Source organism: Nanorana parkeri, unplaced genomic scaffold (genome assembly GCF_000935625.1).
Source record: "Nanorana parkeri isolate BGI_ZX_2015 unplaced genomic scaffold, ASM93562v1 scaffold34, whole genome shotgun sequence".
Taxonomy (NCBI): Eukaryota; Metazoa; Chordata; class Amphibia; order Anura; family Dicroglossidae; genus Nanorana; species Nanorana parkeri.
In genome coordinates this window covers 540,286-612,374 of record NW_017306302.1, presented here as the reverse complement: position 1 = coordinate 612,374, position 72,089 = coordinate 540,286, and the positions used below count along the sequence as shown (strand labels likewise).

The window sequence follows — 72,089 nt, the reverse complement described above, 5'->3', positions numbered from 1 at the left end:
AATTCAAGTGAGTCTGATTCATCTTGATAGTTCCAAAACAAGTGACCACCATTTCCTTATTCTGATAGGTTTGTTATAGGTGCTTGTCCTCAGCACTACATGGTGCTTAACATTTCAATAAATTTGACTTCTTTTAACTGCAGACTGAGATCTTACCCAGCAATAAAGAATCCTTGGCCACTAAAAGTTCTTTGGCTCAGAAAAATTTGCAGCTTTTCAAGTGAGACCTATTTTCAGATCTTGCCACAACAGCGTGAGTTGGCCATTACTAGGTAGATTCATCATGTTCTAGTTGTTCTTCATTGATGGGAATGGCTCTGCTAAGCTGAGATGCAAAGCTCTGATATAGATGTATAACTATATTTAAATGATTAGACTTACTTAATATTTCTGTAGTGGTCCTTTGAAGTTTCCTTTAAACCTGGCATGTTGTGTCTCCACATCCCCAAACATGACTTTTGTAGATAAAGGTATACAGGATAGCTACAGTTTAAAAAAAAACTACACCTAAGGTCTTTCCCTCACTTTTTCCATACTAAGCATACAGGTGAAACTCGAATAATTAGAATATAGTGCAAAAGTAATTGCAGTAAGTGCTGCAAAAGAGGCCCAAACCAAGTACTGAGTACATATGCATGCTTGTACTTTTCAGAGGTCCGATATTGTTCTATGTACAATCCTTGTTTTATTGATTGCATGTAATAATCTACTTTTTTGAGATTGTGGATTTGGGGTTCTTGGGGTTTTCATGAGCTGTAAGCCATAATCATCACAATTATGACAAATCACGGCTTGAATTATCTTGCTTTGCATGTAATGAGTCTATCTCATATATTAGTTTCACCTTTTAAGTTGCATTAGTGAAATAAATGAACTTTGCACGATATTCTAATTAATCGAGTTTCACCTGTATATACTTCAGATCACCAGGCAACCTGGTTCAAGGGTCCATAGACTTTACTGAAAAATCCCTTTATTTGCAAGCCAGCTAGGAGAAGGCTTTCTTATTAGAGTCTATGAAGGATAAACAAGCATATGCAGACCCCCTTGTCTTAGAAGAGGACAGGAGCACCACCTGGCCCAGTGTAAACCAGGGCTGTTTCAGTCATTATTTAAGACAAGTACAAGGGGTGAACAGAGAGCTTTTAGGGATTTTTTATGTACAACAATCATTCAAGAAGCAGAAATTGATGTGTATAAGTATACACACAAACCTAATATTAAAAAATACTTTGTTAACAGGGGGATTAAACACGTTGCAATAATGTTAGAGAAGATTTAAATGTAATTCATACACAACTAAAAAAACAAGTTAAAAAGCTGTTTTAGGAAAGAAATGCTGTACAGCAAAGTAGCAAACGAACGCAGCAAAAGTATATCTAAAGCCAAAACCTATTTATGTTTGTCTTGGATAGCGTAGGAAATTTCTACTTTATTATATCTGTGCCCCATTGGGGAGATTTCCCTTATATTCCTGTGTTAGGGAACCAAGAAACCAGACAAAATCTTAAAGCACCGATTAAAAATAAACTGAGTTTATTTAAAATAATAATAAACAAAAATGACAAAAAACAATGTAGAAAGTCCAGGACGTTGTCAGTTCCACGCCAGAGGTCAGATGCCAAAGTGGGCCGCAGGCCAACCAGGTCAGGGAATACTGAGAGCAGAATGAAAGGAAACAGTAGGCGGAGTCAGGAACCAGGAGATCAGTCAGCCAGAGCCAGGGTCATTCAAAGAGTACAGGAACAACAGCAAAGCACTAGGTATATCTGAAGACAAGCAAGGGCGAATACTAAATGGACCAGCTGATGGTTAAATAGTGAAGTGGTGTTGCATCATCACTCTGATATAGGAAAATGTCAGGAGTTTGGCAGTAGTTGCAGAATGATGATGTTTACGTGTTTGGTCATAAGAGAGCGCCAAAGAGGAACGAACAGTGTCAGACATACTGCAACAGAAGACAGGTCAAATGGACAAGGAAGGGTAAGAAAATCTGACATTCTGTTGTCTAGCCACAACAGGAAAAATCCCACATAGACATGTTTACTGAAAAGGTGCTCCTATTGAAGGATTTCCCTCTATTCCTGTTTTGGTGACTACACAAAATTTTGGATTTATCCTTAAAGTAGTATTAAACCATCATCACATCACTTTACATATACTTTTGTAGCTGCAATATGCCGTTCCATAAATGTTTAGGAAGGTGCACCTGATCTCGTGACGTGGGCACTTCAATTCTAGAAGCTATGTTGTCTGCGCACAGCAGAATGGTGTGCAGGGAACATATCTTCTAGATTGTATACTGTGGTGCCATCCACCAGTTGTTCCAGCACCCTTTGGATTCTGGAGTATAATGGTATGGCGTGCGAAGGGGATATTATAAAGACATGGGCACTTACATGTCCCACGACTCTTTGCTTGTTTTTGTGTACTGTTTAAGGAGGACGATACAGGAGCTGAGAACAGCTGTCAATCTACAATTGGTGGGTGGAGTAGCCTCCTGTTTCTGAGCAGCCTCTCTGTGCCTCCTGTGTATGCCTGTGCAGTTCTGGTTAGAAACATGAACATAGGGGTGGGCCTCCAGCGTAACCCCACAATGCAGCATGGCCACCACCGTTACCTCCGCTAGCATGGAGCCAGCTTCCCGGCCAATCAGGCTTTGAACCGGTCAAACAGCATGGAGCCGGCTTCCCGGCCAATCAGGAAGCCGGGCAGCGAGTCATTACCCGATTCTCAGCTTCCTGAATGGCCGGGAAGCTGGCTCCATGTTCCCTCGTGGCAGATGAGTGCTCGCCCAAATACTCGGTATCAGCACATCCCTAAACATTAGAACTAATGTCTGTTAGGTTTATTACCACTTAAAATTTCTGGTCCTGGTGACTGTGGTAACTAGGACAGAGAGAGTAAAGCAAGGTATACACAGTGATATTTTATCGTACAACCTGTAGGCTAATGAAAAAAGATCTAACAGATTCCGCCATCCACACAAAACAACGTTGATGGATGAATTTCCCTCTGTGTGCTTTGTACTCTGACAGCCGAATACCTGAACAATGATGGCAGTTGAGTGGCTGCCGTCACTGTTCTTCTGAAGATTTTTCCATCTGGGCTCCTTGGATCTTCTGATCAAAGCATGCTAAACAAAGGGGTGGCGACAGGGCCACCCACTGTGTGAATTTTGGCTGGTTCATCAACAACCTGGCATAAATGTAAAGTTGCCTTTAATTTCCCTAGCAGTGCCACAGATATCAATAAAATCTGAGAGAGGTTTTAACTAGAGGTGCACCGAAATGAAATTTTCTGACCAATAATGAAAAAAAAAAATTGTCAGGCCGAAACCGAAACTGACATTTTTTTTATAACCATTTTACATTTTTTTTCTAAACTTTTAAAAAAAATTTCAATTAAATATTTTTATTTTTTAACTTTACCGTCGGGGGCTTTGGGGGAAAATCAGGGTTCTAAACAGACCCCTGATATTTCCCTTTTGAAATAGAAAAAGAGATTGAGTCCTCTGCAGCCCCTGTTATAAATGAACAAAAAGCCGCTATACTGAGTAACAATGTTCATTCATAACCTGTGGATATAGTATGTTTACCATGTCCACAATCATGAATAAACAGGAAGTGAGCACTGTGGGGACACAGTAAACATACTATGTCCTCAATTATTTACAAGTACTCAGCGATTACTGATCCCTGACTGATCCCTTGTACTCGCTCTCCATACTGACTCATTGTCACAGGAGGCTGAGCTGGTGGTGTGGGAGGAAAGCTCGGTCTACTTTGACAGCTGACTCCTCCCCTGCACCACCGGCTCAGCCTCCAATGACAGCTCACAGCTTTCTCCTCCCCCACACCACTCTCCATCCTGATCAAGAGGCCTAGCAGGGTGGTGTGGGGGGGAGAGCCTGGCCTCTTGTGACAGATCAGGATGGAGAGCGGTGTGGGGGAGGCACACAACGCTCTCCTCCCCGCCCTGCTCGGCCTTCTGACATTTTCTCTCCTCCCCACTGGGCACTGCGCTGTGTCAGAGGGGACACAGAACAGTGCACAGTGGGGAGAAGAGAATCTAGAGTTGCACTGGAATTGCATCCAACAGATGGTACTTTCGGCATTTTGCTCAAAGTACCATTTTCGGCTGATGTTTAGGCAGCCGAAATATCAGTGCATCCACAGTTTTAACCACTCACAAAAAAGTTTTGGCTAAAGATGCACTATGAAGTTATTGTAAACACCAACTAATTAAACTACTGTTTTCACTTTTCCATTCTTTGTTATATCTCAGTGCTGCTGTTCTGTATCTGCATGGCATTTCTCGGGGCGGGATTCCTATGTGACAACAATGGACCAAGCCTGCATAAGGTGTCTTAAAAAGGCCGCCGGGTGACAGCGCAGAAACAAAATTGGGAGACAGAGGGAGAGCATGTTAACCTTGTTACATAAAGTAAAGGATCACCAGATATTTTTAAATGGAATAAAAAGGTTTTAAAATATTGAATATGACTTTTAAAATTGCATCAACATATCAAAGCTTAGGTGAGATTTTAGTGATTTGGCCTAGATATACTCAAGCTTCTAGAGCCGTCTGTGTGCTACCAGCTATAACATTCTTAAGTGCTCATTAATACAAATGTATCCGAACAGCAATTTAGCTATAGGGTGTTTTCGCTAATCTGATGCCTACAAACCATTCCTTAACACTTTACCTCATTATTATGTCTGAAACACCAAGGAGGTATTTACCTTACTTGATGCTCATAGAGCTTTTCATGGTTTATTAATAAGTGCAAAAGTGAGTGGAGTCAATTGAAATGAGAGATATTTGGTATAATCTAAGAACACCCCAACCTAGTATTTTCCTTACTACTTTTCCACCGAAGCTGAATCTTACTGATTTCTGAGAGGTCTATAATATTGGCTACCATTATGATTAGGAACTAAGCAGTTGAGTAACAATACGAACAGCAAACATGACAATTACTAATAGTCCCTGATCCAAGGATGCTTATCACTTTTAGAAGCTTTAATATGTTTATGTTTCTTACTATCCAGAAGGTGCTTTCATGATCACAACTTTGGATAGATTGTGTGAGCTGTTTGTGGGTGTATTCATTGTTATTTCTGTGTGCAACGCCTCAGACTAAAGCTGCTATTATCTGAACCTCATGCTGCACACTAATTCCAAGATCTATTACATTTCACTGCAAGTGGTGGTACTGCCATGGAATTAGTCGGGGAATTGTAGCCTTTAGGTGAAGCATTAACTACGTACACTATATGGCCAAATGTTTGGGGGAACCTGACCACCACACGTACCTATATGGCCAAAAGTATGTATGTTGACATCCCACAAATTATTGAGTTCAGATGTTTCCAGGGAAGCATACAAATACATTTTAGACAGTTTTGTGCTTCCAAACTTGTGGAGACAGTTTGGGGAAGGCCCTTTCCTGTTCTAGCATGACTGTGCTCTGTGCAGAACGCCACACATCTGTGATGCGCTATGCATGAGTCCCGACGGCCCAGTCTGCCATTTTGTGTACTTTGCACCTCGTGTACAATATCGCTACCTTGGCCATGTGATTTGGACCCTTTTAATGTTGGTTATGTGTTTAGATGAAGCACTGAGATCTTGAGGAATGCTGAATTAAGTTGTACTTGATTATAAGGACATTACATCTGTGTATACAGCATCATGCAGGAAACACATAGATCATAGATACACATGCATATAGAAAAACTAGCATAGACTAACATTGCACTACAGCTCCATCTAGTGCCCAAAAGATAATATTACATCTCTGAACATCAGTAATATAAATCAGTACATATCAGCATAGGCTTTTGTATTTCCAACATTTACCACTCAAGGACCAAGCATATTGGTTTTTAAAGGGCCACAAAAATAATACATTTTCTTTCAAATGTGAATTGTAAATATCAGTACAGCATCATGCAGGAAACATGCAAAGGTGGGATAAATTCCCACCATTATTTTTTGGTTTTGGATAGAGTTGGGAAGGGTTAGTTTACATTGCTATATCACCGCCAAGGAGATTCACCCCTTTACTTGTCCTGGTGGACATTGTTACTGAGGCAGAAAGTAGAGGCCCATTCACACCAGTAAGCCACAGTAATCACATGGCTGCTATTGTGCGTTGACAGGTATAGTGCTTATGTGCCAACCCCGGTTTACTTTTTGTTAGAACTTTATTGAAATGTCACAAGTGATATTTCATTAAGTTCTATCAGCACAGAGCAGTGTAATGCGTCTCCTGCACTGAGAAAAAAAAAACATCATGCCTTACATTTTTTCAGCACACACCACCACAACCTGGTGGTGTGAGTTGTGCCCATTTAAAACAAGGCAAGTTGCCTTGTCTATGTGTTGTGGCTGCGTTGGGAAAAGTGCCAAGACGCAACGCTTCTGGTGCAAATGGGCCCTGAGTAGAGATTTTACATTTCAGAGTTGACATGAGAGCAAGAGGTGTGGGGAAATGTTCCACTGGGGACAAATGATCTGGTAATATCTGTCCAAGGTGGGAATCCCCCTCACATTGCTAGCAGTAGATACATGCAAAAAAACCCGAAGGTTTAATTGTACTTTAAATTAGTTGTAAGAAAACTTTTGAAGCATGTTTAACTTCGTAGTGAAGACTGGCATCTAGTGTCCAGAATAGGAAATAAGGGTTCTTGGTGAATTGAAACAAAGGCAAAATCAATGACAATAAAAACACGTTTTAGTAGTTATATATATGAATAATTCAGTGTTATTTGGGCATAAACAACTTGGCAGCTATCTGGTAAAAAAGTATTGCAATATTCAGTAGCTCAATGATATATTTTATTAAAGAGTTTGAGAGGGCCATCTTTGTTGCCTCCTAGTAACCAGTTAGGTTCTTCTTTTCCAACCTGTGCTTGGAAAATGACAGCTGGAATGTGAGTTTAAAGGGCAACACCAAAGCAGCCAGTTACCCTATATTAGCAGCGATCTTTTTATCAAACAAATGCTCTCCCTTTCCGCAACTTGAAACACCTATAATTCAAGGAAGTAGTAGTAGCCACCCTCCAGAAGGAAGGACAGTGTCAGCACCAATTCAGAGATGATTTGAGGGTCTACAGCTGAGTGATACACAAATAAGATACATTTTTGTTAATAGTTAAGTTACTTGAATGCACTTTTAATATTTAACTCCTGAATTTAGTGTGACTTTAAATAGTTTGGCATTCCAGTAGACATATTCAGGAGATTTAGGGACTTATTTAGGAGTTTCCTTTATGTTTTTGCTTGTCAAATGGTGCAGCAATTGTTGCTCTTTTTTGTGAAATAATATCAAAATATAATAACAAAAAAGGGCTGCACACTCTCCCAAAGATCATAATAAACTTTATATTTATAAGGACAAGGGAACACAGCACGTACACTGAAATGAAAAAAAAAAAAAATTTAATATGACGAATAACAAGACAATTTGTTTTCATTTCATCTTGTTCCCTGTCCTTGTATCATATACTGTTTATTTTTTAGCACAAACTCCACTTAACTTTTGTCAGTCACACAATAATCTTTTTTTATAAACTAAAACCTCTGGATTAAACTAGAACATATTCATTAATAAGAGAATTAAATCCACTCAATTACCTTCCTGATTTGAAGGCAATTTATTTCATTGCTTTCCTTAATTTTTTACTCCGTGACTTTCCCTTTCCAGCATACCAATATGACTTCTGAATGCCTTCTTTTTTTATATTCTTGGTTTTCTCTTTTGCTGTTTTTGTAACAAAATTGTTTCCTTGAAATAAAAATATTGGGGAAAAAATACATTTGACAAATAAAAGTATGTGTCTGTGTTATGTATTGAAATAATAATATGTACAGACTTGTACACTGGAGATTAGGATTACTGTGAATGAATGTGCATGGTGAGCGTTTGGTACGGGTCTTTGTTCTCGTCTTCCCTCCGGTGATATTATCACAGATGCAGATCAGTCACCTCTAGCAGTTCAGTCCTATCACAGAGCTACCCTGGATGAAGCTTTATGTGGAGCGATGGATACACACTGTTGCTAGCAGAATGGAAGCACAGTGTCAGAATGCCTAGCCAATGGGAGCACTCCATGATGTCATCTAAACATCCAATTGGCTTTGGCTGAACGTATTCTTTTGTCACTTGTTACCTGGCACACATTCCGGAGCGCAAGCACCCTTCAGCACTATGACTGTGTTAATCAAAGAAAATGCCCTGCATAAAATACTTTATTAGATTATGGACTGTGAGCTTCAACGCATACTGAATAAACTGGATTAAAAAAAAGGGGAAGATGAATATTATTTATAATATATCTATATTGATTTGAAGGCAATTTATTTCATTGCTTTCCTTAATTTTTTACTCCGTGACTTTCCCTTTCCAGCATACCAATATGACTTCTGAATGCCTTCTTTTTTTATATTCTTGGTTTTCTCTTTTGCTGTTTTTGTAACAAAATTGTTTCCTTGAAATAAAAATATTGGGGAAAAAATACATTTGACAAATAAAAGTATGTGTCTGTGTTATGTATTGAAATAATAATATGTACAGACTTGTACACTGGAGATTAGGATTACTGTGAATGAATGTGCATGGTGAGCGTTTGGTACGGGTCTTTGTTCTCGTCTTCCCTCCGGTGATATTATCACAGATGCAGATCAGTCACCTCTAGCAGTTCAGTCCTATCACAGAGCTACCCTGGATGAAGCTTTATGTGGAGCGATGGATACACACTGTTGCTAGCAGAATGGAAGCACAGTGTCAGAATGCCTAGCCAATGGGAGCACTCCATGATGTCATCTAAACATCCAATTGGCTTTGGCTGAACGTATTCTTTTGTCACTTGTTACCTGGCACACATTCCGGAGCGCAAGCACCCTTCAGCACTATGACTGTGTTAATCAAAGAAAATGCCCTGCATAAAATACTTTATTAGATTATGGACTGTGAGCTTCAACGCATACTGAATAAACTGGATTAAAAAAAAGGGGAAGATGTTTATTATTTATAATATATCTATATATATATATAATATATATATATATATAGATAGATAGACGTGTATATATATCTATCTATCTATATATATATATAGATAGATATAGATAGTAAATATACAGTATATATAGCATTTTGCAAATTAAGATTAAACATCACATTTGCAATTTTATCTGCAGCTGTCAAAAACAATTTGACAGTCAAAAGTTTCACATATCTTCTACTCCTTTTTTCTCTGGAATGTTCTAAGTATTGCTTTGACAATCCTCACTAAAGATAACCTCTAGTCATGTAATTTTAATCATATGTTCTGTTTGAAGTGCCTTGATTAGTGACGGGTTCCTTTTTAGGGGCCCTTTCAAACTAGCTCATCTGCTGAAATGTTGCGTTTCAGCAGACGGGCTAATGCATTGTGGCAGCTCCGGCGGTCAGAGCTGTGACTGTTTTCTTTTTTTTAAACTTGATGTGGAGAGTACAATGTGTACACTTTATTTTGGTCCCCGCACCGCAATGTGGTCCTTGTGTTGTCGTGCAGCAACCTGCGGTGGGATTCAGTTCATTGCAATAAAATGCAGCAAGTTTGAATTTTATCACAGCCCATCACGCCTGCATTGTGGTGTGAATAGGACACATAGACTACAATTGTTTTCTATCCTAGTGGTGACCTGCGTTGATCCAGTGCGGTACAACACAGGTCACCGCTAGATATGTGAACGGTCCCTTAATAAAGCAGCAATGACAATATAAGGTCATTGCTAAATCGTGGCTCTGTTTTCACAATTTGCTGTCTTGCTAATTTTAGTTCAAGAGGAATGTCACCACCCCTCCTTTTTTTTTTCAACTCCTATTACCTGTTAGGCATGGTTGTCCTCAATTCACATACGCACGTGCCCAGCGAATGCTAGTTGTCCTGTTGTGATCTGATGCTCAGCTGCCAAGGCTCAGGTACTGCGCTGCCATCTTGGTCTTCGTTAGTCATCGGGAACCAGCTGCCTTTTCTGGGTTCAGGCAGCTGGGCCCCCGATCAGAGCCCCCACCCCCCCCATGCTCAGATATCCCATGAGACTGCAGGAGCAGGTACATGTCATTGTCACCTAGGACAGAATAGCATTGGAGGAAAAATAAAAATAAATAAATAACAGCCCGACTAACTTATCCAAAGGGTGGAGACCAGGGAGGAAAAGTTATTTAGTGGGCTCAAGGTCCGCTTTACATTTTCAAGCTTCAAACCAACAGCTTTTCTGATATTTGTGTTTTTGCCTTTTTTCATTCCGATTAACTGAATTTCATATTGTTTGAAAACAGTGAGGTCCCATTTACACCGTAGCATTGCACTAAGCATGCATTACCGTTTGTTCAGCACACACTATTGCACAGCACACCTAGCCTGCCGTACTGTGAGCTAGGTGAGTTGCATTGCCACTCATTTGAATGGCCCCCAACACACCTTCCGGTGCCTATGTGTTGCAGAACAGTGCAATGTGTAGTACCAAAAAAATGGTGCATGCACTAGAAATGCGGCTACAATTTTGTGTTTTAGTGTTTCTGTTTATTGAATATAATAACCAAAAACAAGTGCTTGTTACAGACACAATATTAAACTAATGCAGCAGTTTTGCTTCTTGCTTCTAAGTGGAAAAAAAAAAGAAAAGAAAAAAAAAATTCCCTTGGATACAACCGATCTGGCAAGGAGAGAGGGGGCTAGATACAGACTAGTTTTATTTACTAGGAGCTTTTCAGTGGTTGTTGCAGTGGTCACATGACCAGGACCTCTCCTGATTGGCTCCTGCTCATTATGACAGGACCACAGCTGTCTAGTGACAGTGTGATCACAAGGAACACACATCCAAAAAAAGCAATGATGTACAACTATGTTCTATTAGAGACGTGATTATTCCTTTAATGCTGCAGATCTGCATTAGGCAATGAAGGAGATAAATAACCTGCATGTCTCGCTAAATGTCCACCTCAATATATGGAGCATGTGAAATGCCAAATGTATATATAGTAAATGATTTAAAAAAAAGGTAATATATTAGGTATAAAAATGCAAGTAAGAATAGGGAATAAACATTATAAGGGATTAGTAATAAGGCAAAGTGTAATGAAAATGTGTATTTAGGTCAGGTCAGCCTGCTTGTTTTTACAGCGCTCGGTCACATTGTTTACATAGAAATTACAATAATTTTATGTTTAACCCCTTGAGGACCATTTCGCTGCCAAGGCCTTTTTCTTTTCATTTTTTGCACACATATTATAATCCACACTTAGTCCTGAAAATTACTTCACACCCCAAACATTATATATTTCTTGAAAGCCAAGACCCGGTAGAATAAAATGGTGGCAGTTGCAAATTTTTTATGTTGTATGATATTAGCGCAACGTATTATCAAACCCGAACATTTAGTACAAAATGCACTTAAGTTAAAATTTGGATGCGTACCTGAAACTGCGACAAAATTCAGTACCCCAAAAAGTCCATAGACGACATTTTAAAAGCCCCTACAGGTAATTAGTTTAGGGATACATGTAAATATTGGCACTAGAATTATTGCTCTTACTCTGGCGTGCGTATCGATACCCAACATGCAGAGCCGTAGCTAGCTCCTTTTGCGCCCGAGGCAAAAACAGAAAATTATGCCCTCCAACAGATTTATGCAGTATGTGACGTTATGCGCCCCACCTCCAGGATGGTGGCACGCATGTGCAGAATGCGGTGGCGGCCAAATCCAAAATAGCATAAAAATGTATTTCGTTTGACGAGACTAATGAAAACATGTTTAGTTTCTGTTCGTTCCGAAACACATTTTTAATCTTTGCACATGTCTAGGAATATGTGTGCATGAGTGTGTTTGTGTGTGTTTTATGCTGGTTTTGTGTATTTTGTATTATTTTGTTAACTTTTTGGGGAGCTTCAGGGAAATATCAGAGGTCTAAGCAGACCCCTGACATTTCCCTTTTGAAATAGAAAAAGAGATTGAGGACATAGACTCCTCTGCCTATACAGGTAGGGGAGAGCAGCGGGGATCCAAGGAGAAGCTGGAGCCTGTGGCACTCGTTTTCTCCCTGCCGAGCCACGGCTGTGTTGGCTGCCTGGCGCCCCTGTTGCCATTGGTGTCCTGTGCTCACCTGAGGCGAGTGCCTCATTCGCCCCATGGTAGCTACAGCCCTGCCAACATGTGTAGCGTGATCGTTGTTTTCATACGTAGGCTCAGCGGTCGTGTGTTTATGTGAAGACGCGCATGCTCGTGGGAACAGGGGACTTTAAACATTTTTAAAAAATTAATTTTACACTTATTTTATTTAATATTATTTTTTAAAACTGTTATTTTGTTTTAACTTTCATTGCTATCACATAGGGGGGCTAATAATCCCCCATGTGATGGCATATTGACAGTGACAGGTACTCCTCAAAAGTACCTGTCACCAAAAGACCCCCAGTGTCACCTTTCCACTTTAAATAAGCTACTGAAGTGCAGATTCCACTTCAATAGCTTATTGCTGGGCTTCAGGAGCCCAGCACTGACAGCTAAGGGACTGGAAGTGATGCAATGCGTGCCGCTCCCGGTCTCATAGTGCGGGGAGCAGATTGGTGAATGGAAGTTCGCTGCTCTCCTCCCCAGATTCCCCACTGGCACCCGACATTCCGGTCCCGAGCCCGCAGGAGGGGAAGCGGAGCCTTGGAAACACAGCAGGGGTGTCGGGTGGGGGGGGGCGGGCAGTTTACCGGCCCGTAAAAGCAATCAGCAGCTGAGTCGCCAGAATCGCTTCTATTGTAAAGCCGACAGCCGGCTCTACAAAGGTAAACAGAGTCTGTTTAAGAACCCCTTAAGGACCCATGACGGAAAAATTCCGTCATGACTCCTTAAGGGGTTAATTCTGGGGGAAAAGGCCACCAAATTTTTCAACTCACTCCTAGCCATTCGGTACAAAAAAAAGCCTTTAAATTGCACCACAGATGTTACAATCTGACTGTACATTCTCCTTTATATGTACCAACTAATATGTAATGCAAGGGTCTGCCTAATTGGATATCAATTTGATTGGATCTAAATTTGATAGATATAAGGCCCATTCACACTGGTGTAATGAGTTAATCATGCAGTTCCGTGCAATACACTTACCGTGCGTTAAAAATACAGGATGTGTGTTGCATTGCCATTTGTTTGAATGGCACCCCAAACGCAGTTTCCACTTGCAATGTGATCGATCAAGACGCAACGGATGAAATCACAATGCGGTGCAGTGTGATTAGAAAAAGTAATGCATTCAATGAGCCCTCAAGAACCCATTCACACCAGGGCTTATCTTGAATGTGTGTTGAAAGAGCACGTTCACGATACATGCACAAAGATAAACATGTTGTCATTACTGGGTAATGGCACTCCAAACATGGCCAAGCAAACGCGGGTTTTTGGCATGTGTCCAGGGACCCAATGGGTATCAATTGGGACATGTTCCAAATGCGGGAAACAAAGTCCCGCAAATGTGGAGGAACGAGCATTCAAGCAGCGCACGTTCCCTGCTACGCCCTGGTGTGAACGGGGCCTTAAGTTGATTGCACAGAGATTATACAGTCAGGCATGTGTATGTCTACTTACCTGATTGTGCTGTCACGTGACCGGAAGTACAATGTTAGCCTATAGGCAAGCATGTGTAAACTGACATGCGTTCCTTTACATCTGATTAACTCCAACCCCAAGTCTAAAAAAAAACAAAAAAAAAACAGAAAAGAGTTCGGTGTTTGTGGACCTGAACCTGACGGATGGTAAAAGGATGTAAATGGACATATGTCCACTTACATCTGACTCCCCATAAACCTAACATGGGTCCCAACAGCTCAGTATTTCCCTCCATTGCAAGATGGAGGAACAAACTGAATGGACATAGATGTCACAAAGGTGACGTCCATTCCATGCTGCTCTGATCAGCAGGGAATCTATACATGGGTCCCCTGCTGATCAGAGCAGATGCCACAAGTGTAAAAAAGCTGCTCTCCATGGAGGTGGCTGGCCTTGTTGCTGCCCCTTTCATCATCATGGTACCACCACTGTAAAACCCTGCGAGGGTTGTATGATGATGTTTTAACAGTAAGGATGCAACGAAATTTAGGTCGACTAAACATTTTGTCTGAACTCGGTGCTATGGGCAAAATACCGGTCGAAGCAACGGCTGAAAATAGCTTCTCTTTCTAGAAATTATTTTTCTTTCACTTGCAATGTGCCTTTGACCCTGCTAGGAAATTCGAGTCAGTTCTCCAGCACAGCTCCCTGCCTCCTTACATGTCATCATCATTGGTGAGGTGCCGTTACAGTAGTGTAAAATCTGCATCTGTATATCCAGGGCCATGGCCCGTCCTTTCTGTATCCAGAAGGTTGCGTGTGTACCAATTTGTGACCTTTTGCCTATGGATGGTTATGTGCGTAAGCATGGGCCTTCCCATGTTGGCATGCTTTCATGATTCTGGGCATTCACAGATGCTAAGGAGGTTCTTTAAGCTCCTTCTCTTATGGTGGCCAGTGCTGTGACCTCTTGCAAGCTACCTTGTACATAAGATTACTATTTTTCTGCCTTTATCGCTGCTGACCTGGATTGCCTAACTCTGCCTGTATCTATCATGCCTGTATCTTCTGCTTTCATTGCTGTCCTTGCTTGTTCCTGATATTCTAGCCTGCTGCCGGCCCTGGCTTCTGTCTGGATGTTGTCTGCCTCAACCTCTCCCTGGACTTTGATCATTCTTGTCTTGGGAGAGTCTTGACCTCAGCCTGATTTTTCGGCGGAAAAACATCTCCGTGAGGACTTCTAGAAGGTTCTACAGTTACCCTATATAAGGAAGGTTTCGGAGAAGACACATCAGTCCGGATCACAGTTCAGCAAGCCCCCTCCCCCCCTCCCTAGTCGCGGTTTGTCACCTCATATGAGGGGGACTATACCCTTGAGTGATGTATTGCTCGAGTTTTTATAACTGGGCAATTGGTTGGTTATAACGATTTAATGGTTGGTAAATGTTTAAGTTATGGTTAATAAAGATTAGAACAGATTTATTACACTAATAAAATGCCGCTGCCAATATTTGCCAAAATAACAAAATATAGCGTATGTGTTTTATTTATTTAAATTATGAATATTGTAAGTTATAATCACATGTCACCTGCAGTCCCATGGAGAACAGATGCTCCATGCGTATCGCAGTAAGACCACGTTGTGACTAAGCGGTCTTCCCATGATACATGTGTAGTGTCTGTTTGCCAGTCCTGCCCATACCTCACTGTTACACCTGATTGACCTAAAGTCTGCACCACCACTCCTCTGGAGAACCATTTTTTTCTTGTAGTAGTGTTAGTAGTATATCAGTGATAGATTATGTAGCCCATTCTAAAGGTCCCCACACACCTTACGATATTCGTACGATAATCGCAGGAAATCCCGCGATCGTACGATTATCGTAAGGTGTGTGGAAGCCGTGTGACCTCTACTACTGTAAGGTCGCACGACTTTAAACTTATGGACATTATTGAAACCCGCCGAGCATCGTACGATGTTCGGCGGGTGTATAGCATGTTCGTAAGATAAAAGCGCACACTGCCCGTTCGACATTGCGGTCATCGGAAGTCCGCCCCTCGGGGGGCGTGGCTTGCGATCATCGCAAGTACGATCTGCCTATGCAAGATAGGCAGATCGTACGTTTTTTTAAGTACCTTACAACCATTGCAAGACAAAAGTCTTGCAATGGTTGAAAGGTGTCTGCCCAGCCTTAGCTCATTTACACCTTTCTAATATTAGAGCTTCAGGCCCAATGTGAATGCTTACCTACTCATATACATTTGATGCTCATATTATTATATATGGTTATACATTTCTACTTTGTCATGGCCTATAAATCTTCGTTTTTTCATATGTACTGATTTGAGACTCGGCTCAGTTCCCCAAATGGATTCCTTTAGAAGCTTCCCTTGTAGCTGGTATTTGGTAGATGAGGAACTGGCTTGTTGTTAAGTAACAGTATAGTTTTTTAGCATTTCTGTTAGTACAGATTTCTTTGTGGAGAGCTACTAGATTGCGTATGAAGGGCTCTGCTGGTGTGAATTTCCAAGATTGCAATAATAAGGAGATCTGCATGAAGGAAGTATAAAGGCTTTCATTGCTGAGGTCTTCTTCTTAAATCACAACTCTAGGATTTTAAAGAAACTTCCCTTCCATTGCCCTCGTACAGCAAGGGTTAAATGTTTAGGTCTATGGGCTGCTGTGTAAATGTCATTTGCAAGGCATTACTGCCAGTACTGGAGCCAAAGAGCATTTCCTATGCTCCTCAGTTCCATCTAGAGTCAGTAATGCAGCGTGGAAGGCATTCGGCCCGCTGTACTCTGTAGGAAGCTCCTTATATCACCCCCTAGGTCTAGAGGAATACACTGTAATACTATTTTCCTCACTCCAGCAGGCTTTATGCACTTAGCTCGTCTCGCTTAAGGTGGCCATACACTTTACAACCCTCGCAAGACTTTTGTCTTGCGAGGGTTGTAAAGTACTTTAAAAAACGTACGATCTGCCCATCTTGGACAGGCAGATCGTACTTGCGATCGTACTTGCGATGACTGCAATGAGAGGCGGGCTTTCGATGACTGCAAATGGGCAGTGTGCGCGTGCGCACACCGGCCCGTTCGGCAGTTGTCGAACAAGCAGGCCACTAACTCGCCGAGAATCGTACGATTCCCGGCGGGTTTTCCAGCCTGTTTGTTCGACGGAAGACGTGCGACCGTACAGTAGAAACGGTCGCACGCCTTCCATACACTGCACGATTATCGTACGATCACGGGATTTATCGCGATTCTCGTACGAGAATCGTGCAGTGTATGGGCACCTTTACACTCCAGGTAGGGTTGCCACCTTTTCTTCCAGCAAAACCCGAACACTCTAGTGACGCAAGGAATTTTTTTTGGGAGAATGAGTCCTGTCATATTCATATGTTAATAGCTTCACCCATTTATGTGTAAATCTCACGGTCAAAACTATTTTTAGTGGGGGGCCAAATCTTAATTTTGGTTGCCCTTGTCTGCCTGACACCATGTGTCCGGGTTTTACCTGCCATGAAACCTGGACACAGCATTCAAAACCCTGACTGTCCGGATGAATCCTGGACAGGTGGCAACCCTATTGCCACGTGTCCAGGATTCTCCTGCACAGTCCGGGTTTTATGGCAGAAGGAACCTAGACACAAGATGTCGGACAGACAGGGGCAACCAAAATTAAGATAGGGGCTACTGGCCCCCCACTGAAAATAGTCTCAGCTGTGATATTTACATATGAATGGGGAGGGGGGGGCGCTATTTACATATGAATAAGCCAGGACTCCTTCTCCCCAAAAAATGTCAGGGCATCGCTAGAGCGTTTGGGTTTCGCTTTAAAAAAAGGTGGCAACCTTAACTCCAGGTTGCAGGTGGTCCATTTGTACACTGCTGGAGTAGTTCGTTCGTAGTAGAGATCGTTCTTTTCTAGTCCAGCTCATCGAGTACATGGTTTACATAGAAAGCACAGATCCTATCAAAAATCCATGTGGCAACTTTGACTTTTGAACCATCTTGTCCCCGCCGCCTCCCTGTAGTCTGGTGACGTCACCCACCCGCTGACGTTTCCTGCTCCATCATCAGTACGGGCCGGCTAGCTGGCAGTGCTGGAAGCTGGAATATGGTTCCTGTGCCCGGCTGTCACCTCGCTGCCTCCATGTGTTCCCGGACAGACACCGCCGAGAGCGGGGAGCAGCGGCTGTAGAGTGCTGGGGACAGCCAGGTGTCCTTTCTCCTGCACAGGATCCACGTATCGGGCTGTCCGGGGAGAGTCATGGAGGACAAGTACAGCAGCAATGTGATGAGTACGGGCAGGCTGGGTCCTGTGGATGCTCCGGAGTCCAGGTGACCATGTCATGTATTGTGTAATTAGGGCAGTGAAGTGAACCTGAGCTCAGTCCATGATAAGTGACAGGATCCCTTTATTCCCACCCTCCAGAGCACTGCATACCTTCACTTCCGGTTATAGGAGAGGCCATCATGTGAGCACTACAAATCTCTGAAGTCCTAGCTTACACAGAGCCAGGGACTCTCCCCATGTGACAGTTCTGGTGATTGCTGATTGGCTCAGTGCTGTCACATGCTCCTCCCATATCTGGCCGTACACACTGTTTTATTTGCTCTCAGCAGGGAATGGGGTAATGTTTTCTCTATGCTCCCAGGGGATGGGGGGTTAAAGAAGAACACCAGGAAATCTAACCCTTGCAGTGGGACTACCCCTGAACTGCACTCATTAAGTTTTATTTTCCCTAGAAGCCGAAATAGAGACGATATACTCAACCCATCCTCAGTCCTGGGGCAATCAGCACTTACCTCTCTCCCCCTCCACTCTGGTGATGGTATGTCCCTCTGTTTCCTCACATCTAATTTAGCTGCATTCGATGTGACAATGCCAAGTGTCCTTAGACCTCTGGAGCTTAGGGGAGAGGAGGCTGTGGGGATTGGTCTAACAGCCAAACATGGCTGAGGATCAAGTGAGTATATCTTTTTCATTTTAACCCATGGACCTAAACGAGCAGTTAACCCTTGCAGTGTGTGGGTAGCCCCACTGCAAGGATTAATGGTTAGTTTTCCTGCAGTTCTTCTTTATAGTGATTATAAAGCCAGTAACATGTACTCTTCCCCATAGTTTGAGCCAGTGTGGGACACTGTTCCTGTCACATGTCGTCTCTATAGGTAAAGAACTGAGCGATCACAAACCGCTGATCGCTCAGCTCCCGGCTTCTCCCGGCAGAGAGCGATGACTGTCAGTCACTGCTCCCCCCACGTGGATTCCTCCCAAAATGGACAAAACACACTGCGATGTGATCAGACACTCTTTTTGTTATGGGGAAGTTGGACATGATGCATTATATTGTATTTATTGCAGTGTGAATGGGTCCCCACATCCAGCGGTGAGAGTGACGCTCCCTAAATCACCTTCTGGTTTGTAAAATGTACCATCAGAGGTCCCAGAGACACCGGTCATAGGTGGTCAACGCAACCCGCCACCCTCTGCACACAAATGCAAGATCAACCTTGGGGGGAATAACCATTTCAGATTGTAGAATGTGGTTCAGATTCTAATAGGGGGGGGGTTTTTTGGGTTTTGAGTGGGGGGGGGGGGGGGGCATGTCATTGTGGGTATAGTGAAATGCTTTCTGATTAGTTAGGGAGGTTTAAGGTTCCAAGGATTATATGGATGAGCTCTCGCATAATACAGAAGGAAAGGAGCCAACAACCATACACATTGGTCTACATTACTCTGGCCCTCCAGCTGTTGTGGAACTACAAATCCCATGAGGCATTGCAAGGGTCTCAGCCACAGGCATGACTCCCAAAGACAAATGCATGATGGGATTTGTAGTTTCAGCACAGCTTGGGGGCTGGAGTTTGCCCACCCCTGGTCTGCATAGTTTGTCACCGAGTGCAGTGGTATAAAGTCATACAGTAACCCCACTCATGGTCAGAGTAGTAAAACTTACACACAGTGGTCCAACTAACAACATCCCCCGTCATATTATCTTGAAGGATGTCTCAAAACGTGGCAACTGAAGCTAGTACAAGTCTGGCCTGGGAACTATGGTTTCATAACGGACCAGACAGAGATTATTAGAAGAGCCATTGTAGTACCACTGCAGTGCCGTTGTATGATTGTAGTACCAATGTAACTTCCAGCTCTGATATTACTCTCGGGGATCTGAATAATGTACTTCTGTCTTTTCTTTTTGCAGGCTGACCCGATACATTGTACTTCTCTGCTTCACCAAGTTCTTGAAGGCCCTTGGGATCTTCGAATCATATGACCTATTAAAAGTAGTCCATATTGTACAGTTTATCTTTATATTAAAATTAGGGTAAGTATGCTTCTTGTTAAGTGACAGCACCCTATCTGGGATCTACATACAGGCACTTTGACCTTTCAGTGATGATCTTTCAGTTGGACTTGGAGTCATTACTGCAGGGGTAGACAAATAATACGGAATCCAGGAGCCGGGGTGGACAAATAATACGGAATCCAGGAGCCGGGGTAGACAAATAATACGGAATCCAGGAGCCGGGGTGGACAAATAATACGGAATCCAGGAGCCGGGCTTTCCAATCCAGGAGCCAGCAGAATTTCCGCTCCATTGACAACAACTAGAGAGACTCAAAAGGTAGGGGCCAGCTGTAATTTCTAAGAAGCATTGATGACCTGGCTCCTGGGATTAGTCCAGCCCTGTGTTACTGTATTAATAAGATCCTAAATGCTCAAATAATTGGCATTCCAGGGGCCGGGGTGGACAAATAATACGGAATCCAGGAGCCGGGGTGGACAAATAATACGGAATCCAGGAGCCGGGGTAGACAAATAATACGGAATCCAGGAGCCGGGGTGGACAAATAATACGGAATCCAGGAGCCAGGGTGGACAAATAATACGGAATCCAGGAGCCGGGCTTTCCAATCCAGGAGCCAGCAGAATTTCCGCTCCATTGACAACAACTAGAGAGACTCAAAAGTTAGGGGCCAGCTGTAATTTCTAAGAAGCATTGATGACCTGGCTCCTGGGATTAGTCCAGCCCTGTGTTACTGTATTAATAAGATCCTAAATGCTCACTCCTTGCCATAGAAGGAGCGTCGCCTCTCCAGCAGCCAGGTCTCCTACCTTCCCTCTGTTACAGCACTTTCAGAAGAGTCAGATGATTGTGCCCCCTGCCACATGCTGTGGTTCCATCCTCTGACCCCCTGTGTTCTGTAATGTAGGGGCCAGAGGAAGAAGCCACATACCTGATCTACTATTGTGTGAAGCGAGGGAAGGTGGACTTGTGTTTTCTTCAAACATCCAATCCTGTGGAAGCTTATTTAAAAAAAAGAAATGTTTTTTTCTTAATTGGATGTTTGAAGTGAACACACTTTACCTCACCGTATTTGTGAATAAATCATGCTAAGGTTCATTTCACATTTTAATTAATTGAGCCCTAAATGTGAGATGATTTATTCAATGTCAGTTCAATTGCTAGAAAATGCAAACTCCGGGATTTTTCCCAGCCACCCATCTTCCCTGACGCCTTCCTGGCATTCTTCCAGGGCTGGGCAGTTCTCATGTAATGGTAAAGTCTTGGATCACTGCGAGTCCAGCCTGCTTAATGACATGCCCCCTTGGAACAGGCTGGGCTCACAGGAAATGGATAGTATGACACCGTGTCCTCCTACCTTGAAGACCAGTGCTGGTGCTGGATGAAGGAGGAAATCTGGGATCACTCTGGATTGATTTCCCCCATGCATGGATGGGGGAATCTCTCTTTCCCGCCTCCAAGCTATTGCATTCTAACAGCAGCACATCTGCTGCTCCAGTCCAGAATTTTTGGACCGGCTCCTTTGCCAAAAGGCGATTGAAAAATCAACTTTTGTCGAATTGAAACATACTGACAGGGCCACACACTGCTCACATTTCATCCTTGGCTGGAATTCAAGCAATGTATAGCCAGCTTTAGAAAAGACAACTAGACTTGCTGTATTTTTCTTGAAGATGTTTCACTGGTCATCCAACCAGCTTTCTCAATTACGAATTGAGAAAGCTGGTCGGATGACCAGTGAAACATCTTCAAGAAAAATACAGCAAGCCCAGTTGCCTTGACTTATTTTTTACAGAGATAGCGGAGACCCTTTTTGAGGGTTGCTCTTGCTCTCTGTGCCTTTGTCTCTTGGTGACACCTGCTCTTCCATTTCTTGTTTTGGTGCCACAGGGATGAAAAGCAAAGGAAATCACAGATAGTGATTTCACAACAAAGGAAAACACAACAGAGTTCCACCCCCTCCCCCACAAAACTAAAGATAAGGATTTAGTTGGGAGTGGTGTTGGTGAAAATAATAACTAGACACGGGGTGTAAGTCTCCTGTGCATTGGACACATTGCTCCTTAGTCCTGTATTGTGCACACAAGGCCTTTTCATGCCGGTTTGACTTAGCAGCGGAATGTTGGGACAGATCCAGTGTTTGACTGCAAGTGTTTATTTTTTGGATAATGCTTCTCAGCGTTGACAGATAAAAAAAGAAATGCTCGGTCAGTCCTGCTGACATTTTCTCTGGCAGAATAGATATGCGTGACTATGCGCCTGCAGAGGAACTTAATCAGATAGAAATACAGGTCCTGCCATTTGTAACTTGTTAAAGGAGCAGGCTCAGGGGCTGTCATCCTTATCCTCCTTAACGTGGGAAGACAGCAGCTTGCAATAGGTATATGCATAGCAGGTGCCCTGAAACTTCACTGGCTGGAGCAATAAGGATGACAGCCCTGAAGATTACACTGTCAGAAAGACCTCCAGCAATGGCTGACCCTCACAGGGTCCCGTTCAGCTGTGGTGACAGTCTGCAGTTTATCTAGCAGGCTTGTTACTTGGATGTAGTGTTATGTTTAGAGTCATGAACCCGCAGGTTACCCCACATTTTGGGAGCACCGCTTACCTCAATACTTTGGGGTCTATCATTGATCAATGTTTTTTACCCAAGAGTCACACCTTTTACAAAACATTCACACACTTTTTTTTTTTTTATTGAGTTGAAGCAATAAAAAAATCTGTGAGTCTTGGGTGAAAACATTAATTAATGGACCCATTTGAGACACAGACTTGGAACAAGTAAATCAAAAGTTACAAGTAACTTTAGCTGATATACTTGTTCCCGGCCAGGAATATTGTAGCCAGAGACCATAGATCATAAGCATTTTAAGGAGGTTAGCAGTGGGAGCTGTAGAAGGATAATTCACCTTCTCTACTTGTGTCATTTAAAGCAGATCTCCAGACGATGACAACAACAATAAGGTTAAAGAAGAACCCCACTGCAAGGGTTAAGTGCTTGTTTTTGTCTAGGGTGTAAAATCAAAAAGTTATATTCATCTGAACCTCGGAGCTGGCTTGCAGCTAGACTGTCCCTGCAGCTTGTCTCCTCCTTCTCCTCTCCAGCGATGGAATGTCCCTCAGCATCTTACGTCCAATACACTGTATAGGACGTTTTGACTCGCAGGACCTTAGATTGCTGGAGCGGAGGAGAAGAGGCTGCAGGGAACGGTCTACCAGCCAACTAGCTCAGAGATTCAGATGAATATAACTGTTTATTTTACACCCTAGACGAAAACGAGCAGTTAACCCTTGCAGCGTGGGGGTAGCCCCACTTCAAGGGTTAAGGATATTTCTGCCCAGAGTTCTTTTAAAAAAAAATCCCTCATGCTGCAAAATTTGCCTTCAGTTTAGACGTTCCCCCTGCATTACCTTTTTCTGCCACTAGGTGTCTTCAGTCTGTGTCCAGTGTCATTCAACCAACTTCTGAGCCCAGGTTGTCCAAGACCTGCATCAGCAGCCGTTGATTGAACAGTGAAAAGAGAAGCAGCACAGTGATGAGCTCATCTGCGTTTCACTTTACTATGAGCATGCCCCTTGTCTGCACATGATTGGTTTCTACTGCTGCTTCTTCTTTCTTCAGTTCTCTTTTATAGGGAATGTTGGAGACAGATACCAGGATATATTTAGGTCCATACACTGCTTGCTTTTCTGAAATATATTTAATGATGTAATATTGGTTAAAGAGCTGCATTCATGTTTGTATGTCATATCTGTATGGAGATCAGCTTTAAATAACATGAGTTGCAGTACAGGGTTTGATTTAGGGATGCACCGATACTAGTATCGGTGCTGACGCCGAGTATTTGGGCGAGTACTCGACCAAATGCTCCGATGCCTAGCCCGATGCCCGAGCTTCCGGGATCAGGAAGCAGAGCAGCAAGTCATTACACGCTGCTCGGCTTCCTGATTGTCCAGGAAGCCGGCTCCATGTTCATTTGTGACGAGGGAGCATGGAGGCGGCTTCCCGGCAAAACAGGAAGCCGGGTACCGCGTCACTGGCCAGAAAGCTGGCTACATGCTTTCTTGTCATCTTGTGACGAGAAGCATGGAGACGGCTTCCCTGCTAATCGCGAAGCTGGGTGGCGAGTCTTTACACGCCGCCTGGCTTCCTTAATGCGACTTTCGGTATTGGGCATTGGCGAGTACCCAAAAAAAAATCGGTATTCAACACCGAAAAAAACGGTATTGGTACATCCCTAGTTTAATTAATTACCAGTTTAGAGTGAGCTTGGGAAGTTTTTGAGTTGAGATACAGATATAAATTCTGAGGAACTGGCTCCAGTTACAAGCAGATTTTTACAGCAAATGTTGGTTCGGTCTTTCACAGTAGACGCGGTGTGCCACGCTGTCGGCATCTATTCGAAATCTAACATAAGTAACTTGAATACATGTGCTTTCTCTCTACAGGTCTGCATTTTTTATGGTTTTGTTTCAAAAACCATTTTCTTCTGGGAAGACCGTTACTAGGCGACAAGTAAGTTGATATAACAGAATGGTTTGCTTGGTGGTTGTTTCATAATCATGGAGGAAAGGGTTAACAAGCCTCTCAATTTAAAGGCAAACTATGGGGTTAGGGCTTTTCCCCATAGTGCTCCTTAGGGTAACGGGAGGACACAAACTAGCATCCTTCCGTCACCCTAGGCTCAGTATACCGCGAGCTGTAGCTCCCGGTATACTGAGACGTCGCACCTGGAGCGGATCCCGACAATCATGTCTGGATCCGCCCAGCTCTGTGAGTGACAGCTGGCTCTGCCTATCTAGAGGCAGAGCCAGCTGTACCCTCCCCCGTCCGTTCCGCCAGTCAGCGCTGGAGGATCGGGGAGGGGGGAATCCAGTCCCTTCCCTGTCACAGCTCTGTGCCGTGACAGGATCAAGAAGTGAGCGAACGCCGGTATGTGTTCGCTCACCTCCCGATCTACTGAGCCGACCTGTGACAGTTTTATTGTCACAGGTCGGCTAGAACTATGAGGATGAGTGAAAAGCACTCACCTCATAGTTCTCCTTTAATGTTCAAAACTGCACTAGATAAATGATTGGTTGTTGCAGAGCTGAAATGTGGCCACTGCAAGGGTTAACTGCATGTTTTTGTCTTAAGTGCTACCAAAAAAAAAAAAACTACTGAGCCGACTCCCTGCTTCTCTGGTCTCTGAAGCCTCTCTACTCCTACGCTGCAGCATTGGAATGTTCCTCAGTGTCCTCCCATCTATACACAGCGTATATAACATGATGATTTACGCGACCTTAGACCACAGCAGAGAAGGGAGAGAGGATGCAGGGACCTGTCTAAGAGCAAGCTGTCTCGGAGCATCGGTGTGAGCGTAACTTTTTTTTTTTAGCCCCTAGAGACAAATGGGCAGTTATCCCTTGCAGTGCGGGGGTAGCCACACTACAAAGGGTAATAAAAGTTTTGGCTGGAGTTCATTTTTAAAATCATATTTCGAGTTGTGACTGACCACAAATAGTCAGTTTGGTATGTTAAAACCTATTGTCATTTATTGAACTAGGACATAAAAAATGCTTTCTGTGCCCACTTTGGCACAAAGCCTAAAGCTTCATGTGCTGAATGTGGAAATAGATTGCCCTGTATAAGTCTTTCCACTTTTGCTGAAAGTTGGGATTACACTTATTTTATATTTGTTACATGTTCCCATTCACATAGCATTCCTTCTCACCTAACGTTTTACATGCTTAAAATTCTTACCTAGCTTTCCCCTTCTATGTAGTGTTAAGAACTGGGCTGGGGAGTTAATGTTTAGGCCCCATTCACACACGAATCGGCTTGCACGTACAGCTCCGTGCTGCGTGCGGGGCCGTACCAAACAGCTGCCGGGAAGGACAGGTGCTGCGTGTCATTAGTACGCAGCCCCCGTCCTTCTCTATGGGGCTTCGCAGCTGTACGCCCCCCTACGCTCAACTCAATTGCAGATCCGTAGGGGTGCAGGTGATCGCTTCTTCCCGGCAGCTGTTTGGTACAGCCCCGCACGCAGCAAGGAGCTGTACGTGCCGGCCGATTCGTGTGTGAATGGGGCCTTACCATGATTAGCCCCGTCTGTACAGTGCAGGCAGATCTCATTATCAGTTGTAAAATAGATTTGCACACCGTCTGTCCTAACAAAGGGTTAAAGTTCTCCAGGCTTGGGTTGTACATTGTATGATAATGCAGTTCTAATGGAAACCTCTCCCTCGGTTTGTCCCTCTCTCCACTTTGAGATTATTTAGAATGGCTTGCGAACAACCCAGAGAGTCCTATTTCTAATCTGCTACTACATTTTTCGGTATGATGTGTGAATGGGAACACATAACAAATATATAGAGGGGGTTATCAAATTTGATTACAAACGTGGAAATACACTTTATATTTTGTTTACAGTATAACCTGTCTGCTCTGTCATAAGTATGTAGTTAACCTAACCTTTCGTTTTAGTGGATCAGTGTTGTGAAGCATGCTTTCGTTGGCTGTATTATCTCACTCCTGTGGTTCTTTGGCCTCACTCTTTGTGGACCATTAAGGTAATTTCAGTTCTTTTTTTTTGTTACATTATTATACACTAGATTGGATAGTGGAAGTTCATGAGAATTGCATCAGTAGTTATTAACAGCAGACACTACAGTAACGTCATTAACACCTCGGGGGAGAACAAGCCCTTTACCAAAATTCTGTAATATTTATTGTGTCCAGAAACATTGAAGGGTTTGCCCGTGCCAGCCAAATAGCCTAAGGCTGGCCATTATTAGAACTAGCTCTTGATATGAACTTCAACATGAAGTCTTCTTGTTCTGTAATTTCTTCTTGGAACTTTAGGTCCCTGAGGCGTTTCTTCCAACTTGGCCATTGTGTTGGTGGATGCACAAGTAATGACAGTCTTGTCCTGGTCTCCATTGGAAAGGAGGAGATTGGTGCCTGCTCACACAGACTTTTTAACTAGTTGACTGTATGATACTGTCACCCCTATGGGGGACCTATGCTACCCCGTCTTTACCAGGTTGTTGCACGCAATGCAAAAATCTTGAGCTGTGCCCTTTATGGACACGCTTATTTTTGACGATCCTAAGTGTAATTGTATCCCTCCAGATTTAGTCTACATACCAGCATTATCATGACATTTTAGCACTTGCAGAGATTCACCCGAGGCCTGAATATACAAACAAGATCCTCTTGCAGACCTGAATAGTTGTCATTATATGACTCAACATAACTTCTTGGCAGGACAAGGAAAAGGACTATGTAAACCCCACAATCCTAAGTATCTCTGTTGCAAGGTGTTTTCTGTTGGTACTTGTAATCTTATGCATGCAATATACCTAACTTCATCTGGTGGCTGAAGGAGGAAGCACAGCTCCTTCATTTTAGGAGGGTGACAAGGGATGTCAAACTTTATGTATTTTTGCATGAGTTGGACCTTCCAGCGGGGAAATGCTGAAGTCCAAGAGATGCCACAGAGGAATACTATACTAATTACTAGGGATGCACAGATATTTTTCGAGTACCAGTGCCGATACTTGGCATTTTCATGAGAACTACCAGGGTTCCAGAGGTTGCAGCTGGGACCTGGCTCTGGAGCTCCACCCCTGTCCTGAAATCATTAGTCTGTATTGTTTTAGAAAAACTGTCACATGACAATAAACAAAAATGTATCAGTACTCGTACTTGTAAGTACTCGGCAAGTACTTGTACTCGCAAAACTGGTATCTGTGCATCCCTTTATTTATATTTATAAAAACAAAATCATACATTAAAACAGATTTACAAATCCCAGGATCTCCGTGTGCTCCTTACAAATGACAGCTGACTCCTAATTTTTGAATTTTTCTCTAGTCTAGTCTTGGAGCTCAAAAGTATCGGTACATGTACTCGTACCGAGTACTGTACTTGGTATCTGTGCAACCCTACTAATTACTATATCAGTATAGTAAATAGTATTTTCTCCCCCATACTTAGAAGTCCTGGAATTTTAAGAGTGGTACTGGGGATCACAGCATAGGGGAAATGGTGCTAAACAAATATTTAGACTCTGGGGGTAGCCTAGCATGGGGTATGGGTGGATTTGGGTTTATAGTTCTATGACCTGTTTGCTTTAAGTAAGTTCACAGGGAGGGGGGTTTTTCTCTGAAAGATTAGTGGAATTTTGTTTAGATAATATTAGTACAATTAAAACTTCAATCTCTGAACTGGAAAGTAGCAGTAAACCTAAAGTTCAGTCGACTTTACATACAAATGTATTTTGTTTGTGTTCTTTCTTTTTCAGTTTTTAGTGCTGTGATAGTCTGAGTGACTAATACTCAGCAATATACCCAAATGAATTTTATATCATTTTAGATACAGCTTTCTTATGGTGATGTTTAAAAAACGCCGGTGTTTTTGCACCATCTTAAAACCCACCAAAAAAACACAATCCCATAGTTTATTCACAATGGAGGAAGGGGTGGGGGGCTTCCTCCATTGTGAGTAGGCGGAAACAGTAAAACTATTGTTTACACTTGTGATGACTGTAATTGGTTCACAGCAATGAAAAAGTACTGAGCCATTCTGATGTGGCTCTGTACTGTTAGAGAACCAAGAAACCAGACAGAAACCTAAAATGCAGGTTTAAAAAATAGAAACAGTTTTTAATAAAAAAATAAACATAAATAACAAAAAACAATAGAGCAAGTCCAGGATGTCATCAGTGCCAAGCCAGAGGTCAGTTGCCAAAGCAAGTAGTCAACCGAACCAGGTCAGGGAACACTGAGAGCAGGATGAACAGAAACAATAGCCGGAGTCAGGAACCAGGAGATCAGTCAGCCAGAGCCAGGTTCATACACGGAGAACAAGAACTGCAGATCAGAACAAATGCAAGGGCGGAGACTGGACAAGCTGAAGGTAAATACTGACCTGGTGTTTCTAGGTCAAATTTGTCAGGAGTTGCGGAATGATGACATTTACCAGTTAGGAGGGAACCAAAGAGGAACAACAGTGTCAAACATACTGCAGCTGACTGGAGGAGAAAGGGTAAGAAACCCTGACGTGTACATCGTGACTGTGATCTGAGCTGTCCAATGGCAGCTCAGATCACAGCCGATCACTGGTGCAATGACCACTTGGTTGTGTTTTCTTATAGTAACACTAAACTCAGGAGTTGAATCTTAAGCTACATTTTTGTTAATCACTCAAATCATCTCTGAATTGGTGCTGACACAGTCCTTCCTTCTGGAGGGTGGCTACTTTTGTTCCCCATGGTCCCTGTGTGTGTTGTAAAGTAGCCACCACTCCACTTGAGTACCAGACAATTATAAATTGCACTCCAAGAATACTTGTCCACCTATGCGCTGTATTTTTTGTTTTAAGCACTATGGCAGTACGGAGAAGGTTAAACATAACTTAATACATTTCTGACGCATCCCTAGGCCACAGCAGTAGCTTTCAGCACTGTGAGTGTTTTTGCTGGTGTAAGCTCTCATGGGAGGTTGAAGAGGTAAATTAGTGTTGGGAATTTGTGTCCAGGTAAATGTGTGTGTGTATAAGTTAAGGGTCATGTGTAAGAATAAAAGGATCACTTTAAGCCACAGTTTAACATTTAGGGTGAAGGTTTAGAGCTAGGTTAGGTTTTCGTGTTGGGGACACTGAAGTGTTCATGACAGTTTGGGGGTGTGCTGATTTTACTACTTCAGTGTTGAAAACTGACACTGGGATCCTGAGGCTGAAAACTTTGTGAATTCAGCTGCTCAGTTCCACAGCTTTTCTATGGTTTGTGTGGACTTTGTAATATCTTTTTTAAACATTATCTGTATAATAACAGAAGGTGAAAGGTGTCTCTTTACAGAAAGGCAGATAAAGAAACGATATTCCACACCATTCCAGAAGTCTCTATAGCTTTTGTTGTATAATTATCACCATCTGATAATTATACAACAAAAGCTAATTATTAAAAGATAATTATTATGTGCCGGTTCATTTGCTTTCCTATTTGTTTTGCAGGACTTTGCTGCTGTTTGAACACAGTGATATTGTGGCTATAACATTGCTAACGGTGCTTTTCACTGGTTCCAGCGGAGTTCCATCCAAGGTATTTGCCAAAGTTAAAACGCTACTTATTTGCAGAAGGGGCACAAGTGCTGCCAAGGAGTAAACTTGGCGTTATTTGTTTAGCAGTATGAAATCTTAGAAATATTGGGGAGATTTCCTTTCACAGGAAATCTCCCCAAAGAGACACATGTAGAGATAAAAGAAACGAAAAATGGCAAGGTTGTAACCCCTTCCCACTCTAACAACACTGAAAAAAGAAAAGCGTTTGATCTTTCACTGGTTCCAGCGGAGTTCGGTCCAAGGTATTTTACAAAGTTAAAACGGTATTTTCTTGCAGAAGAAAAAAAAAAAGCGCTTCATCTACTTTCAAGTATAGTTAAAAGAAAAAACAAATCGTTGCAAAAAAAGCATATGTCCGAACAAGATTAAAAGCACACATGCAGTACATCTCTGCTATAAATTAATTTGCCAATGTTTTGTCCCTTTTTTAAAAACCCTTTAAATGCAGACAAATCCCTGTTGATCTGCCACAAATGCCCTCCACTTTGAAGTCTTGTTCTGGTCTGTCAACGCAGCATTTTAGGGGACCGAGTAGTGTCAGGGCTCAGATGTCTTTTTGTTAAATTACTTAAACCCTCCCACTCTTTCATCCCTACAGCATAGAAACTAACAGGGTTATTCACAAAAGGGTGAGGAGTTTGGAGAAGGCAGGAGAAGGGAACAATCTAGGACAACATAGATGAAATTGGATGGGAAACTGAATAGGAAAGTGAGCTGAATTGGAGAACGTTTCCAAATTGGCTATTTTGGCCTAAATTGTTCACTTCTCCGCCTTCTCCAAACTCTTCACCCTTTTGTGAATCACCCTGTATTTGTCCTGCTTTCTAATGAGAACTAGGAGAGGTAATTAGACTTCTTGGGATCACAGGAAGTGTGCACAGAGCAACTCTGACATGATCAACATGTGTAACAAAACTCTTTGGATGGTATGTTTAACAAACCAAAAGGGAGCAAATAAGACGTTCATTGTAACACCGTTGTTGTCCCTCCCCTTTGCACTTAAAGCTGAGAATTGTTTTAGGTAGTAGTATTTAGTTTACACAAAAGCCTTTACATTCATATTTTCTACATTTTCCTTTGTGGTATAACTTCTAATGCTTTAACAGCTCTCTTCTGTTTTCTACACAGACTCGGGGTGCAGCCTTTTTTATCATAGCTGTCATTTGTTTACTTCTCTTTGATAATGATGATCTGATGGCCAAAATCGCAGAACACCGTATCCTTTATTGATGTTTCATTGTGTGATCTTCTCAGATTTATTCCCAGCGCAGAATATTTCAAAGTAATGGCTTACTGAAACTTGCACAGCCCTATTGCATTAGAAGTAATGTTGGAAATTAGGCCTTAAAGCATACAGTATGTCCCTTTTAAATAGTCTGTTATTACTAATCTCATTGCCACAGTTCTGCTGGTATTACATTGATGTAGGGTACTACTAGGCTCCTGTTGTCCAGCTCCCTCTGTCTCCATAGACCCAAATGTCCCATTCACACTATTGCCTTGCTCTAACTCACAGTAAAGCTTGGCATGTGGTGCAGTGACATTCATCTTTAATGGCACCCCAACATTTTTGGGTTGTAGTACACCACAATGCACAGATATATACCACTTTTGTTTATATATATATATATTAGCAAGCAGTAGATATATACAAAAGCATTTTTTTTTTAAGTTACCAAATGGGTAAATACTTCTGTCTCCGCTGCTCGCTCCCGTCTGAACATTTTAAGCTGCTTGAGTGGTCGTGACGAATAATGGGGCTGGCATATGCGCAGTAGAGATCTTCAGCCAGGAGAGATACAGTGGAGGTGAATGCACGCAGCCTTGAGCCTGCAGGTTGAACAGACACCATTGACCCGAGGAGTCTGCGCTGGATCAGAGACCAGTACTTAAGGGACTCCTCAAAACTACTGGAAAGAAGAAGCAGATCAGATTAGGAGGCATCATTTAAGATAAGTCCTTAAAGCAGCACAGGGGAGGTGAGAAAAATTGTGACTTTAATGTCACTCTAAGTCCCCTGGGTGTCCCCAGGACTACGGACATGCTGTGCAAGCATTCACAGCATACTGCATATTGTGACAGGCATGCCTGCCAAAGCTCCCCCTTCCAGCAATGCATCAGCTGCTGTCTGCCTTGGTGCTCCATCTCACGCTGACGTCTTTATCCAGTCTACTTCTAAATTCATCATCTATACTGTACCTATCTTAATTGGCTGGCCCGGGATGATGTTAAATCAAAACGTCACCTAGCCATGCTGAGAATGTATGGGTGAGCTGTGCATGCATGGCTCAGTAAATGTCTAGAAGAAACATTGCTAGTAGGCCGAAGAGGAGTTTCTTTTTTTTTTTTTTTGCAACGGAGACGGGGTCTTATGGCTGCTAGCTCCAATTCAGCCGAGAATTTTCTAACCGGCTCCTTTAATCAGCTGAATGTATCAAGAATCGGATGAAATTTAAAGCTTGTATTTACTCGGTTTAAATGACTGGGGCACATGAGGCCTTCTAGAGTTACCAAGTGGGCCAGTACTGCTTTAAAACATCCTTTCATTTATGAAAGCTCTTTTTTTTTTCCCATTTTGTTGAAAAGGGTAAAACATTAATATGCAGATTTTTGCAGCGCTGCATATATAAACCAAAGAAAAAATTATCAGATTATTTTCAATATAGCAGGATTGTATTCTTCCGGTGCTTATTGTAGTGTTTAAGGCCCTGTTCACACCAAGCGCGGAGCAGGTGCAGAGCAGATCAGTTGCAGACCGGATCAAAACTACGTCCAATGTATTCCAATGGCATTTTTTGCTCCGGTTCACATCGCAGCGTGCAGTTCCAGAGCAGGTGAAAAAACTGCAGCAGACCCTATTTTACCTGCTCTGGATCTGCAAACGCATCAGAAACGCATGCAAATGCCTGGAACGCACTGAAAGCCCATTTTAAACTTCAAAAAACACATCTAAAAGACTAGCGTGCGTGTGCAGAAACCTGATAGGATCTGCTCTGCATTTGGTGTGAACAAGGCCTAACAATGTACAGTCAGCCTTTGCTTTCTGTTGAAGGTATAGATTACAATCATGTATCTTTATTCAGACATGTTTGTAAAGCTTCAATAAAAGCTTGTACCGGTAACTAAAAGCTGGAATCTGCCAGTTTAATAACTAAAACAATACTGAGTTTTGAAATATTCCATGTAAAGATTATGGAGCATGTGAGATGGAATATTTGCAAGGCACAAACTTCATTTTACTAATCCATAATGCAATTTTCTTGTTGTAATGGACACAGTCAAAGACTGCATGAGATGGTAACAATTCAGAAAGTATAAGTGACCACTTAAAGTGCGTATGTATAGATATGGTAGTTTTGGGGGGGGTTTTTTTAGATACACTCTATCAGGTTATTGATTGCAATCGGTCTCCTGTTAAGCAGATCTATCTTTACTTCTCTCTTGGAGGTGAAACGCAAAGAGAAAGCATTCCCCTCTTAGACAGCTGTCAACAGAACGTCTGTCCCCATTTGAATATTTTCCGTTACCTATTTCTCTCACAACAGTTCTAAAATGTAGAATTCCCCTCATAGTCTGTTTCCATGACAGTGGTCACCAAGACAAAAAAAAAGGTGGTGCCCCAGCAGGGGCAGACGTCTATAAAACTGGGCAGAGGGTCTAACCATGTCCAAAGATATCCAAAACTAAAAGAATTGCCTCTGCATACACTTTCTAACCACTTTCTGAAAGGCGAACTGTAGACAAGCATCTTAATACTTAATGTGACATTCATATGTAAACTGGTTTAACTATGAATATATTTGTCATTTATTTCAGCTAGTTTTGTGGTTTATAATCCCCTGTAACATGGTATCTGGATGGGGACATTGCTATTTAGGTCCTGCTTTACTGTATGTGTTGCTGGTGGCAGAGCATTTAGAATGAATTCTCACAATGCTGAGATCCTTTCTGTGCCTTCTTCCTCCTGTAAGCTGCTTAAACATCTCCCACTCCAGTACCTGAAATGTAACAGTGTGCTGTGGAAAGTAATGAAGCCTGACTGACTTGTAGTGAAGGTACCATTGATTTTTGGGGTGCAGGAAGTTAAGGAGAATGCATATATATTTTGTTTACTTTAATAGCTGACTTTTTTATGTCTTCTTCTTCTTTTTTTTTTTTTTTTTTTTTTTTTTTTTTTTTTTTTTAGTTTAGCATTTATTTGGATGTATGTTTTGCATTTAGTTGGATGTATGTTCTGTTTTTATTTTGCCTTAACTTTTCTTGATCAGCTGAAGGACACCATGACAGTGCCCTAACACATTTTCTATACACAGCATTCTCCCTCTTAGGAGTTGCTGATCATAAGGTAAAATTCAGTTATCCTTCTTCAGTATAATACTGGCATTTGTGATGAAAGGTTGTGTGGCTCTTGAACCTTGTTACAGTTTAGACCCTTGAAAACGTTCTTGAACCTTATAGGAACACATGTAAAAAAGGCAATTTATTCACTTATACACACTACCTGGTCAAACAAAAAGTCACACGCTCTCCGTGGCATTGTTTCAATAAGCTTATGCAATGTGGCATCATTTATTTCTGTCCAGAGGTTCATTGATTTTTCACCAAGATCTTGTAGTGATAATGGGAGAGTCGGACCTCTGTGTAAAGTTTTCTCCAGCACATCCCAAAGATTCCCAATGGGTTTAAGGTCTGGACTCTGGTGCCCAATCGTTGTGTGAAAATTATGTCTCATGATCCCTGAACCATTCTTTCACAATTTGAGCCCAATGAATCCAGACTTTGTCATCTTGGAATATGCCCAATGTGCCATCAGGGAAGAAAAAATCCATTGACCACCAGCTATAGAGGAATACAACAAATCCCAGCAATAGAACATTATACAACACAATGCAGAATACCACAAGCTATAGAGGAATACAACTAATCCCAGCAATAGTACATTATAGCTGGCGGTATTCTGCATTGCGCTGTATAATGTACTGTTGCTGGGTTTTGTAGTCTTCTATAGCTGGCGGTTTTCTGCATTGCACCTCTGTATAATGTACTATTGCTGGGATTTGTTGTACTCTATAGCTGGTGGTATTCCGCATTGCACTGTATAATATATTATTGCTGGGATTTGTAGTCCTCTATACAGCGCAATGCAGAATACCAGCAGCTATATAGGAATACAACAAATCCCAGCAATAATACATTATACATACAGTGTATAATGTACACCATTATAGAGGACCATGTGGGGGGAGTGCAGGCTTACCTGAGCAGTCTTCCAGCAACTTGCTTCTGAGATCGGTCCTGTCTGTCGGCGGCTGTCATCCCCTCACACCTGCTCCTCCTTACTTCTTCTACACGCGTCCCTATGCCAATCGTGGATGCGGGCAGTGAGCGTGAGGCGGGGAGGAGGTGCAGCGTGGATGCGTCCTTGTTGCAGCCTTAGTAAAAACCTGGTCATTCAGTATATTCAGGTGGAGAGCTGACTTCATTTTTTGGGCACATAATGTTGCTGAACCTAGACCTATTATCCAGTTGACGGCTCTGACCTTTTTGCTTGGCTAAATCCAGGTGGTGACTTTTTTTTTTTTTTTTGGCCATGCAGTGTATTTGGGGTGACTGTGTGGCTGTCTACACCTGCAGCAACATGTTTGGGGTTAATGGTTTGGTGGATTTTTCAATACTACTGCTGGAGTGAGCTTACCGTAAAGCTGGCTACACACTAAATAAATTTCGGCGGCTCTTGATGAATCGGCTGAAAGTGACCCTGTCTGCCGCTCCCCCTCCCGACATCCCTCGATTTAAATTGGGCAGAAAATTGTCAACCAAACAGCGACTGCATCCAATAGGTACTGTTCAGGTATTTTGACAGCTGGCAGGCCCGACTCTTAAAATACAATAGCCGCAGCAGGACATTCCTCCATCCACACCGTTTAGCGTGGATGGATGAATCTGTTAGATTTAGCTTTCGGGCTGAATAGTAAAAAAGCTAACCGTGTATACCCAGTTTAATGATCGCCAGTCTGCTTCATGCTGGCATTTAGATATTGTCATTTCTCAGTGTTTATGACCTCATGTTGTTTAATAAATGATTTTGCATTGTACATAACAAAGTATCATCTAATTGAAGTACATCTGTTTTGTTGTTTTCAGGGAGGAGTACTTTTGCTTGTGTTGGCCTTTTGTTTCAATATTGGTTTCCACACAGCTTCCAGAAAGCTCTCTTTAGATATTGGAGGAGCCAAGCGTCTGCAGACCTTGTCTCACCTTGTCTCTGTCATATTACTGTGCCCGTGGGTCATCGTCCTTGCTGCAACCACTGAGGTAATCACGTTCTCGATCTGCAGACAAGTTCAGTTATGTGTTGTACAAATGTCCAGACTGCATCTGCTTGGATGTATTGCATTAGGCTCAGTCCAAGAGAGAAAAAGCAGAGCTATCTGTGTCTCATAACTGAATTGGCCCGCACACTTTACTTCTTCTGAAATGTTATTTAATCTTAGACTGAGTGTTCACCTTTCTTGGAACAGAAACGGGCTGTATTGGCAGGATGTGATTGACCATATACAGCTTGATTAGACAAACCGATTGATTTAAAAATGGAAAAATGCACTCACTTTATTAGGTACATCTGTCAAGTTCCCATGGTCCTCAGCAGTACCTGGGTATGTTGTGGCATTTAGGTGATGCAATTAGTATTGAAATAAACCAATCACACACCTGAAATATTCACATGAAGAAAATGACTAATGATTGTTTTACCATTGGTCACCTTTACTCAGAAACTACATGTTGAATGTTTTTATGTACAAATGTTGGCGTTTTCTTTCAATATCAAACTTGACCCTTTCCACCTCCCAAACCTCCATATTGATAATCATTTTGAGGTCTGAACTGCAGCCGGAAACTGTTGACAGGCAAAGGTACTGAATAGTAAGTGCAGATATCCCGAAGATAATTGCTGCAGGACAAATAAGTCTTATTGCTAGTTTAATTTAGGGGTTAGCAGTTTGAAGGGAAATGGCTATTGACTCTAGTTTTGGTCCACTTTAAAGTTTATGGTGAATTTTTGTTCTAAAGGGATCCTAAACACGAGTTAAATCTTAAAAATGCACTCAAGTACCATAACTATATTAACATAAAATGTATCTTATTTGTGTATCACTCAGCTGTAGATCTTAAAATCATCTCTGAATTGGTGCTGACTAGAGATCAACTGATATGGATTTTTGGCCACCTTTCAGGCCGATAACTGATGTCAGGTACTGATATTCTGTTTACCTCCAGCTGCACCAGCAGCGGCATGCAAACAGCAGTCGACATTAGTCGACCCGTTTTTTTTTATTGTTTGTATTCTGACAGGGGCCGCTGTCTGAATGCAAAGAAAAAAAAATAGCAGATAGCATGGGAAGCATTAGCTTCTCTATCTGTTGATTCCCTTGCTATTTTTGTTTATTTTGACAACGGCCACCTTCAGAGTAAAAAAAAAAAAACAGCATGGGAATGAATAGCTAGACTGCTATTGGCTATTTCAAATTGGAAATTTCACTTCTTCTGTCAATCGGCAGAGGAAGGCCTGAGGGAGAACTGAATTGCGCGTTCATGGAATTAATGATGTTGATAGTACTATCTGCATGACAATAATGAAAATGTTTCAAACACAAATCGCCTGTCTCTGCTCTCCCTAACTAATGTTTAATCTGTGTCTGTTACAGAGTAAAGTGGAGTCTTGGTCCTCTCTCATAATGCCTTTTATCACTGTCATATTCTCTGTTGTGATTCTGGATTTCTATGTGGAGTCCATTTGCTTAGTTAAGATGGAGGTGTCAAAGTGTGCACGCTATGGATATTTCCTGATAGTGATCAGCGCCTTGCTGCTGGGGAATTTCTGGACTCATCCTATCACAGATCAGCTGCGAGCCATGAATAAGCCAGCACACCAGCCTAGCACTGAGCATGTGCTTTCTGGAGGGGTGGTGGTCAGCTCCATCTTCTTCTTATTGTGTAAGTATTGTTTCTGGATGGCGAGATTGGCTGGTTTCCTCTGAATTTTGTTCCGTTAAGCTAGTTATACAAATTTCTCCCGGTTCTTGATGAACCAGCCAAAATTCGCACAGTGGGTGCTGTTGCCAACATCCCTCGATCAGCTGATCGAAGGAGCCTGTCAGAAAATCTTCGAAGGAACGGAGCCAATGAGCCGCCGACTCCATTCAGGTATGCTGACGATGGCTGCTGTCAGAAGGTAATGCAACCGGTGGAAGATTTCTCCATCATTGCTCGTAAGGGGTGATGGAGAAATCTGTATTGTTTTCTTTGTTTAGCCTGCAGGTTCAATTAAGAAAATATTAGGGTATGGCCAGCTTTAGTGGAACCTTTGTAAAACAATAGGTATTTATATGCCTTATGCATTACATATGCCAAACTACGGGTTTATTCCTCCATTTAGGATAGTGAGTGATGTTGTACAAATCATTCCTGTACCTGCCCCATGGCTACTATACATCCAGAACCTCTGGGGTATAGCGCAGGTACAGCCCAATATTATAGAGCCAATTATTACAAAGTGCATGGAGTGGTTTCAGGTTTGTTGCCCCTCATCTCGGCAGTGTATGGAAAACAATGGCTTCTATTGGTGACCATTAGCCCAGAAGTTTGAAGTGAATAACTCTATGATATTGGGTTCACACAGAAAAATACTTCGCATCGCATGCATATAGACGCCCTTTGTTTTTAGTGTACATGCACTTAAAATAGGTTGGTCTGAGTGGACAAAAAAAACCTTTTTACTAGGTGTGTGTACTTGCGATGTAGATTAATAGAAAGATTTGCACTAATGTTATGGAGTCCCAGGATTACCTTTTGTGAATTGAAATCAAGCTCCAATGCAAAACGCAGCACTGCCATTTGATGTACAAATTCATGATAGGATTCATTTGTGACCTGATCTGCTTTTTCCTGAGACATTTTTCTGATTGCGCTTCATTTTATATACATCTACTATGTGTTTATATGTGAACTAATCAAACTGATGTAGTAACGAAATATGAGTTAGTTTTAAAATGGCAACTACGTATACACTGCAAAGTCTGATTAAATAAGATGTATACAGTACTGTAAGTGACGTCTTTACATATATACATGTTCATTTTACTATTCGTTTGTATATATGTTTAACGCAGCTGCAAACATTCTATCCTCGGCATCCAGGAAGGGCCAGAAAGGCACCCTTGTTGGTTATTCTCCTGAAGGCACACCTCTGTACACCTTTATGGGTGATGCCCTGCACAGCACTTCCCCATCTATGCCCAGGTTTATTAAGGATTCACTCAAACAAATACTCGAAGAATATGACTCCAGGCAGATCTTCTATTTCCTGTGTCTAAACATGGTGGGTATACTGGTTTACTTGTGCCAGGAACTTCCTGCATGCTCCACTGGTTTTATTGTTGTGGTTTTTTTTCTTTGTTTTTTTTCTTCAACCAATACATTTTGTAGAAAATTTAAAAGTTTACTTCTGACCCCTCATTCTAAAGGGTTTTTCCTAAATCTATTCACCCTGACACAGAGAGGTCATTTGCAGGTGTGGGATCTAATTTGTTCATTCTTCTGGGTATCCTTTTTTAGCTATAGAAATATTTATTTCATTATTATAGGTATTTATATAGCACTGACAATTTTATGCAGAGCTTTACATACTGCACATTCATAACAGTCCCTACCCTTGAGGAGCTTACAATCTAAGGTCCCTATTGCACACACACATACAGAGCCAATTAACCTTCCATCATGTCTTAATGTGTTTCCCAGTGGAGCCCTTTGGATACTAGGCCCAGGCTATGTATGGGACCTCAAATTGTGATTAAGTGCAGATTCACACTACTGTGTTGCAGTAACACGTAATGGCACCACAGCACACTAATGTGCATAAATTGCAGCGTACCACAACTCAGTTTTGCACTACCTTGCGTTGTAGCACGCTGCATTGTTAGTAGTGCCTGCACCTTTTTATGTGCATTTTAGTGTGTAATACAGGCCATTTAAATGATTGGGCTGTCTTTTTAATGCATTGCATGTTAACACTGAACCCTGCTCCCTCCTAGTGCTACACTCTGCTTCATTATTCAGCGTTCACATACCAAAACATCTACTGCCTACTGAAGCTCTGGCATTTGACCTTTGAATGACAGAGGTGGGGCTTAGAACCATCAAGGGAGGAGGCTTATTGTTGACTTATGTCCAGGCTGTACAACCTCTGCCTAAGACCCTAGAGTCTCCACAGGGACTCGGGGATTGATTTAAAGACTAGCTCTTAGACACCAGAATTTGCTGCACTTGAACAATATCATTACATTGTAAACATACTAGGATGGGTCAAATTCATTTTACATTTATTGTGAGCCATAAAGTAGAAAGCCGTGTATATGCACCTGTGTTCTTAGTGTATTTTATGGCTCTGTATCCTTTCCACAAAGGATCATGATTAATCCAACAATTTTTTTTTTTATGGATAATTTTTTAATATGTGTGCATTTATTTTAGGCATTCACGTTTGTGGAGCTGTTCTATGGAGTGTGGACGAATAGTCTAGGGCTGCTTTCTGATGGATTCCACATGTTGTTTGATTGCTCTGCTCTGGTCATGGGACTTATTGCTGCATTAATGTCTCGATGGAAGGCGACTCGGATCTTCTCTTATGGGTAAGCAAGTGCAAATATGAAAAGCCTTGGCAGATCCCAGGTGCCAATGTGTCTATATAAAAAAAAAAACAGTTGGCACCTAATATGTTTGCTATTTGTGCCAGAGGGAACACATTTCATGGTTATTCATTATGCCTACTGGAAGTTGTAAGCCTCAACAATGTGTGCTGTATATGAATAATGCTACACTGTAAATATACCATCAACTTTTCTCCAAATGATAAAGCTGAATTCCAAACTTATTTTAAAACGTTTTAAATGGGTTTTTACATAACACTAGCATAAGTACAACTGTGGCAAACAAATGAAACCAGACAGCGAAAAAGACATAGCCGCGCTCTTGAAAGACTGTGGCGAAAAACTAGGCTTCTGCAAGACTTCACCCTGTACAAAGCCGCCCTCCTAAAATATAACTCCTTCCTCCGTGCTGCAAACAGACTTATTTTGTCACTCTCATTAACTCACTCTCATCCATACCTCGTCAACTCTTTTCTACTTTTAACTCTCTTCTATGTTCTCCACCACCAACGCCCACTAACTCACTGCCCAGGACATTGCAATTAATTTCAAAAACAAAATAGATGCAATTCGGGATCGCCACTGTGCAGTCACCTTCCCCTATTCATGTACCAGATCCTCCATCACACTTGTTACGTTCCTCTTTTGACCCTGTCACCACAGAGGAGGTTACAAAGCTTCTCTCTGACACCCACCTCACCACTTGCCCCCTGGACCCTGTTCCTTCACCGCTATGGTCACCCTCTTGCTCTGTCCTACACTCTCTTACTCACATTTTCAATCTCTCACTCTCTACTGGCATCTTTCCCTCCCCTCTGAAGCATGCCCTGGTCACCCCAATACCGAAAAACCCTCAAAGGACCCTACCGACCTCAACAATCTCAGACCAATCTCCTTACTCCTATTCATCTCCAAACTCCTAGAACGCCTTATCTACAGCCGCCTGAGTCGCCACCTCGCTGATAACAACCTTCTCGACCCCTTACAGTCTGGCTTTCGCCCGCTACACTCCACTGAAGCCGCCCTCCTAAAACTCACTATTCACTTACTAACAGCTAAAAACAATAGCCACTACTACTTGCTCTTGCTATTAGACCTTTCTGCTGCTTTTGACACTGTTAACCACCTGCTCCTCCTCAAACAACTCCACTCACATGGGCTACAAGACTCTGCTCTCTCGTGGTTCTCCTCCTACCTATCTAAGGTAGGGCGTGGCTATGGTGCCATTCACTTGAGTGGCCCGCCACGCCCCCTACTACCCCACTAAAAAGTGAGCCGGCCGCAATGTGAGGCAGTGCGTTCCGGCCAAAATCGGACCGGAACGCACTGCATCTAGTGTGACTGAGCCCTTAGCGCTCCTTTAGCGTCACCTACAACTCTAACTCCTCCCTTCCTCTTTCTGTAGGGGTCCCACAAGGATCTGTCCTTGGACCCCTTCTCTTCTCTATCTACACCTCCTCCCTTGGTCAGTTAATAACCTCACATGGCTTCCAATACCATCTCTATGCTGATGACACTCAAATATATCTTTCTACTCCACAACTCTCCCCCTCAGTGCCCTTGCGTGTCACTAATCTACTAACTGAGCTATCTGTCTAGATGTCGCAACACTTCTTAAAACTCAACCTTTCAAAAACTGAATCCTTGATATTTCCTCCCGCCCATGCACCTTCCACCAACTTTTCCCTTGAGATTGTTAACACGACTATCTAACCCTCTTCCCATGCCAAAGTCTGCTAGTCATTCACCTAACCAACCGTTCAGTGTCTGCAACTAGAGCTGCAACAGTTAATCGATTTAGTCGATTCCTCGGCTATCGATTGATTTGCCTGTTCGGGGCTCCACACGTGGCCTGAGCCACACGCTGCGGCCGCCGTGCCCACCCCACAGGCCGCATAAGCCACACCCACCGCACAGGACGCTGAAGCCGCGCACGCCGCTGCTCTCCCCCTCACCGCAAGCTCCCTCGCTCGCCGCTGGCCCGCTGACAATCGAGGGCCCACCTTCTGAAAGTAAGTCAGTGGTGGAATAGGTGTACGGTGGTGCAGTGTGGGCCAGGTGTATGGGGGTGCAGTGTGGGCCAGGTGTATGGGTGTGAAGTGGTGGAATAGGTGTGTGGGGGTGCTGTGGTGGAACAGGTGTACTGTGTGGGGAGACAGTGGTGGAATAGGTGTATAGGGGTGCAGTGGTGGAATAGGTGTTCGGGGGTGTGGTGGTGGAAAAGGGGTATGGAGGTGCAGTGTGGAACAGGTGTGTGAGTGTGATGTGGTGGAATAGGTTTTTGGGGTGCTGTGGTGGAACAGGTGTACAAGGGTGCTGTGTGAAACGGGTGTATAGGTGTGAAGCGGTGGAACAGGTGTATGGGTGTGCAGTGGTGGAATAGTTGTGTGGGGGTGCTGTTGTGGAACAGGAGTACAGAGGTGCTGTGGTGGAACAGGTACGAGTTACGCTACACACGCCGTGGACGCCACGCCCACCACACAAGCCGGACACACGCCCGCAGAGCACGCCGCCGCGACTTACAAGGGTTCCACTCGCCCAAAGGATCAAATTCAAACTATTAATCACTTACAAAGCCATTCACAACTCTGCCCCCAGATATATCTGAAACCTTGTCTCAAAGTATCACCCTAACCGTCCGCTCATCCCAAGACCTCCTGCTTTCCAGCTCCCTTGTCAACTCCTCCCATGCTTGCCTCCAGGACTTCTGTAGAGTCTCTCCTATCCTTTGGAACTTTTTACCCCAACCTGTCTGTCTCCCACCTTGACTGCCTTTAGGCGTTCCCTAAAGACTCATCTCTTCAGGGAAGCCTATCCCAGCTCACCCTAACCGCTCAACCATCACGTGCTCAAACAATTCATCCCCACACAGCTACCTCCTCATGTATCACTTACCTCCTCCTTTTTAGATTGTAAGCCTCATGGGCAGGGCCCTCCTTACCATCTTGTCTTGAATTGTAATGTCTTCCTTATATTGTAAAGCGCTGTGCAAACTGTTGGCGCTATATAAATCCTGTATAATATTAATAATAATAAGTACCTGAATCTGTTTTGACTCTGGACTTCTATGATCCCTGCACAAGAGCACTCACAGTGAGAGAGGAAGGAGCTGCACCAATCGGGGCTTTTTTGCTGCACACAGTGCACATGAGCATGCTTATAGGAGGGGAAATGTAGTGACAACCCTATCGGTGTGCTGCTGTTCCTTTTATTGTCCAGGCACTGGCTGGGATGAAACCAGGACTGTGGCTTAAAGTATAACTTCAAGTGACACTAAACTCAGGAGGTCAATCTTAAAAATACATTCAAGTATCTAAACATTTACCAATACTGTACCTTATTTGTGTATCACTCGGCTGTAGATCCTCAAATCATCTCTGAATTGATGCTGACACTGTCCTTCCTTCTGGAGGGGGGCTACTTTTGTTCCCCATCGTCCCTGTGTGTGTTGTAAAGTAGTCACCGCTCCAAGCTCACTCCTGTGATGGACTACAATCTCACATTTAATTTACTAAGCGAGCTTGGAGCGGTGGCTACTTTACAACACAGCCCCACAACACTAGTGTCGCCTGAAATAAAAGGAGGGAAAATCCAAAATGTTGAGGTGCCACCAGAACAGGAATAGAAAGCAAATCTTCTAATGGGGACACTTGTTCTTGTGACAGCTGTCTAAGAGGGTATTTTCCTCACATTGGACAGATATCCTCTCCTGCTGAGTCACAGGACAGAGGATTCAAGGAAATCTCCCTAATAAGACACAAATGGGGGAAAAAATTTCAGCAGTTTTATTCCTCGCTACTCTATCCAAACTGGAAAAAAGTTTTGCTGCGCAGTTGCATTGTGATCTGTTTTGATGCGTTTTTGAAGCGTTCAAATGCGTTTTTCCCTGGATGTCCATGAATGATGCCACAATCCTGTGGGGTTTTTTGTGTGCGTTCTGATGTGTTTGCATGCGTTCTGATGCGTTTTGATGCCTTTCGGCTCAATCAGATGCAGCTAAAATAGGAAGCGCAATACTTTTTCTGACTGCATCTGAACAGACTGCAATGGTCTGCACGAGACCGCCCATAGGAAAGCATTGTGATGTATTTTGGCTGCAGCAGTTAAACTGAACGGACTGCATATGGTGTGAACAAGCCCTTAGATAGAATTTAGCTGTGAGCTGAGAGGTCCAGGATCAGGTCAGTCAGGGGTGTCTGGTTTTACTAGACTAGCTTTGCAGAATTGCAAATCCTGTGACAGGTAAAACAGTGCATACATATTAGTTTAAATAGTGTATCTGTTTTTGCTCAGAGTTGAGGTTTAATCCATACCTTGGCAGATACAAAGCGGGATTGTTTTTCCATTCTGTCATGACTGTTTTACATAAACGCAGACTATACAAATGGAAGATCTGTTTATTCATTACTGGACCCCCATGTATAATCACTGCATTGCAACCATAGGAAACACTTGTAGAGAAAGGATAGAAAATATACTTGCCATACAGCCGGCTTCTACATGGGAGGGGCACATCACAATCCTCCTGGTTAGATCCTGGGAATATCAAACATCACAAGAAGACTCTCCAGTATGTGCACTCTCCCGTAAGACTCTCCTGTATGTGCACTCTCCCGTAAGACTCTCCAGTATGTGCACTCTCCCGTAAGACTCTCCAGTATGTGCACTCTCCCGTAAGGCTCTCCAGTATGTGCACTCTCCCGTAAGGCTCTCCAGTATGTGCACTCTCCCGTAAGACTCTCCTGTATGTGCACTCTCCCGTAAGACTCTCCTGTATGTGCACTCTCCCGTAAGACTCTCCCAGTATGTGCACTCTCTCGTAAGACTCTCCTGTATGTGCACTCTCCCGTAACACTCTCCCAGTATGTGCACTCTCCCGTAAGACTCTCCAGTATGTGCACTCTCCCGTAAGACTCTCCTGTATGTGCACTCTCCCGTAAGACTCTCCTGTATGTGCACTCTCCCGTAAGACTCCAGTATGTGCACTCTCCCGTAAGACTCTCCAGTAGGGCGCAGCAATTTGTAACCCTTTACATTTGCTTAGAATCTCGCCTAGGCATCCACAGTTCCCTTTTTTCTGTTTCCAGCTATAATGCAGTAATTGTAAGGGGAGGGGGTGATGTGGGCGAACCAGTTTTGCATAAGGAGACATTAACTATGAACTATAGCATAGTGTTAAATCCCACATGTTTGTTGCTTGGAGTATTGATGTTGAAACTTGCAGAGGAAGATCTATAATGTCTGCGATGGGATTAATACATTTATTTATTTTTTGTCCCATACCATTTTAGGTTTGGCCGTGTGGAAATACTGTCTGGATTCATTAATGGACTCTTCCTTGTGGTGATAGCGTTCTTTGTGTTTATCGAGGCTATAGCGAGAATCCTTGATCCTCCAGATATCAATACAGATATGTTAACAGTAAGTATTGCCTAAAAACGTAACATCAAGTCGTGGGGATATGTCTACTCAGACGTACCACCAAAGCATTGATATCTCCAGTATCTTCTTTCTAACTCTGCCAATGTATGTAAGTGGTGTGGACAGTGATGCACTGATTGTCCTTCCTCACACTGGATGTTTTTTTTAGCAAACTTGTCTAAATAAATCCTTGTGTTCTCCAATTGCCCTGGCCATCAATTTAAGTAATAAATCCAGCTGCCATTGATAGAGAGAGAAAGGAATAATGTCCCAAATATCAGCATGCTAATTCTTCATTCATATCTACCTCTGCACTGCATGGGCTTGTGGTGTAACTCAATACACAGAGTTCCACACATACGCCAAGGTGCAAAGATTTGCTCTGTTCCTGTTAGATCACATCTATGCTCATAGTAACTGCTGGAAGCTCACACTTTTCACACCATGTATTGTTGTACAAACTAGAAATTGGCATCTTCTCAGTGGTATGCAGCTTCCTTCTTGTTCCCTTAATATATATTGAATACATCCAATGTAGGAACCTAAGTTTCTACCTCTTGTATTGCATGTTGGTATAAATTGTGTTCTGTCATTTAATTTTGGTTTAACAGTACCACAATTTGAATACCTTATGAAATGAACCAAACCTTGTACTCAGTCCTTTTAATTTGAGTATTTTGGCATTAGTGAGGGCAATTACGGTATGAAAGTGTCCATGTACTTACCAAGTGTAGAAAGCCAGTGCTATGTCATTTTAAACTGTTTTGTCCTAAATCATCCTGCGTCTTCCTTTTACTCTCACTGATCCTTTTTTTTCCTCTCGTTTTGCAGCCGGTCTCGGTTGGAGGTCTGCTGGTCAACCTTGTTGGTATCTGTGCCTTTAGCCACGCCCACTCCCATGGGGGATCAAGAGGTGGATGTTCCTCTCACGAGTCTCACGGCCACTCTCACCATGGCCACGGGCACAGTCACGGGCATGGACACGGCCATTCACATAGCGACCATGGGCATACTCACAATCATGGGCATTCTCATGGATCCAGTGGAGGGATGAATGCCAACATGCGTGGTAGGTACATGGCAAAGGAAGCACTAAGCACTTTTTATGTTGGAGCTTGTGTATGGAATTAATGTATTGTTCATGGATGTTGCACCAAATGTGCAAAGTCGTCTCTGACATTTTCCGAGAGCTGGGAGTGTTTTATTGTCCTTAGTAAAAATGGAGCTTAGTTATACGCTCTTCAATACCTGCCATACATGAAACCTCAATTCCAGACACACAAATAATATACATACAGTATATGTGAACTGTTTTGATTGCTAAATAATTTGTAATTCAATTCAGCCATATAATCCAGGTACCCTTGCCTGACGGTACTTGCATTTTCTGGAACTCCCTGCAGAGTACACTACAGTTAAGAAGTATTGCATGGCCCAGGACCCACCCTTTCATTTGATTAGACAGTGAAGGGGCACACTGATGAGGTAATCCCTCTGCTCTCCTGTCACATTCAAATATTCACTGGCTGTCAAAATACCTGAACAATCTGATTGGATGCCGGCATTGTTAGGGTGTTTTGAGAGCCAGCGGGGCCGACTAGCAAGATGCTGGAGCTTGGCCCAGTGGGAGATTCTTCCACCCACACAGTTTAGTGTAGATGGAGGAATCTGTTGCACTTTTTCCATCTGACCATAGACTGATAAAAAAAATCTATAGGTGTGTGGTCAGCTTTAGGGAAACCCTCGTGGTCTTGCCTACTTCTCGGAGTACGGACGAAGCAGTCACTGCACATCTGTAATATTGGCCCTCGATGTCTGGGATACACAGAGTATAGATTACACTGGCAATAGACAAAAATGACATGACTTGTAGTTGGGAGTAAAAATAAAAGTGTATATTACATACAAATATATATTGATACATTTTGAGGTGCCACCAGAACAGGAATAGAAAGCAACTTAGAAGCTGAATATGACAAAAATGTAATTGTTTAGAAGGTGATGAATTTCTATCTAACATGGAAGGTTCTTGTTTTGCCATCCAGGTGTGTTTCTCCATGTACTGGCAGACACTCTAGGCAGTGTGGGTGTGATAGTCTCCACCATTCTGATTCGGCAGTTTGGCTGGCTGATTGCTGATCCTCTCTGCTCACTCTTCATTGCTATTCTGATATTCGGAAGTGTCATCCCTCTGCTGAAAGATTCTTGCGAGGTGATCCTCTTGCGGATCCCTCCAGAAATAGAGAAGGGGATAAACATCGCCCTGGAGAAGGTAAGACTGAAAGGAGTGACCTAGCTGTGGAGGGGAAGATGGGAGCCAGAGGGGCATATTTCAGATTGAAGCCAGGAGGAAAGATGACTCTAGCTTGCCATTGCTGTAGCTTTCTACTAAAGAAGGTACAGCTGGACACTGAAAGCCCATTTTAAGCTTAAAAAAAAACAGTTCTGGAATGTGGCAAAATCGCTGTAAAAAACGCGATGCACTGCGTTCCGGTTCTGGTCCAGAAAATGTTGTGAACCCAGCCTTAGGCCTGTGTTGACCAGCTTTGGGCTTGTGTTTTATGACATCAGTTTGACATAATTTGGAGATGCTTCTAAGACCAGTTAGAATTCATTGCAGGTGCATTTGGCCTGCTGTAGACCTCCTTCTGACCTGCTTTAAATGGTTTTTACAATCTCTTATATTTGTTTAGGGAGCGAAGATTTAAAATAAACAAAAGCCTGTCAACACTGACCTTTGGGGCCCATTACCCCAACCGCAATGCACTAATCGCACAATGCAGGAACCATGAGTTAGGTGCATTAATGTGCGCTAATTGCACAGATACTGTTTAATTAGCAGAACCCAGCAGTGTGAATGGACCCTTCCTGTATTTCCTAATGACTTGATACAGCTGACCACTAGAGGGTGTTAGGAGGCTGCAGAGACTCGCCATGAGGATTCATGGTTATTACACCAGCAGTTTGCTGCTTTCACACCAAATTGCCGTGTTTCATGCATGCATGGTGTATATGTTTTCTAGAAACATTATTTTCATATTTCTAAGCTGCAGATTTCTTGAATGCAAAATAAAGGCAAAAATGTTGCATTCACTTTTCACAGTAAGTTAAAATGTACTTCTCTCCCTTTTAGATATCGAAGATTGATGGTCTCATTTCTTATCGGGATCCTCATTTTTGGCGTCACTCCGCTTTAATTATTGCAGGGACTATACATGTACAAGTGATGTCTGATGTTGTAGAGCAGAGGATCATCCAACAGGTAAAGCTCCAATTAAGTTGTGGTCACACATTGGCCGATGTTTTCTTTCTTCCCTTAAGCTGCCCACACGCCTTACAATTTATCTGCAGATTTTCTGTCGTCAGATGGAAAAAGTGCAACAGATTGGCCCAGGTGGAGATTCCTCCATCCACACAGCTAAGTGGAGATGGAGGAATCTGTTGCACCTTTTCCATCTGACCATAGAAAATCTGCAGATACATTGTAAGGTGTGTGGGCAGCTATAGAAGGCACATGCATATCCTTATTTAATTAGTGTACTGGCCCACAACATATTTCCTAGCCAGATCTACAAGTTTTTTTACTGCTAAAGTACCTCATATGGGTTCATTTTATTAAGCAGTACCATTAGGGGATGGAGTGCTGGCAGCAGAAGGAAACATGTCTCATAACTTCTCTGTAGCGCTATGCAGAGGACACCACAGACATCGCACCACACTCATTTTTAAAATAAACTGTAACATGAAGCTACGGTGTGGAGTAATTACTGCAATGCCTTGAGATTTACTTTCAGCATCCATTCTGTTCTACATTACTGGGTCATGACGTGCGTATGTGACTTTTATCAGCATTCCTTATATTGTCTAATATTAAAATGACACTAAACTCAGAAATTAAATATTAAAAATGCATTCAAATACCCTATTAACAAAAATGTAGTTTATTTGTGTATCTATAATTCTCGACATGTGCTTGCCATTGCTCATGTTGCTTACATTTTAGCTGACACTAAACTCAGGAGTTAAATCCTAAAAATGCATTGACATGCCTTAAATATGAACAAAAATGTATCTTATTTGTGTATCACTCGGCTGTAGATCCTCAAATCATCTCTGAATTGGTGCTGACACTGTCCTTCCTTCTGGAGGGTGGCTACTTTTGTTCCCATTGGTCCCTGTGTGTGTTGTCAAGTAGCCACCGCTCCAAGCTCACTCCAAGGAACGCATTTGTAAGATTAATCTCCTGAGTTTTGTGTTCCACACACACCACTTAAAACCTTTTCACGTGTGTTTGTTTGTGTTGCGGAGGTAGTTTACTGTTTTACGGGGGTATTCATTATGACTTAAGTGGGCATGTTTTTAAGTGCATTGTTTTTATTTGTGGAGTTTTTTTGGGGGGGACAAAAAACCTTTATTTTTGGTGTGCAGCAACTTGATTTTAAAGGTGTTTTTTTTTTTTCTTTTTGTCTTCCTTTTTTGCTATACCCCAAGTTATGAAGATTACTATTGATTTTGGCTCTGACTAGAATCCTGTAACCTTTGCCTTTTTCTGTGTCAGGTAACCGCAATACTGAAAGACGCTGGAGTCAATAACCTAACTGTCCAAGTGGAGAAGGAAGCCTACTTCCAGCACATGTCTGGCCTTAGCACAGGTTTCCAAGAAGTCTTGGTCATGACACAACAGATGGACACCATCAAATATTACAAGGACGGGACTTATATCATGTGACTGGCACCTTTCCGCACAGTATTTTTCCTGCGTTCATCGAGGGAAACCTTCAGACTTGAACTTCAGTGTACAGAAATGAAACGTTGTATAAATCTGGATTTTATACTTTACCTTTATTCTTATCTTTATTGAGACTCAAGAATCAAACATGTTTTTATACAATGTTATAAAAATGACTTCTCCCATTTAGTTCTTTATGGGGATCTGGAACGCATAGGAGGTTCTATTTTGTGTCATCGGATATAAATATTGTTCATGTTCTGAATGTAAAAGTAGGACAATAATCTATCATTCCTGTTTTTTGTTTTTTTGTTCTTTTTCTAGCCCCTCCAAACAATGGATTTGTTCTAAATTGTGCACAACAGAGCAGACCTTTTTAATATAATTATAATGGGTAGGGACATTTTATGTGTTTCAAATATATGGGATCTAATATAATTTTATTTGGCCTTTTCTTACCTCCTTTTTTGCTTTGTTTTGCATTAGGCTTTCCGGTAAATTATTGGTTAATTATTTTTCTTGCAAAAATCCTAGAGCAGGGACTGGAAGCCCAACTGTACATTCTACAGAAATTTAATAGTAAGGTGCTGAAAACACTCATCCTGCAAATTCTTACTATGTTATGACTTGAATATTATTATCATTAGGGATGCACCGATACCGGTAATTTGGTTACGAGTACCGATACATTTTTTTTTTGGTACTCGCAGATACCAATTACCGAGTAACGGAAGTCCTATTCAGGAAGCCAGGTGGCGTGTAATGACTCGCCACCCGGCTTCCTGATTAGCCGGGTAGCGTGTAAAGACTCGCCACCCGGCTTCCCGATTAACAAAAAAGTCCCCTCTTACCTGTTGTATACCTGAACGCGGGCTTTCCTCCAGTACCCAGCCGGAGCCGTCAGGCCAGCCAATCAGGAAGCCGGGCGCTATGTAATGACGCGATGCCCTGCTTTCTGATTGGCCGGGAGGCCGGCTCCATTCTCCCTCGTCATGAGATGACGAGGGAGCATAAAGCCAGCTTCCCGGCCAATCAGAATGCCGGGCGCTGCGTCATTACACGCTGCCCGGCTTCCTGATTAGCCGGGAAGTCGGCTCCATGCTCTCTCATCACAGGTGATGAGAGAGCATGGAGCCGCTCCCGGCCAATCAGGAAACCTGATACAGGAAGTACTCGTGCTAGGCACCGATACGATACTAGTATCGGTGCATCCTTCATCATCATCATAATTACACATAATATATGTTAAGCACGCCTCTTCAAAGTCTGTGCCCAGCAAGTAGGCTGCAGAGATGACTATTACACTCTGTGTGGAAGCAGTGTTCTCTCTGCAGCAGTCTAACACACCCATCACTGAGCTAGAGCTAAGCAATCTGTAAAACGTGTGCTCCCTGCTGATCAGAGGGAGCGTTGTTCCCTCTCGCCGAGCACAGACTGCAAGGTGGATGCCATGAAAAAAAAAGTCAAAATATGTAGGATTTCTAGTTTTAGCACCCTCAGTTTTTATTTATTTTGTGTAAGGCACAGCTGGGCTTTAAAGTAACCCTGTCATTACAACAGACTATTCCAAATATGGCTGAAGAGAATACACCAACAATTCCTAAATTATTGCTAATGCAGCACATCCCTCTGTATCCCAAATTGCAAAGGGGACATCTTGGCAACCTGTTAAACGGTGGTCACATTGCATTGTGCCATGGAAAGAAGCTTGTCTCAGCACAAACATTTACAAAAGTCGATATGTGTCACATTGCAGCTGCCCTGGGTATAGGGTCTTCTACAGCAACATTTTAAAAAGCCAACAGTACCACTTGGCGCCTTGTGGCTATTCCTAGTTTGGAAAGCTTATTGCAATGACAGGTTTACTTTAAAGGATAGCCACTACACAATTTTACAAGTAGCAGATCTATTCAATACTTGATTTTCAATTTATTGTAATATATATGCCCTCCTTAGTGTAACCACTTTTTCCTCTTCAGATAGTTACTGGTTAGCAGAAATGTACCATGACTGTCTGCAGGGAGGAGAATGTTAAGCCCAGCTCCAGCCAAAGTATATGGGGAATCGGATGTAAACGGACATTTACACCAGATTACCCCCGGTCTGGCGCAACTCTGTTTGTATTACCGGACCCGGCCAGAGGCGGGGGTAACTGGGTCTAAACTGATGCCATGTGAAAGGGGCCTAAATCTGAACAAATAACACTACAATTGCATTCATGCATTACTGTGCATAGCATTAAAAAAATGTATGGTTAGCAAGCTGTTATGGTTAACATATGGTTAGCAAGCTTTCATACGGCTTGCAAAAGCAATGCATTCTTTCACTGTACTGCCTATGATTGTCTTCCTGCCATAGAGCATAATGGCCAGCCTGTCTTTCTGTAAGCCTATTATGATTTTTTTTTTTACAATGCTAACTCAGGAAGACAAGTCATATACATTGTGATTGGCTAGTAAAACATAAAAAAAAAACAGGTAATGCTGTCTCTTACACTATACATTATTGTTTACATTTTGCAATAGTTCTTTAAGTTGGCCATACACCAAACTGATCAGAAACTGTTTAATGAGTGTGTCCGATTTACCTCCTGTTAAAGCGGAATAAAACTCTGCTGACAGCACCCAAGGCTTTTTGCCATAATGTATAAGTATGCACAGCTTTTTGGCACATAACAGCAAATGTACCTGCCAAAGGGACCTTCAGTGCTGCTACAACTGCGATATCCATCGCCACTCCCTTGTGACTGGACATTCTAGACTGGGCTTCTGGTTTCAGTGTTTTTAGCCATCTTTATTGTCTGGCCCGGGTTAACTTAATTCCCACATAAACAGGGGAGTTCTTTAATCCCAGGAAATGCTGGGAACGGGCATGTGCGGCACAGTGTATTAGCCCTCGTTCACACCTGAACGTTTTGTAGCGCGTTCTACGCTCGACAAAACGCTAAAAAATGTAAATCACATTGTATTCAATGGTCTGGTTCCCACCTTGGCGTATTTCCGCCCGTCCCTAACGCGCTACAAAACGGCCCACGCCTGAAAAGGTACATGCACTACTTTGGGCCGTTTTTGTTTCCATTGGGATACAGCCAAGTAGCCCTCGGAAACGCGCATTTGTCGCGCAATTTTTTTACCGTGAATCACGGTAAAAAAACCGCGCGACAGACGCGCATATGCAATACGCCCAGGTGTGAACCAGGCCTTAGGGGGAAAAAACATTGTTGGCTGTTTTTTTTTTTTTTACATTTTTCTTTTTGCAAGAGACCTAGTCTCCTCTGCAATAAAACCTGCCTGCCAGCAATGATTTTCAATAGGACTTTAGATCTGCTTTAATACTTATAAACAAGCAGTAGGAAGGGATGGATCTTTCTGGTCATTTGGATATAAATGTACATCAGATTCTTGCAACACCACCGGTAAGGGCTGCTGGTCTCAAAAGATTGTGTTTTATTTGCACAATCTTAACCTACATAAAGAGAATATTGCATAGTGATACAGAAAATGTTCTCATGCCATAATGATGTGGACGGCCAGCTTAAAGAATGAGTGTATCTTTGGGATAAGTTCTTTCACTCTTGTATAGGGCAGAAGTCAGTGAAATATGGCAGAAAAAAACAACTAAATTCATAAAATCAGGCATCCCATGTATCTCTGTGGATAGGCAAGTTGTTTGTTTATCCATGAAGCTGCCAGGTGGACCTGATTCCCCAGGCCAATCTCTGGTAATAAACTTGATAAAGAAAATCCTCGTTTTTTGGATGCTACATTTAGTTCTGTGTTTTACGTTTTGATGCAAGAGTGTTTTAGTATAGTATGACAGTTACAAATTGTGCTTTAATATTGTATTGTAGTGAATCTGTAAGCTGTGTGAGCAAGCAGCATACACATCTAAAGAGTTACTGGGGATGCATTTTTTTAAGTTATCGGTATGAGCAGACAGTTTTTTGGCTTTAGTTCTCTTTTTGGGTCACAGGAGGACATTTACTAATGTCCTCCTGTGATCCAAAGTCAGCATATATATCGGGGTTCTGCCCACTATATTCTAACAGTGCAGAGCCGTGCTGCAGCTGGGAAAGATCCTGGCAATATGGTCAGGATCCACCCTGCTGGCTCTGCCTCATTAGAGTCAGAGCCAGCTGTGCCCGCCCACCTCCCGCTTTGTCCCTCCAATGAGGAACAGACAGGGGAGGGGCTGGAGGAACTGAGCAAGGGGAGGGAGTGATGGGCAGTCACTGTTCTCTACAGGGAGAAGCCGTGAGCTCAGTGATCAGCGGTATGTAATCGCTCAGTCATTTTCACAGCCTGAGAGCCCCAGATGCCGCGTTTTCTGTTCATAGGAATGTATTAACAGAAAATGCTGTATGTGCTTTTAACACCAATACTACCGGTAGTATTAACACAGGGATGGGCGTAAGTTCCCGTACCCAGAAGTTTCACATTCTGGAATCTACCGGGTGATTACACGCCTACACTCATGTACAGCGTTTTCTGTCCATATATTCCTATAGACAGAATAACAGCAGCTTTGGCTCCCAGGCGCTGCAAATAATGGCGTATTTTACACTATATGTCTGTATTTACATCCATGTGTATGGGTCCTTATTTTAAAAGTATAAGTGCACTTTTTTTAAACCAAATGAAATATCCCTTTTTGGTGCCTCACCTCTGTAGATGCAGATACCTTGATCCTGTGGTCCCATTGAAGTCTTTGGAGAGCTACTGCGCAGGCATGGCCAATGTACTGAATAAAATGCCCATGTAAAGAGGTTCTGTTTGAAGCAGCCATTGCCCAACTGGTGGACTGCATACTAGTTGCAGAGCAGTGACTCTGTAAATATGTTAACTTCCATCTAAAGAGATGTTTTGCTTTGGCCACAATCACATTGTGCATTGTATTATCAGTTACCTGTTGCCAGTAAATGGGACATTGCTTTTTTAACACAGTGTATTTGCAGTGCGTGGCATGTGTGTTGCAGTGCAGGTTCATTGCCTGCTAATATAATGGTGCACTTCGGTGCCATGTAAAAAGAAAGCATTGGTGTTACCTCAAAGCATACATGTGAATGGGCTCTTTAAAATAGTTTTCTTTTTAAGAATGGCCAATTATGCACTGTTCTTGAACTCTTTGTGCTGGTCATGTACATGGTGGTATTTCAGTGTCTGTAGTGCCATAAATATTGACTCAATGGAACAAATTTCTAATTGAATGACCGTATCAAACATGCTATAAACCCCTACAAAAATGTTTCCAACCTCTGTGGTTTGGGCTTCATTTCACCATTTGGATTATCAAATGATCAGATGTAAAATGTGTGTGTACCATAATTGGGAGTCCTTGTTCTCATAGCTAGAGTGTACACCCAGGAAATCCAAGCGATACAAACCTGCCACCTTCAGTCTGCTTTGTCCATAAAGAATAGTCAGTAATAAAATGGTCTGTATTAGTCCTCTGTAGACAATACTCTAATGTATTCGTAGAACAGGAAAGAAGAACATTTTTTTTTTTGACGGTTGACAGGACCAACATTCTACTTTTGAAGTGCTTGTGTATATGCAAAACTGGGACTTAAAAGGACAATATTAATATTTATAGCTGGGCTTTATTTTTCTATAAATGTTCAATAAAACATATGGGCATAAGCCTTTTTCCGAGGTCATTTTATGTGTCTGCGCATTTCATGATTTATCACCAACATTCATTAACGGTCCCAAACTGGGAAGCAATAAAGCCATTGGCCAGCCATGTATAGCCCCTTCCGCTCCTATCATGCTTCGTATTTCTAATGTCCTAGTAGGATTTATTTTATGAGAAAAGTTTTCTTTAAATGTATTAGTCATTTTATCTTATAAGATCTTTTTACTTCAAATAAGTTTCATCTGTTTGGTGCTGAGCTGAGCTCATGCATTAACGATCTGGCTTGAAAACCTGCCGCGAATCGTACGATTGTCGGCGGGTTAGTGGCGATCTCGGGAGACAAATGCCGAACTGGCCGGTGTACGCAAGCGCACACTGCCCGCTCAGCATTGCAGTCATCGGAAGCCCTCCCCACAGCGCGGCGGGCTACGACCTGCCTGCTCCGCTCGCTCAGCCTCCTGTGACAGCGTGTCAGGAAGGAGAGCGAGTACACACACTCGCTAAGTGTTTATAAATAATTAAGGACAGAGCATGTTTATTATAGCCTCAATTATGAATGAATGGGAAGTAAGCTACATCACCTCCTGTTCATTCATGATTGTGGATATAGTAAACTGTCCTCATGTTATGAATGATCAGGAGCGCTCAGTATAGAGGATTCCTGTTCATTCACAACTGGGGCTGCAGAAAAGGAGATTGAGGACTTTGTGTCCTCAATCTCTTGTTCTATTTTAAAAAGAAAATATCAGGGGTCTGTTTAGACCCCCAATATTTTCACAAAGCCCCTAAAAGTAAATTAAAAATATATTTAATAAAAAATGAATAAATACAAATAAATATAAAACAATTGAAAAGTTGAAAGAAAATAAATACAAATATTTGAAAAAGTTGAAAGAAGAAACATTTTCGGTTTCCGCCTGACATATTTTTTTCTTTATTTTGGTTTTGAGATTTTCATTTCGGTGCACTTCTATCTGATATTGCTGCATCTGTAGTGACCTCTGAGCCTTCTGCTGCAGATGCATTTTCCAATTCAGGGTTACATAAATATGTTTTCAATTATTTGTTCCTGAGGAGCCAAAGTCTCCAAAACAAGTGACAGCATGAGCCTGTTTCAGGCGGGGTTCACACTATTTTCCGGACCAGATCTGGAACATAGTGCATTGCATTTTTGCCGCGATTGGAATTTTAAAAATTAAATTTTTAGCTTAAAATGGTCTTACAGGTGCGTTCCAGTGCATTCCAGACAAAATAGGTCAAGCAGTATTTTTCTGGTCTGCAACGGACTGCGCTGGTGGGAAAAGAGGCCAGAAATAGCATAGGGATACATTGGGATGCATTTTGGGGTCCAGAAATGGTCTGGTCTGGTCTGGAGGTAATCTGGATGTGGTGTGAATGGACCCTAAAAGTACAGAACAGCGGCTGATACCAGTGCTATTACTAGTCTACTTAAACCTGTTCTGTATGAAGATGGGTCAGATCCTAATAAATTATTTACTACAAACATTTTACTGATCAATATCCGAATGACCAGGCTTTTATTAAAAAAAAAGGTAGATTGCCCTCACTGTAGATCCAGCTACATCTCGCCTTAATAAAACACTGACCATGCCTATCCAGGATGCGCCAATGTTAAACAATACTGTTGACAAACGTCTGCAGACCCCTTCCAGATCTTTGTTTTTTCTAGCAGGCTCTGCTACATCACCTCAGGTATGTAAGTCTCCTTCAAGATACAGCTAATGACAGTTTTTCTATCCCCAAAAAAACTTGCAGGAGCTGTAAAAGTCTACTGTACTGATGGTAGCCTCCTTTAAGCCAGTCCCATTTACTCAGTGCCACTCCAGACACGTATGATGCAACATTCTGTGGTGGTAGGAGAAATTGGTTCAGTCTGCAGGCCAGCTGACTCATCTGACATGAAAAAAACAATTCAGCTCTTGCCTGCTGGCTCAGGAATTGAGCTCTGGAGTTGGGAAAATGGTTCTTCCCGCTGTTATGACAGATCATTACAGTGAATGCCAGGCTAAGGGTCTGGGAAGTAGTCTTAGACACCTTATTGGTTCAAGCGAATTGATCTCTGGAGAAGTCACATCTATGGGTCAGCATTCTGGTGCTCTGAGTGATTTGGTTTCCCTTACATACCTATTAGGTATGCTGTATGAATAGCAACACATAACCAACATATAGGGGGGTTCTCAATTTTCACTGCAAATTGGAAATACACGTTAAGACCATAAGCTTGAACAATGATCTAAGCCACAGAAAAATGCTGGAAAAAGAAGCTAGTACCATCTTATGGGGACCATCAAGAATGACAAAAGGAGAGTCAGTCATTGTTATGGAAACAGTGACAGGAGGTCAGCAATGGTAGCCTGCAAATTTCTCTCAGTACCACTTGGCATTTGTCTCCCAAAAGGCTGTTTGACCGGGATATGGAACAAGAAGAAGTATTAAAAATAACATCTTTATCTTTTCAATTGTCACTTGCAGCAAAGTACTGGCATCACCTATTGAAGGAGTTTTCTAGGGTAATCTCCTTCGTGGTTATCCAAACGGGTTAATCATCTAATAGATCCATGAGGTAGGTTAGGGCAATAAACTGTTGTTTTTTTTTAACACATTGTAGCTGCTGTGGAACTGATGAGCTATCAGAACTACGATGTATGAGAATGCGTTGGGACAGAATGTTGTACTTATTATCTTATCTGTAAAAGTAAGATCTGTTATAAAAGGGTCTATTTAGTAAAACCATAATCCAGCAGTGTAGTCATAAAAAGTGGTATTGTCCATGGATTCCTGTGCAGGACTGGCGTTGTAGAGGATGTACACAAAATTAGTCTATACATATTAGTCAATCATTTAGGACAGCCAAGCATGAGCCATATTCTGCAACTATTTGCATGATGCTAATTCTGCATCCACTAGATGCACAAAGGCTGTCTGGATCATCAATGGAGTCATGGTTTAAGTAAGGTAAACAGTTTTTTAGGTAATTTTTCTAACCTTGCTCAGGATTACTTCAGGATTACACCTGTATAGTGTGTTTCAGTACTGCCCTATCTAGATTTCACCTGAATGCTTACTAAAACCTTTGGATCCAACAGCAGAAGTCTTCCTCCCCGACATGACACATCTAGCTCTAGACTGCACAGTACAAATAGTATTTCCTGGCTCACCTCCCGTCAGCATCCTCATGGGTTAGCTCGGCCCATAATCCCTGGAGCGCGAATTTCCCCTAAACCCCACCGGCACCCTGTCCCACCTGTATTTTTCTATTCTCACTCTAGACATTCTTCCTACAAGCTCTCTAGGGCATTTTCTGTTTGTTCTCTTTTGTCCCAAACTTTTTGGATGTTGCTGCAAACTTCCCATAAGTATACTGATATAGGTTGAGCCAGGAAAATGATCAAATACTTACAATCAATGGTGTCCCTAGCTTTCTTGCTGACTGAGGTAGCCAGGGAGGTTGGCGTTGGTGGTGGTGGTGATGTGACACTGCCCTCTGCATTTCGCAGCCAGCTCGGTGTCCCGCTCAGCTCTTGGCAACCAGTGAAGCCACTGGTTGCCAGGAACCGGGCGGCACCCCAGCCAGAGCATCCCAGGTTGCTAAGCAGGTAGATGTGTATGGCCCTTACACATCTCCCCGTCTGGCTCTTAGCAACCTGGGATGCTCTCTCTGGAAAGGAGGTGGCAGGCACACTGCAACAAACATTGTGCAGCAGGGCAGCCATGTCGCTCTGCCTGCTGACCCCCTTCCCCCATGTGACCCAAAGAAAGGCTGCTACATTAAAGGGAAGGCCATGGTTACTATCATTTTCCTTTCCTGACTCTTCAAAGTGTCAACAGAGATTCCCCAGTCTGTCATGGAACACGGAAAATTTGCACATAATTGTAAGGTGTATGGCCAGCTTTAGAAAGTACTAAAACCATTTGATCAGCACTCTTCATGTGGATACTAGACAGCCAGGCTAGTAGAATTATCTGAAGGAAAGTTCAGTAATGGAAGCCATTTTCTAAGAACAGGTTTTCTAGCCGACCTGTGACAATGAGACTGTCACAGGTCAAGTCAGTAGATCGGGAGGTGAGCGAACACATACTGGCGTTCGCACACCTCTCGATCCTGTCACGGCTCTCTGCCGTGACAGGGAAGGGGCTGGATTCCCCCTTCCCGCTCCGATCCGCCAGCGCTGACTGGCGGAACGGACGGGGGAGGGGGCGGGTACAGCTGGCTCTGCCTTAAGATAGGCAGAGCCAGCTGTCAGTCATGCAGCTGGGCAGATCCCGGCACAATTGTCGGGATCCACTTCAGCTGCGGCGTCTCAGTATACCGCGAGCAGCTGCTCGCGGTATACTGCGGCGTCTCAGTATACCGCGAGCTACAGCTCGCGGTATACTGAGCCTAGGGTGACGGGAAGACGCTAGTTTGTGTCCTCCCGTTACCCTAAGGAGAACTATGGGGAAAAGACTTAGCCCCATAGTTCTCCTTTAAGGCTGATTTCACACCATTGAATTGCGGTAGTGGGTGATAATGCAGATGGTGGTATCCAAACATGCATATGATGTCACCCGACCCCGCGCATGTGATGTCATGTTCCCTGCCTCCAAGATGAAGCCTCGCGTTCTGCAAACTAATTTATATATGCCCGAATATAGTTTTCGTATATTCGAGCATATAATAAATTCCTTATATTTGGCATCAGCTTCCAGTTTCTAACCCCCTGCCCCCACATCCTTTTTGGGGAATGGATATGGGGATAACGCCCCTGTCCCTATCAACATAAGTACAAGGGTGGGGAGAGAGTTAAGGCTGGAGCTTTGGCTGCCCCCTCCCTCCCCCCCAGGCAAGGTACCCTCCCCCCCAGGCAAGGTACCCTCCCCATGTTGAAGGCCTGTGGCCTGGTATGGTTTAGGAGGGGGAGCAAAATCCATCCCAGACTTTCATTCAGGATAAGGGTCTGGTGTGGATTTTCGGGAGGGAACCCACACTAAAGGTGCCCATACTCTTGCAAACATCGGAAGAAAATTGTCGTCCAATGATCGAACCGTCATACAATTTTCGTACAGGGGCCCCATCCTGCCCCGACCATCACACAGTTCAATTAGCGGTCTTTAGCAGAAATCACCTGGACAAATTTTGTTAATTGACCGCATGGATTTTTGTTTGCGCATGAGCACTGTTAATCGTACGATTTTTGACATATGGAAACGTCACCAACCTTTTGAAAATCGTACCATCCGACAGAAGTTTTCTAACCTGCTGGAAAGTCAAAAGTCGATCGAATGTACAGTATTTGTGGTTGTACACTGCCCATCAACCTTATGAATATCGGCCGAAAACGCGTTGGCAAACGAAAATCGGCCGATATTCGTAAGGTGTATGGACACCTTAATTTGTTCATTTTTTCATTTGTTCCCCTTCCAATTCTTTACTAGACCCTCATCAATGAACTTTTGGGGGTTTCTCATTGTATTAAAAAAAAAAAAAAGTAGGCAGAGAAATGTAATAATAAATGGGCTGCCTTAACACGTGTGTTAGCGTGCATGTGTTACACAGCAGTGTGAATTGGCCCTTAGGGCCTGTTCACATGAGTTTCAGGTCCTGATCAGGTCCGGATCTGCAGACGCGGTGCTACTGATGCAGTGCGTTTTGGCCGTGTTTTTGATGCGTTCCAGTGCTGGAGTGGGGCTGTTAGTATGTTAGCTGCAGTGCAGTGCATTTTGGACGCGTTTGCGTTTCCTGACCGTTTAAAATGTGACATGCAGTATTTTTCTGCCGTAACCTGAACGGACTGCGCACGTGAGAACTGTAGCCCATAAAACACATAGGGATACATTGGGATGCATTTTGAGTGCAGGAGCGTACGGATCAAATCAGCACACAAAACGGGCTGTGTCTTTTTAGCCATTATTAAACAGAAATTTTAGCACAAAAAATTAGCTAGTAAAGGAATCTGCTGTGATTCTAGCCAATTAGGTGACTGCCACCAGCAAATGATTAAAGCCCATTTCCAGGCAAACAAAACATGTACCCCTGCAATGCGGTTACTCCCACACTGCAAGGGTTAGGTGCTCCTTTTTGTCTAGGGAACTCGTGTAACACAGATTTACTTACACCAGCTCCTTTGAAGCTCATCTCCCCTGGGCTCCAGCAGTCTAAGGACCAATGACACCCCTAATGCAGGTTCCATAGACCCGTGCCATTTTTTCTTACACGACGCAGGTGTGTTGAATGGGCACTGGTTTAGTGTCATTCAAAAATAATGACACAACAACACAGTACATGTGTTGCGATGTGGTACAGTGGTAAATAAGTCTGTATGGGCCCTAAAGTCATCAGTGTCTTGTAGACCATAATTAGCAAATACCCTAGTCCAGGGGTCAGCAACCTGCGGCTCTGGAGCCGCATGTTGCTCTTTCATCCCTCTGCTGCGGCTCCATGTCCAAGGGCGGAACTACCGTCGGGTCCTGAGGCTGTGTGGTGGGCCCAGTGAGGTGAGGTCCTGGGCACCCCCCCTGGTGGAGCATGCGTCAGTGCAGGGTCCCGGGGCCCCGCACTGCCGATGGGCTTCTCAGCAAGGGGGCGGGTCCTGTGACTCATCACCTCTCCTGGCTGCATCCCTAGTAACAGACGGCGGGAGAGAAGTGTGTGTCACATGCCCCGCCCCCTGCAGTGCACACTGCCTGGGATGCTGGCTTTGAGGCTTGGCAGGTGAGTCCGTTTGAGGAGCAGGGGGAGGGAGTGGTATGGGTGTAACGGCATACTGTGTGCTGTTATTTCATTAGAAAATTGGATAATAATTGGGAACATTACACTGTATTGTTGCCTATTATCGATTTCTCTGATTAAATGATTAGATAGGGCGGTTGTTCTATCAAAGTTTGTGACTAGCTTGGAATGTGTGACCGGTGACGTGGTCACACATTTCAATGTAATCCCGCCCAGGGCAGCTCTCCTGCACATGCGATTTGCGATGCCGATGTGCCCTGGAACAGCTGAGAAATCATTGGAATGCTTCACCTATTGGCGGTCACACATTCCACTGCCAAAAAACTTGGCGTATTACATTGAAATGTGTGACCATGTCACCGGTCACACATTGTAACACAGTCACAAACTTTGATAGCACACCGCCATCAGGGGGGTACGGACGGTACCCAATCGAGGGGTCTAGGGGGCCTCGTACATGAGTATCAGCTGTACCAGGGACGTCAGGCCTCAGCAGCAGCAGATAAGAGGAGTTTGGAGGAGGTACAGGGAAAGGGACCCCGGCGACCAGGTACCTGAGGCCCTGCAGCGCTCACCATAGAGCGTCTCAGATAGGCTGTGCAGGATCTATGGTGTGCTCTGCACGGTCACTCTCAGGCGGGCTCTGCGGGGTCTCAGGTAAGTCCTGAGTCCAGTGCGTTACTAAGCCCACATACACCTATACATGCTATATATAGCATAAAGGTAAAAAACGATATATGACGTGTTATCTTCATTTTAGATGTCAAAAGGGTTTTGTGGCTCCCGGTGTTTTCTTTTCTGTGGGAAATGGTCCAAATGGCTCTTTGAGTGTTTAAGGTTGCTCACCCCTGCTCTAGTCACTGATATCCAGCTGACTCTTACTGGCCTTAGCAGCAAGGGCTCATGTCTCAGTAGTGATGAGTGAACATTAAAGTTTTTAAATAATTTCCATGTAAACCTGAAACAAGTAAAGTCAGAGCTTCTAATCTGCATCCTTCTACTGGATCCGTGACTCTGAAAACACTTTTAGATTAGCATGACATCCAGGCAGCAAGTATTTTCAGAAAGGAAAGAACGCACTTGCAGCCTTAATGCTACCTCAGTACAATGTTATTCACAGCCCATTCAAACCTATGCAGGGTGGTAGTGCGTGCCAACACAGAGCTCTATGTGCGATGTATTGTGGTGGTTCATTGTGTATGACACCGCAGTTCACTGCACAGTAATTGTCAATACACAGCATATGGCAGCACATCACAATGCTGCAATGCAGTGTGTCGGAAACCAGGGACATGCACATTAACTGGTTTCGTTGAGGTGCGTTGGCAGCCCATTCATAAAGTATGCGCTGCCTTACTGCAACGCAATGTCAATGCATTGTTATACAGGATTTATATAGCGCCAACAGTTTGTGCAGCACTTTACAATATAAGAAAGACATTACAGTTACAATACAAATCAAGACAAGATGGCAGGGAGGGCTCTGCCCGTGAGATACAATCAGGAAACGTCCATTTATTGACAGATATTGCCACTCACTTGAGCGGCAATATCTGTCAATAAATGGACGTTTGCTGATTGCACAAGACATAACGGTGTGCTGGAGGCATCTCTTAAAATGTGTATCTTGTCTCAAGGCGCCATCCACGGTCACTACAAGCACCACTTGCATCTTGCATGGGAAAGTATCCGGTAAGGAGTGCAGCAAGGCATCTTTTCATGATCTTAATGTGCATGTAAACCCAATCCTAAAGTAATTTAATTTTTCAAAGTAAATTTCAATATTTTTATATCTCTTGCCTATTGTTGTTATAAGTAAATACCTGGAAATCTTGCTATGAAGGTCCTTGTTTGGACGCTTTCCTGTCTCCAAATGTCTCCTATGTTGTTGCCCTGTCACACAATCTCCCAATGGAGACATCAAACAGCCCTGCCAATGCAAATTGCACTGGTATGTTGCACTGTTGTCACCAATAATGATGCATGGGGGGCTTGGTGCAAAGCCAGTTCGTCTGAGTTAGCGCAAGCCCATGCAAAACTGTCACTATCACCCCCCTCCCCCCCCCACAGTTGCCACAAGTGATTGGGGGTATCAATCCAAATTTTACGCATGCTAACTCTGATGAATTGGGTTCACACCAAGCAATGGCACATCAGCACCAGGAAACCCACCCTGAGAAAAAAACTGTATTAGTAGCTGCTTGTAGAAAGAAAGATCAGCAGTGCTGACATGCAGAGATTGAGGGGGGAACTTGGAGATCATCTTTGTGGGTTATTGCTCAGTAACTGTCCTCTAACACTCCTATAGGTAATGCATTCAGTGTGTATATCATTTAATAACATGTATACAATGACGTGGAATGTTACATTGTACTTGAATCCCATTTAGCTTGTTAAAGCACATATCATAAACAATTGCCATGTGTTATAATAAAATATTGTACTGACACTGCACCCAGAAAGTCTCGTATAGCACACAGCAATACGTCAGTCTTACCTACCATCGATAAATAACTGGCAGAGCCGATGCACAATGCAGTACAATGAGAGCCGGCGAGCCTCAGATCCCAGAGCATTGCGATCAGCTGACTGCGAACCAGAGCGCAGCTATCACACCTGATTGACGTCCGCTCTCCGCCTCCAGCCAATCAGCGCGCAGTGTTGCGGGATTTAAACCTGACAGATGGCGGTAGACTTCATATTGTTGGTGTACTGTGAATTTTGGAGTAATGGCGACTGTGATGACAAGGGTAATACTGGTCGGTTTGTTGTGTGGTGCTGGGTGTCTGCTCCTTTGAGGAGTTGATATCATGTAGCCTTCAATTGTCATATCTACACGTGTAGTACAATCTGATTTAAACATGGGCATCAGTTTTCTAACGCTAAGGCTGCTGCTTGCTGTACATGTCTATGGGCTACTCATGGTGCTGTCTGAGCAATCTTATTCAGGTTTACCAGCATGGATTTTGATGGCCTGTCTTAAATCTAAATTAAATGGACTGTTAAGAAATACCCTTGCACTAAATTGCTCTTGATATCTAAGGAGGCTTGTTTTGAAAGTCTTGCTCTTGAATGAGCTGATGGGGATTGTACATTGGGGTTGCAAAATGTGGTTGCTTGCAGTGCACATCTACAGGTCACACATGATGCTGTCTGTTATTGTAAACCCAAATGAGATTGTATGATGGTGGCCTGTCTCGATATAAAGAAAAAATAGGATGTTTATAACTCCTTGCAGTGCATAGCTCTTGATAGATGGAAGTAGGGTTGGCTTTTTTTTTTTTCTTCCAGTGAAACCTGAACACTCTAACAATGCATGGAAATTGTTTGGGGGAGATTACATTGTGGCTTATTCCTATGTAAATAGTGTCACCCATTCATATGTAAATATCACCATCGAGAGGGGCCAGTGGCCCCTATCATTTTGGTTGACCCTGTCTGCCTGACATCATGTGTCTGGGTTTCAGCTGCCATGAAACCTGGATGCAGCGTTCAAAACCCGGACTGTCCGGGTGAATCCTGGACAGCTGGCAACCCTAGATGGAAGGTTAAGATTGTACTTCTAATAGCGGGAGACTCCCGGAGCGTCCGGGAGAGTTGAGATGTCTGTACTTGATTGTAATGTTTGGCTAGCTTGGAAGCTTGCTGTGCTTCTTTCTGTAGCTGAAAGTAGAAGCAAAGGGCCCAGTGTGATATTGGAGGAAATATATTTATTGTATCCTGCTGTTTAGTGGATTGGTCATCATGACACCCTACTGTTTAGGCTTAATCCCTTTCTTTCCCATTAGAATTGTTTCACAAGCCAAAGCCTCCAATTATCAAGCTCAAAAACTGTTTTATGGTCCAACTCCCATTCTGCTTTTGTGTTGGAAACCTGAAAGCTATGGGCTTCAAAAAAATACTTATTCCCTGGCTTCACTAATGCATCAGATACATGCAGCAAATGTTTGTTCTCAATTGGTTTTGTGCTAGAGAGGTTACAAAGTTGATGTCGCTCCTCCATACATTGTTCAGAATGTTGAATAATTAAGTGGGTAATCATGTGTAATGGTCTATTGTGAGGAAGGTGCAAATGCCTGACTAATATTTCTCACTGAGGTCTTAAAGGAGAACTATGGGGGTCAGTGTTTTTCTCCATAGTTCTCCTAAGGGTCACGGGAGGACATAAACTAGCGCCATCCCGTGACCCAAAGCTCAGTATACTGAGACCGCTGCAGCCGGGACAGATCCCGGCAATACTGTCAAGATCCACCCAGCGGTGTGATTGACAGCTGGCTCTATCTAGAGGCAGAGCCAGCTATACCTGCCCCCTCCCCGTCCGTTCCGCCAGTCAGCGCGTGAAGGGACCTGTGAGTGGCCGCCACGACTCTCTGCAGGGACATGATTGAGCGACGGTATGTGTTCGCTCACTTCCCAATCTATTGAGCTGACGTGTGACAATTTCATTGTCACACGTCGGATCGAACTATGAGGTTGAGTGAATCCCTCACCTCATAGTTCTCCAAGTGTGGCAGATGAGAGCTGTTTTGACTTAAAGTAATCCTCTGGCTCTTTAGTGTGGGGTGTTTTTAAATATAAAAAATGAACACTGAGATATTGCCAACTATTTTCAGAGTATGAGGCTAAACGCAGAACACAAAATGGAGACAGCTTTAGCTACAAAGAAGGTTGGACTGTTGAAGCCACGGCAAAGGAATGCTCTGGAGGATATCGGGAACTGCCTGAGCCGGGCCAAACCAGCTTTGAAAAAGGCAAGCCTTTACTCCAATAATTAATTTCAATTATCAATTGGCCTATTGACTTGTGTTGCTGCATCAACAGCTAACCTATGTGAACAGGCCCTTAAGACTGCTCATAAAAACTGCAGTTTACACAGACAATGGTCTAATATTCTTGGCTACTCATCTTTGTCTTTACAGTGGAATTTGTATCTTGGTGTAACTTGTGTATTGCCTATTGCAGGAAAGTAAAGGAGTAAGAACTGATGTGGTGGAAAAGGTTGCCAGGCCATCTCCTGTGGAGGAAGAAAAGGTGATCTATGGGATTATGTAGCTACTGTAGCCAGTCATGTAGCCAGTCAGCCCAAATTGATTTCTCCAGCATCCTAACTGAAATTGTGTTTTGACTTTATTTCACTACCTTGGTGTCTAACATGTGGCTATAGGAGGGTTTCTTATGTTGGTGTTTATATTATGAAGATGGCAGATGCCCAAAATTTCCATGTGGACATGGCAGTGCCCAACTATAAGGGGAAATCTCTCTTAAAGCATATCTAATACAAAAATGTTATTTATTGTGTATTCAATTAGGCTTCCAGAAGTATTGTTTAATCTTTACAGCTTTTTGGTAAAATTAGAGCTTGGTCTCGTGCCTCCCAATCTTCTGTTGGTCAATGAGGCTGTTTATCACAAGGTTTGAGAGTTGACGTCTACTGCGATAAGATGGATGCATGTACAGGTGAAACTCGAATAATTAGAATATCGTGCAAAAGTTAATTCACTAATGCAACTTAAAGGTGAAACTAATATGAGAGACTCATTACATGCAAAGCAAGATAGTTCAAGCCGTGATTTGTCATAAGTGTGATGATTATGGCTTCCAGCTCATGAAAACCCCAAATCCACAATCTCAGAAAATTAGAGTATTACATGCAATCAACAAAACAAGGATTGTACATAGAACAATATTGGACCTCTGAAAAGTACAAGCATGCATATGTACTCTACTTGGTTTGTGCCCCTTTTGCAGCAATTAGCTTCCATGCCACGCTGCATTGAGGCAGTATCAGCCTGTGGCACTGCTGTTATGGAAGACCAGGATGCTTCAATAGCGGCCCTCAGCTCTTCTGCATTGTTCGGTCTCATGTCTCTTTCTCTTGGCGATGCCACATAGATTCTCTATTGGGTTCAGGTCAGGCAAGTTTGCTGGCCAATCAAGCACATTAATCCCACGGTCATTGAATCAGGTTTTGGCAGTGTGGGCAGGTGCCAAGTCCTGCTGGAAAATGACGTCAGCATCCCCATAGAGCTCTGTCTGCGGAAGGAAGCATGAAGTGCTCCAAAATCTCCTGGTTGACCCTGGACTTAATGAAGCATAGTGGACCAACACCAGCAGATGACATGGCTGCCCAAATCAACAGACTGTGGAAACTTCACACTGGACTTCCAAGCATCTTGCAGTGTGTGCCTCTCCATTCTTCCTCCATACTCTGGGTCCTTCGTTTCCAAATGAGATGCAAAACTTGCTCTCATCAGAAAAGAGGACTTTGGACCACTGAGCAACAGACCAGGTCTGTTTTTCTTTAGCCCAGGTAAGACGCTTCTGACGTTTGTTGTTCAGGAGTGGCTTGACAAGAGGAATACGACATTTGAAGCCCATGTCCAGGATCCGTCTGTGTGTGTGTGTGGTGGCTCTTGATGCACTGACTCCAGCCTCAGTCCACTCCTTGTGAAGTCCCCAACACTTTTGAATGGCCTTTTCCTGACAATCCTCTCCAGGCTGCGGTCATCCCTGCTGCTTGTGCACCTTTTTTCTTCCACACTTTTCCCTTCCACATAACTTTCTATTAATGTACTTTGGGAACATCCAACTTTTGCAATTACTTTTTTGAGGCATTCCCTCCTTATACCGGTTTGTCAATGATAGTTTTCTGCACAACTGTCAGGTCAGCAGTCTTTCCCATGATTGTGATTCCTACTGATCCAGACAGACCATTTAAAGGCTCAGGAAAACTTTGCAGGTGTTATGGCTTAATTGGCTGATAAGAGTGGGACACTTTGAGCGTAGAATATTGCACCTTTTCACAATATTCTAATTTTCTGAGATTGAATTTTTCGAGTTTCACCTGTATAGTAGGCTGCCCATCTCCATGTGTTTATGTAATTGATCTAATTGCATAGCCAATGGCAAGTGGCCGATGGGGTTCAGTTTGGTAAAAGGGGTTAACTATCACAGCTAATGTACTCTAAAGTAAAGTTTTCTCTTATTAGCCAGTGCCTTTGAGCCCAATGGACACATCTGGTGCTTCTCCAATGGAAGACCAGAGTGAGGCTTTCTCAAAAGCTCTGCTGCAGATGAAGGATGTGGATGAAGATGATGCTGACAATCCCATGCTGTGTAGTGAATATGTGAAGGATATCTACTGCTACCTGAGAGAACTGGAGGTAAGGTCATCTGTGTCCTCCAATAGACAATGTATTAACATGCAGTTTTCTCCTATTTTTTTGAACATCTTGCATGCAAATCTGTTCTAGTATTGGTTATTTTCCTTTGTAGTAGCTGTATTTTATTTTTTGCCAACTGCTTGTAGAACCCTAGGAGCTCACTGGCTTTCCCCTGTTCACAAATGTATCTAGGGGCCAAACATGAGCAGCACCTCCTCCAAAAGGAATGGGAAATGAATCACCAAGTTGCAGTACTACTGCTGAACTGTTTAATATTTTGCTCTGGATAGGGATGATGGGCTTTTGGAGATGTTCCCTCACCCTAGCCCTGCTAAGGATGCCACCTCTAGGGGGTGGGTGAAGTAAAACCTTTCACTTATTTCCTGATGGGTGAGGTTGTGTTCTGGGACCCCCTCAGCTTCATGGTTCCAGGGATCTGACATCCCTGGCCACAGCTCTTCCCATTGGGAGAAGTGGGATGCAGCACTCTTAGACTTGGGTTGTTAATGGGTCTTCCAAGTATCATTGCCTTGTGATGAAGAGCCATGAATCTCAGTATTTGTAATAGTTCCTGAGGTCATACTTTGCATTTTGTAACATCTGCAGGATGAGATTTACTGCTCAGCCTGCAAACTTTGTTTCTGTACTGTTCAGGCAACCACAGCATATTTTGTCTACAGTAGCTCCTACAGGGCATTTGTTTAAACATATGTCTTCATAAATGTTACAACACTTTAAAGGGTAAAATCTTAGGCTTGGGTCTTTTGTATATTTTCAGTCCTGTATAGCTTCATACAAAGTTATTCAGACCATTTGGTTTTCTCTTCTGATTTTTAGTTTGCATGTTTTTCATGCTTTGTTCACATTTCTGAGATTATTGTGCCTGGTCTAACATGTCTGTAATTCCCAGGGTCAGCCTGGTTGAAGGAGTACTATCTGGGCTTTTTGTCCCTCCTGAAGTCTAGCTAGTTCTTGCTAATCTCATGTGCTGTCCTGGAAAGGCTATTTGGAGTAATGCTTGCATAACTTCCAAGAGTCTTTCCGGGACAACAAGGTTCCTGCTCTTGAGGTGTGTACTTTTTTGTTCAGTAGAATTGGTTCAGAATAAGTCATTCTTCAGTTCTCATAATACTGACCAGAAGGGCTTTCTAAGATTTGGCGATCATGTGGAAGGAGGTGCTCATGTGGTGGTCTGCAAATGGTTACTGGCAAGACTAAAATATCCCCCTCTCCCCTTGGACAGTTGTCACTTGTGGTAAATCCAACTGGTTATCACAGCACATAAATGGGTCTTCTAATGGAAGACTCATCTTGAAGTGATAACTATCCTTGGAGAGTTCCCTCACATTGGAGAGGATTTCCTTCTGTTGCATGTCCAGGACACAGTGGAAGGGGAACATTTCCCAAGGGGTCACAGATACCAGACTGCATCAAACTAGGTTAAATATCTTTATCATATTTTAGTAGAACTTAACATTTATACTATGTAATACTTGTAGGCAGAACACGCAGTCCAGCTAGACTACCTCAAAGGTGAAGAGATAACTGGAAATATGAGGGCAATTCTTGTTGACTGGCTGGTACAAGTTCACATGCGGTTCAAGCTGCTCCAGGAGACAATGTTCATGACTGTCTCAATTTTGGACCGGTTTTTACAAGTAAGTATCTTAATCACTATAGTTGCAATTATA

The 72,089-nt window shown here is 43.0% G+C and overlaps 2 protein-coding genes across 2 annotated transcripts in view; both read left to right on the top strand.

Annotated features, from left to right (window-relative positions):
* The first annotated feature begins 17,601 nt into the window (after positions 1-17,601).
* On the top strand, positions 17,602-51,356 carry SLC30A5 (solute carrier family 30 member 5). Its single transcript, XM_018569316.1, has 16 exons — positions 17,602-17,937; positions 19,806-19,928; positions 24,360-24,426; positions 26,377-26,462; positions 29,908-29,995; positions 31,144-31,231; positions 34,284-34,360; positions 36,160-36,330; positions 37,722-38,010; positions 39,186-39,394; positions 40,546-40,703; positions 46,013-46,142; positions 46,974-47,211; positions 48,188-48,414; positions 49,276-49,404; positions 50,701-51,356. Exons 1-16 carry the CDS (start codon positions 17,867-17,869, stop codon positions 50,869-50,871), a joined length of 2,322 nt encoding a protein of 773 aa, XP_018424818.1. The 5' UTR covers positions 17,602-17,866; the 3' UTR covers positions 50,872-51,356.
* Positions 51,357-65,964: 14,608 nt separating this feature from the next.
* The window catches only part of CCNB1 (cyclin B1), a 9,334-nt gene continuing 3,209 nt past the window's right edge, over positions 65,965-72,089 (top strand). The window contains exons 1-5 of the mRNA XM_018569209.1: positions 65,965-65,985; positions 67,849-67,986; positions 68,198-68,266; positions 70,225-70,398; positions 71,898-72,056. Coding sequence (XP_018424711.1) covers positions 65,965-65,985; positions 67,849-67,986; positions 68,198-68,266; positions 70,225-70,398; positions 71,898-72,056 — 561 coding nt within the window. The remainder of the gene's footprint in view (positions 65,986-67,848; positions 67,987-68,197; positions 68,267-70,224; positions 70,399-71,897; positions 72,057-72,089) is intronic.

Coding starts and splice junctions, on each gene's coding strand:
- SLC30A5 (XM_018569316.1), top strand. CDS start 17,867: ATGGAGGACAAGTACAGCAGCAATGTGATGAGTACGGGCAGGCTGGGT. Junction 39,395..40,545: donor ATTTCCTGTGTCTAAACATG/GTGGGTATACTG, acceptor CATTTATTTTAG/GCATTCACGTTTGTGGAGCT. Junction 40,704..46,012: donor ACTCGGATCTTCTCTTATGG/GTAAGCAAGTGC, acceptor ATACCATTTTAG/GTTTGGCCGTGTGGAAATAC.